The sequence below is a fragment of the Protomyctophum bolini genome (genome assembly GCF_963924005.1).
Source record: "Protomyctophum bolini genome assembly, chromosome: 20".
NCBI lineage: Eukaryota > Metazoa > Chordata > Actinopteri > Myctophiformes > Myctophidae > Protomyctophum > Protomyctophum bolini.
This window is the reverse complement of record NC_137881.1, coordinates 34773908-34845996: the sequence shown is the minus strand read 5'-3', so window position 1 is coordinate 34845996 and position 72089 is coordinate 34773908. Positions and strand designations below refer to the sequence as shown.

The 72089-nt window shown below is 42.7% G+C and overlaps 1 protein-coding gene across 1 annotated transcript; it reads left to right on the top strand.

Annotated features, from left to right (window-relative positions):
- Positions 1-32771: 32771 nt before the first annotated feature.
- On the top strand, positions 32772-48096 carry LOC308335357 (organic cation/carnitine transporter 2-like; the record flags this gene model as incomplete). Its single annotated transcript, XM_080792376.1, has 9 exons — positions 32772-32879; positions 39299-39402; positions 42437-42591; positions 42697-42868; positions 43710-43836; positions 44946-45043; positions 46085-46299; positions 47050-47232; positions 47957-48096. The coding sequence occupies 9 exons, from the start codon at positions 32772-32774 to the stop codon at positions 48094-48096; spliced, it is 1302 nt and encodes a 433-aa protein (XP_080648502.1).
- Positions 48097-72089: the final 23993 nt, after the last annotated feature.

The window sequence follows — 72089 nt, the reverse complement described above, 5'->3', positions numbered from 1 at the left end:
ATATAGTGGCATAAATGTGCCACAATTGATGCATGGCACTTGTGGCATGCCAGCAAACTCGGCCGCATTTAAAGAAAGCAGAGTGGTGTCTAGATCTTCTTGGAGGGGGACCAAGAACAGCACAATCTTGCCATTATTTGACGCTTTTCGCAGCAGCTTCCCCGTGCAGCCACTGTTGGAGTCCATGAGGACCTGCGTGAGTTTCCGCTGTCCACTGCCTCCTAAACCAAAACATAAAATCATGTCTGTATGATCGCATGCGTTCTGCCCATTGCTGAATGGATTCTATGACCCAGGACCTGCAGTTGGTATAAATGTACTTTGCCAGTGCTCTGTGTACTACCTCCTCATCTTAGTCCTCTAAACAGTTTCTACACCATCATGAACTGCCTCCATCATTTGATTGTGTACTGCTCAAGTTATACCATTAATACTACTGCCACTACATCTACGAGTGGTTCAAACAGACACAACTTGTAGATCTGACTATTTGAACTATAGTAAATGTGTTTCAAAATGTGTTTTTAGGCGACATGCAAGATAAGTGTCCTAGACTCTCTTTCCTAGATCCCACGCTGTGGCTTTGAACTCCTAAGTGGCACTGGATAAGAGCATGTACTATATATATTAAAAAAAACTAATACCTGTTGCCTTGTTTATCAGCCATCTTCCCTGGAGGGGCCGAAGTTTGATAAACTCCTCCTCGATGAGCGACTGTACCTAAAAATATATATTTTTTTGTTGTTAAGTGGCATCATCTTAAAATACAAAAAGTTAAATAAATGCTTAGGCCTATGAAAATGGCATGTTCATGTATTAGATAATTAAGATCAAATTAAGACCTCTGCATGTTTCCCATCCCCGGGAATGGCAACGACCCTTTTGCCTAAACTAGCCTGGACCAGCTCCAGCTCTTGGGCAGGCTTGGGGGTCACATCTATGGGCCCTGACAGAACGCAGATTGTTAGGTCTAAGAGCTTGACAGGAACACCTGACACGGGTTTACAAAAGTGGTTTCTTCCTCACTTCATCTCGCTGAGAGACTGAAGCGACTGACTTGAAAACTGCCTACAAAAGGAGAGAAATATTAAGACAACCATTAATGAAACTGAATTGAAAAACAACAATGTGAATAGTGTCATACTGGATGGCCATGTCTGAAGTTTGTCATAGTGTTCACTTCGGTCTTACCTCTTCAACTTCTGGTTGACCTGGGTAGGCACTGGTACAGGTAGCTGTGTGGAGGTAGCGGAAGGTGTGGTGGTGGTGTGTCCACTTTGAGCAGCAGCAGAAACTGGGAATTCCTGGGACCTTCTTAATGTCACCAAAAGCGATTGTGCCATGGTCTCCACCTCTTTCTGAAATATTAATTCATATTCAAAATGTTAATACTAATATGAGAATATTGTTCAGTGTAATATAACTGAGCTGCAATCTGGATTTTACCATACATTTATAACTAGCAGATCTGAAGTTCAATCTGATCCCACCTTCTGTACATGGCTAGAAGAGGTAGGTGCTAAACATGTTTTAACATAAAAAGTGCAGTCTATAAAACTACCTCCCCCTGGCCAGCCGGGGAACCTGATTGAGGGGAAAGGAACTGGTCGGAATAACGTGTTCCTTCCACACGCTATGTCCGGCCAGGGACATTCCCCCCTGTCAGGTGAAAAGAAGCAGCTTGGACTCCTCATGCATAGGAGGCATGAGGTCAGTCCGCTGCCCTCCAGGTTGGCAGAGGAATTTAACAAAGAATCAAGCATGATTAAAATGGAGAAATTGTCTAGAAGGGGCCTAGCCTAATGCAAAGTTTACTAAACCGTTTAGGCTGTAATGCAACCCTCTCAATATAACCATATTGCGAGGCATTGTGAGCTTGTAGATCGGCTATTTTCACAACGTGAAGTACTTATACTTCTTAATACTTAATATTTGATGCACCTTTCCACCGTAGCCTACACCCCAAACTCTGTTTGAATGAACAGCCTTAATGACCATTGATAACTACAAGCTCACAGCATGTCAAATGTGTGCCACCCTGCAAGCTTGTACATCCGCTATTTATTTATTTCAAATATATATATATATATATATATATATATATATATATATATATATATGTTTTAACATATAGGGTCCCTGGCTTCCGCTATTTTTAATAGAATGTATATAGTATAAGATTTATTTAAAAAAAACTTAAAAAAGGCAAAACGGAATTGTAATTTCGATTCATAATCTTTCAATGTCTTTAATGCAACAACAAAAAAACAATTACAAATCATTAATCTTAATTATTTGTGTGACTCATTTGCGTTAAACAATAATAAGTATAAACAATAATCTGTCCACTGTTACCGGAGGTTGACATCACTCCCTTCAGTTGAGTCACTGATTTGTAAGAAAGTGTGACGCACGCACGCGCGCGCACACACACACACACACACACACACACACACACACACACACACACACACACACACACACACACACAGCTTAATGAACAACATAGGACCGAAAACAGCAGATCTACAGGCTCGTTGCTGAACATACGACCAAAGATAGCAGATCTACAAGCTTGTTACTGAACATACAAGCTCCCTCAAGGACCCCTGGGGGGTCCCCGGGCCACACTTTTGAGAACCAATGATCTAAATGTCATCACATGGTGTAACGTCACGTGGCTCAAACGCTGAATACATAGAACCATGCACCTGCGGTGCATGGTTCTTACTTTTCTATCTATTGTAACAATCAGTCAATATTGTTGAATTGCAGTGATAAGCCCATTTCTGAACCAAAACAAGGATTAGACAGAGATGTGCCTCACATGACAATGGCACAATTTGTACAAAAATACAATACATAATATAAATACACACTTTTCCACTATTTAGTTAGATAGTGACTGACGTGGTTTATTGGTTTCACGGTTTCTAACCATGCCACAATTGTAAGGAGCTCTAGATGTTGGTCAGCTGCTTTGTAGGCCAGCCAGTCCACATCTTCAAAAGCTACCTCTCTGACGGAACATGCCCGAAGCACGGCATAAAGATGCATTTTCTTATGGCCCTGTGCATCCACCTGTATCTACATGAAATATGAAAAACATTAAAGAAAAGTGAGAGGCAGAGGTATAAGACAGATAGATGTCCATGGTCTGGCAACATTATCTAACGACGTAACTGATGGGTATTTTCTTAATGATGATTTAATAGTTTCATATTCACATCTTATTACTATGTTAAAAAAGACCTTGTAACTATTCTTGTAACTGGGGCACAGCACAGCTGCTCTGTCCCCCAGTAATGTCATATCAATTTTATTTTCAATAGTTTTGGAGCCAGAAGGGAGAAGAGTCTGGGACGTGTGGAGTGTTGTCCTGGAGTAGAATATACAGTACATAACAGATGCATTCAACCCGAAAACCTGGGTTACAGTATATCTAGTTGCATCTTGTCTGGGGCACTATGCACACAACATATTAACATCCATTATATCATGCCCACCTGCATCACGCCATCCGGTGGTGCTTGTGCCTCATTGATCAGCTTGGCTAGGGAACTTGAGCAAGCGCTAAGCAAGAGTTTATTACCCTCAAAATTGAAAAAAAAACAGTTCCGAAATTGATGTGAAGTGTGACATCATGATCTTTTTCAATGAATGCAGTAATGTCATCATCCAGTAATTGCAATTGCCACTGGGGGGACATCTTGGACGCCATCTACAAGAAACAGGCGTAGCAAGTTGGCCTCAGTGAATAAATTGGTAATTAATAACATCAGAAAACCTAACACATGAACATCATAAATGAATGAATGACTGAGTTTGAAGTGGGTTGCCACCTTTGAGATCTTGAAATAAGGAACACTTATACGACCACGCGGTGAAGCAGCGCCGTTATCGGATCGGAGCCCTCTCCCATAATAATAATATTGTCCGGACATTGGCCTATAGAAGCTGCTTTAAAAGTACCAGCTAAAACTTATTTTTTCCCCGCTGCGGGGGGGGGGGGGGGGTGCGGGGAAACGGGCCCCCTTAGGATTGATCAAACTCTTCGGCTCTGAGTCCCGGAATATTTCTTACTTTAATAAGCTTTGTTAAAAAGTTGGAAAAGTGTCCAATCTACAATTTGTATGCAAAGGAGTACCTCCATTATCAAAATAATCGATTTTGCTCGGCTCTGTATAGCTAGCAAATGATTAACCAGCTCGCACAAGCCAAACACACACATGCGAACGCCGGTAGCAACATAGCTAGCTTATAGCCTTATACACAACATAGGTAGATAGTATTACTATGGTTTTGCTGGCCTTAACAAATACAATTACGTTTGAACAATATTAGCAAATTTAGATTCAGATAAACGCACTTTAGCATGTTCTTAACTTCTTACCTTTGATTTGACAGTGCGTCACGCGAGTGAGAGGTGAGTCATGAGTTTGAGTCACCAGGTCTTCCTTCCACAAGAACAATCAAGGAAGTTACATAAAGACGTAGAATTCTACGTCCAAAATTGAGACAGCGCCCCCACTTACTTAAAAGAGAGGAACTCAATTTCAAGTGACTACTTACTAATGAAGGCGGTGGTCCCTCCGTCAGTGGTTTTCCTCCTTGTCCAGCCATTTCATCCAACAAACTTGGGCAGCGAGTCCTCCAGCGACTTGACTACAGCGGCAAACAGTCAACAGATTCCAACACCATACCTTGTCATCAATCTGTTGCTAATTGCAATGCGCGCCACCCGGCAATAAATTATGCGGGGCCTGAAACGGAAACCATGGGGTGTGTGCGTGTGTGTGCACGTGCATGCGGGGGGGGGGGTCTTATTCGTCTCATATTGGTGGAGACTGTGTAACACTCAGGGAGCGCTAAGCCTGGCCTATCCCGTCTCGCAGCCCGGACCGCTTCATCATAGACGCGACGTACTGGTTTCGTTGGGTCTGCACGAATCAAGGCCTCAAGTCTGTCCCTAAAAGCAGTGTCATTAATCGCGTCATCTTCTGGGCCGTGATTGTGTCTCGGAGCTTGCGCCAAAATATTGATAACGGCATTTCTTTCATTGACGTCAAAAAAATTGGTCTGCATAAAAACATTGCATGTTTTTTGTGCACAGCGCCAAAAGATTTTCTGTCCTCTTTGCTTTGTTTGTTGCGTTGATACCTGTAGGCGACCAGGATTAAGATCCGTCCACCACGAGACCCAGTCTGCATGTAAGCCATGGTAAAATAGTTTCTAATGAACATCACAGATCGGATCGTACAGTATATATGGGCTAATGAGTGGCATATCCACATTATTTTGTTTGGAATTGTCCACACCCGTAAGGGTTGGGGATAGGTGAGATGGTAATTTGCAAAGATTGTTCATTTTATATCACAAGTTCAATTCATATTAACATAACGTCTAATTATTATAAAGGGGAAATGCAATGTATATAATTACATGCAAATGTATTTCTGTCAAAAAATGATTAAAATCTATTGAAAAACAGAGGATTTACCATATTTAAAAATAAATAAAACGCAGACAGGTGCAGACACAACAGCTAATAGGATGTGGTTCTTCCGTTTTATTCAAATTGAGAGAGAGAGAGGGAGGGAAGGAGCAGGAAATCAAATCAAATCAAACTTTATATATAGCACGTTTTAAAACAACCAAGGTTGACCAAAGATCAGATCAGTGGTAAAAAAGACACAGGCAAGAAAACACAAAATGCAAAAAAGAATCACAATCGGAAATGTTGACATGATGCAGGGAGCAAATAAAAGCATAAAAGGTAAAAAAAAAGAAAAAGCCAAGATAAAAACAAAAAAAATTGACTCAAGGATTAAAAGCCAGGGAGAAAAGATGAGTCTGAAGGTGAGACTCTAAAACATTTATAGACGGGGCAGATCTAATAAATAAAGGAGAGAGAGAGAGGCTACACACCCCCCTTCCCCTCCCTCACCTCATATCCCCAAGTTCAGTGTCTCAGAAGTCCTGTGTGACCAAGAACGCGGCTCATTGAAGCAAGCCAGCGCTGTCATGTAGAAAACTTTGTCTCCCTGTGACCTTGCTTAAGTAATGGTCCCCTTTGTGGCATATTTGTAGAGGACGAATGCAATGCACATTGAAATGCTAAATAAATACATCACAAACTTTCTTAACCTTCTTGTTATGCCGCATGATCCAGGTGCCAGCTTGCTGATGGTGGCGTCTGAAATTACTGGAGGTTCTCCCCGATTATTTCTCCCACAAACATGTGTTCCCAACCCTCGTAGATGGTTACACATTTTGACACTATTATAATAATTGTCCATATATAGACGATAAGCCTGATGTGTCAAGTCGGCCATTAGGTGTTCTACTGTGGGACTCAATTGGGACTTTTCCCCTACATATGGTTTAAGGTTATAACAAATGAACAATAACCTGTCTTGCTGTCACAAAGAATGTATGACTTCAGGCCATATTTTATTGGCTTCTGTGGGTTGTAAACCCTGAAGGCTAACCTCCCCCTCCAGAGCATCATTCCTTCATCTATAGAGATGTTCTCTGTAGGCTTCAACATATCCTTGAACTTGGCCAACAGATAGTCCAACACTGGCCTCACCTTGTAAAGCCTGTCCACTTTGTTCCCTGCCCCATTTTCTGAGAAGTGGAGGAACCGCAACAGCAACTGGAAGCCATCACGGGTCATGGTCCGGTTGAAAAAGGGGGTGGAAAGAACCTCCCCAGTGCTCCAGTACAACTCCAGCCGGGGCAACTTTCTGGCCCTCAAAAAGTAGAGGGCCAGAAAGTTCTTGAGCTCCGTCACGGTGACCTCTCTCCACTTCCACACTCTTGAGTGGACCAACTCGGCAGGGACCTACAATTTAAAATTGACATTTAGTATATAGATAGAAAAAAACAGAAAAAAAAACCACACCCTTGAAGTGAGTGGTGCTGGAATGCGGCCAGGGGGCCTGCCCGGTTCCGGCGAGCCACCCCGTGTCCGAAATGGTTGAGAAATGACAGTTACCGTGTGGCGCAGACAAACCCAGGGACACACATAGCTGTCTATAGGAGTGGTTGAATCACTGCACCACTCAAAAAAAAAAAAAGTGGTGCTCGGTTTTCTAGTACACTATAGAATGCCATGTTTACATAATATGCCATCTAAATTACATAATTTTACCTTGGCTATACACAGCCCAGCATACAGGTTGGTTTGCACCACGATGTCCGACAACATCTCATCAGTCAGGAACAGCTGGAAGAACTGGATGGGTTCACTGTCAGCTGTCCGTAACGAGTACCCGGGGAGCCGGTGAAGGGGATGTGGGGGGGTTTCCAGCCAACATCAGAACATTCTGCCTCAGCTGGACTGTCACCATCTACATTATAATATATATATATATATATATATACAATATTACCATAAAATACATTTTTATTTGTGTGGTACTGTATACATTTACTGCTATGCTCACACTTTTTTACTCTGTAAACCTGTGATGTGACAATAAACCTGATTCTCAAAATAAGTCTCACCCAGCTCGCTGGCAACAGGCTCTGCAGAACTGGTTGTGGGCCGTTCATCGCCAGCATCCAGAAGCAGCATGTCTGAAATGTAGATAAATTCAGGCATTTAGGTCCAAGCACATGTACAGTAGTTAGCCTTCATTTACTGTACTGTCATGAAGTAAAAGTACTGTCATAGTAAATTTACATTTATAATCAAATGTGGTGCATAGTAAACTAGGATCACATGCAAAACTCACCCAAACCAGCAGCAGCAGCATCAATAAGCACAGATATAAAATGCAGATAGTGTTAGCCTGTTATATTAGCCTGCATAGAATGTCATGTGTTTGCATTGTGAAATTGAATTTACATTGTACTTGAATGTGGTGCGTAGTAAACTGGTATCACATGCTAAACTCACCCGTCCGTGTGAAACGGCAGCGGCAGACCTGGATAATGGCTGTGATGACGGGTCATCAGAATCAGATATGGCTGAAATAAAAATCACAGTAAAATATCAAAATATGTACATCGGGCGATTAAACACTGCGCCGCGGTAACACAATGTGTTGGAGGGAGAAGGAGATGGAGAGGCAGATCTCCGATTTCGGTGGTGCTTGCTTGTGCAACTTGACGCATGCATTAAAGTATAAAGAGATAAGGATAATCAGATGTGACTCTGACTATAAACCACTTGAACCCCAGGTCTCCAGCATAAACAAAAAATATACACGTCGCAACGCTCTGTGAGCTCATGGTAGCCCTGGACTGAAGTGTTTTATGCACATTCTACACTTACAGTCCTTACGGCTTACGCTATACACAAATGTTCAGATTACAAATATAAAGTGCTCACCCCACGGCCATGGATGTTACAATTCTGCTAAGTACCGGTATCTTATTGGACCGGTAATTACAGTATTACTCACCATCATCAGTTGTGTTGAGCATCAAGGTGAGAGCATCACTGAACTGAGAGTAGTAAACTGGGTCTCCTCTCCCTCCTCTGCACCTGTAGACTCCTCCCTCTGACACTGTGATTGGTCCAGTAGAGTCAGAGTAGTGAACAGCATCGGACACTGTGATTGGTCCAGTAGAGTCAGAGTGTTGGTACCATAGAGTATTAAAAGGATAGACTAAACTGGCGCGAAGCTCCGCCCCCTCCGCTATTCATGTCAGTGGAAGTTGCTCAGTGGCGTTTTGAAGCACCCGGAAGGCTGCCGGAAGTACCGTCTATTTCGCTGATTCAGCATTTCACTTCCGCATTTGGACACCAAATTTTGGTGTCCAAATGCGGAAGTGAAAACGCTGTGAACGCGCCTGAATCCATTCATGAACGCGCTCCGTGTCGAGTACGAGCAAAGACAAAAAATAAAAAACAATACATAGATTTTCGTCTGTTTACATAGCGCACAAGCGCTGAACCAGAAACTTGAGATTCTGACATTATCTAGGGATTTATATGGAAATGTTAGTAAAGACTTAGCAACTAGGTGGTCTATTTTACCCCTAAAATGTATCAATATAATAAAAACAGTTCCATCTGGGCAATGTTTAATGTTACAGTGTACTGTACACATGACATGATGGGTGCATTTGGTTCCATTGTACACTGACTTGAATTAGATTAACACTATAAGACATTTACTGTGTATGAATTAATAAATTACAGACTAAATTAAAACAACAATCTTTGAACATCTTCTGTTTATTAAACTCAGTACCTCACCAGTTGTGTAAAGATGCAACAGAATCAACAAACTCAATGTGGGAAATTATAAAATGACGTTAGTTTAAAAAAAACACCATAAACTAAAGCATCAACAGCATGTAGTGATCCCAGGAAAATATCGTTCCCATCAGAAAGTAGGCTATACATTACTTTTCTTTAATTACCTACAGCAGTGGTTCTCAAACTTTTCAGCCCACCTACCACCAAACAGGGTAGTTTATTTAGCCTAACCCCTTCCTAGTGACAACATAAATGGATCTGTAAGAATTCTTAAGAAATAAGCATTTATTTTCAAATACAGAAAGTTACAGTACTGCACACTAGAGCTTTCACTTCTAGTGATTTTTACTAGTTGACTAGTGATTTTTACTAGTTGACTAGTTGTTTAACTACCTATTATGTAAAAGCAAAATAGGTATTGTGCATTTAAAAACGGTGTACATTGGTGACTATAATGTAGCATTCTAGCTAGGGGTGGGTCCCGAACCTCGGGACCAATCCGGTACCGAACCGAACATGCTTGAGTACCGGGTACCCATTACAATAATTCAATTTCGGTTCTCTCTATCGGTTCCTGGGTGACACCCTGCACGCACGCACATAAAACAGCTGATTATAATCAGATCATGCTACTTGGAGAGCCAGCAACAGAATGGACCGTGGTAATCGCTTCCTATTGTTGCGTTGTCACACGTCTAACCATTAGACGTGCGATAAGTTAACAACAACACGGAACAATAGACTCTAACGATCCTCGGCCATTGAAATGTTAATGCTTAAGACTGGAGTATATGCACGTAGACACATACATGTCCCGACCCAAACATTGAGGAGCTAAAGTAAACGTGACGTTGTTGTGATTAAACATAATGTGCCACGAAAAATAGCTGTCCAAAATAGCTGTCCATAGATGTCCAAACATGATCGCCGTCACAGTCGCGATACTTTTCAGTTGTGTGGTACTTTTATATTGATTTAACTGTAACAGAAAGTTCTATCCAGACTATCAACAGTCCCATCTCCCAGTCACGGAGCTGGGACTGACAGTACACACAGAGACGAGAGAGCAGCAGCACCAGCTAGCTAGAAGCCAGAGGTGCCAGTATAACTCTATGGCAGAAACAAGCCACCTAGGTCTATACAAAATAAGACAAAAAGAAGCAACACTGGTCGTTTCTGGCCAGTCCCAGCTAACATTTCCCCGCTAGATACCGCCTCCCGCTGTCGCCTTCACAGCGTAGCACGCCCGGGCTGGCTTGGACTTCCCCCCGCTGTCCCCCCGTCAAACGATCGCGCCTCAGTTAGATTTTCATTCCTCTGCGCAACAGTGTGCATTTACAGCCCTCGTGACGCTGTCCTGAGGCTTGCCCCCCCCGCCCCTCTCTTCTCTCTTTCTTTTGCGCTCTCTCTCTCTCTCTCTCTCTCTCTCAGACAAGGATGTGCATCTTATGTATAAAATAAATCAATAATAATAATATTATATTTTGTAGGATTATTATGTTTTTTTTTTTAACTATTATTGAATATAATTAAGTGGATTCTTCTTCTACTTCTTCTTGCAGCTATATTTAGTTTTAATTTTTATTAATAATAATATGTACCTGCAGACTACACTTTACTGTGGTCGTGCAGTAAATTCACCCGTGGGCCGTGAAGCCTGGGACCGAGGCTTCACCCGGCATGCATTGCGGCTTCTCTGAGTCTGTTGTTGTTGTTGTGTTCATGTGTTGTTGAATGAGAATTGAGAAATGAGCTAGGAAGACAAGACTCCACAACAAAGGCTTATATTTCGCCGTTTTTCTCCAGAGAAATTCAGTTGAAAGGTCAGTGTATTTTTATATCTGCTATATACTGTGTGTAGTGTAATTGCACGTGTTAGAATCGTTTCGTTTCCTAACGCTAGCAGAGGGAATAGATTACCGGTAGCTATAGCTAGCTAGCTAGCTAATCTATTGTCTGGACGGGGGTTAGCAAACGTATAATTCATGCTATTTTAACAGGCTTAAAAACAGCTCCGTTGGAAAGAAAGAGCTACTGCAGCTTAAGCGTTATGGACGGTGTTTTATATTATTTCATTTTACAGACAAACAAGATGACGTTCCAAGACCCAGACGGTGGAGCCTGGGGAAACAAAGCAACTTCATCAGAAGTAGGCTAAGTAAAATGGTTTAGTAGCGAACAATAATAATGTATCATGATGTTCTTTTCTAACGTCTTCTTGTGTTGATAAAAGTCCACAATTATTCGAATTGGATAAGATTTGATACGTTGCTTGTGTATAGGCTACATAAACAGCATTTTTGCTGTAAATCACATTTTTTGTCATTCTTTGTTCCTGCTGAAAATAGCCGATCTACAAGCTCTCTTGCCTCAAGTTTGAAATGTGTAACTGTACCATTGTTAATTTGTTACCATCATGACATTTTAAATGACTGAGGTGTAGAAGGGAGATGAGCTTGTAGATCTGCTATTTTTCAACAGCTAACAGCTTTTAAAATAATGTTTAAAACCTATGAGGCGACACAGATGCGTCCTCAGGTCTAAATAGGTTAAGGCAGTGGTTCTCACAGCCATCAAAACGTTATCCCACATTTCACAGCAGTGATGGTAGGTATAGGCCTATTTCAGAATGCCTGAATTTACACTTGGTTGCATGGTAAATAGTCGATCTACAAGCTCACGTGTTGTGAGCCCTATACAAATGCAATCCATATCAATTTTGTATTTGATTTTGTTCAAATTACAGATGAGGAGGTCACGTGGAGATGATGGTGATGGATAAATAAAATGGATAATAAAAATGGTAAGAACATTTTCACATTTTGTCACATGTCACATTTTAGCACAGGAATAGAAATTAGAAAATGGCTGGGTTTTACCCACAGGGCAACTGTTAAGTCATGGATCACAAGCCAGAGAAATGATTAAGGTGAAAATAATTTATTTAATTAATTCTGTGATTTCAGACGAACTTTCGCTGGAGGAAGACCTATCGACTTCAAATGCAACCTCTGCTCTACCACCAGTCGGGTTTCCCTGACCCTCTACTATATGCAACATCCAGACCTCAAGGAACGCACCCAGCTTTCCGTGCTCGGACATACAGACACGGGGACATACACACATTGCTACGCTCAGAAACTCCTGACTCCACTCAGAAGAGAATTGGTGAGCCGGAGACGTTGGACAGGGTGCATTTTGGAACTTCTGCTGGCGGCCACCACCAGTCAGGCTTCATAAAGGAAGGAAACGGACAGGCATGGCAGGCAGCTCATCAAACAGTGGTCCGTGGCTCAAATGCTGAATAACTTTGGCATGAAAAGGGTTCAAACCCACCGCTATAGGGTTTTCCAAATGGACTCTTGAATGTATGCTGCACTATTTCTTTCTCAAAAGGTGAATCTCGATTGTGTGTTCTGTTTATTGCTGTGTAACTGTTATTGCAACATTACTGGGCCTACATAACTAACTCCACACAGAATAGACTTGGTGTTTTATAGAAATTAAACTTGAGAACTGATTCCACAAAATGTCTTCTAAATCCTTGCAGTTTTTAGTTAAAACGTTCACTGTGTTTGGGCCACATTTTCACGATTTTTCAAAAATAGCAAATCTACAAGCTCGTGAGCCAACAATGATGGTTAAAGTGTTTGAATGGTATGACTGTTTTCTTGTATTCTAAAGTTGGTTGTTTACATGTGCCTAAATTATTTCATTGTAACCTTTTTTTTTCCTAATAAAGAAACAAAATTAAGTATACATTTGCTGCTTTATTATGTTTCTATAAATATGTGGGAGGGAGGTGAGCATGGGGGAGGAGGGGTGCGGGGTCGCAATATATATGGGGGGGGGTGGTGTCATAAGACAGCTCCACGCTGTCCTGCTGCTGCCTTCGGTAGCTGACGTTCGAGGCGCGGCAGAGTAGCGGGGCGCCGGCTACACGCGCGTCGGCGCGCACGGCACACGCTGATCAAGAACGACGCGGCCACATCGTGCGACGCGCCCGGCGGAGGACACGATCGGCGGCGCGCGGCGACCGCCTCCCGCAGGCGGCGCGCCATGACTTGCTAGCTGGGGTGTTGCCAAATAAGCGATTAGTAAGTAATTTAATTTAATTTAATTTATAAGCGATTTGGGGATTAGTTTTGTAGATTGAAAAAATATTGGGGGTCCTTTGCTCTTGGCATGAAAATGTTTGAGAACCACTGCTCTAAAACAATATTAGACAAAGTTTGAGCCACAAACACATTGCTCTCTCTCTTCTCCTTTTGTATTAATTAAATAGGCCTATTCATTATTCTGCTTATAGAGAAGTAGCCTATGTTAGTTTGTTTTATGGAAACAGTTGTTTGTGTTGAATGTGCTAATTGCACAGAATTATTCAAAAGAGAGAAAATGGGCAAGCCATAAAAAAAAATGCACATTGCACTTGTCTTTTCATACGTCATGTGGAAAAAAGGTAAATAAAAAAAGTAACATTAATGTTGTCAAACCTGATCTCTACAATACAGCGTTTTCTTTCAGTTCATCATTGAATTTAGAGCAAAAAAGGTTTTGCGATTAATTGCCTGACAGCACTAACATTGAGCTTTTTGTTAAACATTTGACCTCTTTTATATCATTTTGGAACCGAAATAGGGAACCGTTAAGAACCGGAATCGATAAGCAGAACCGGAATCGGTACCGGACTCGAAAAAGTCTTAACGGTACCCATCCCTAATTCTAGCTGATCTTGAGGCCTACAAAAACGGGGGGAAATAAGCTCAGAAGATCAGAATTTGTGTCCTCATTACAGTATAAATGTATGGAAGTCAGGTATGTCACACAATTCAATTCAATTCAAAGGGCTTTATTGGCATGAGAAAACAACATTGCCAAAGCAGAAAGAACACTACAACAATACAGCAATATAATCAAAACAAAAACGATGTACTTTGAAGGTCAGAATCTTCAATAGATCAACTTCTATGTATCACTCGATGCAGGAATATACACAATGATTAGTCTTGAGGGTGGTTGTGTTACATTTGAATTCAATTCAATTCAGGCAACAAAGAAGAATTGTAAGGGGTAGGTAGGCGATAGGAAGGAAGGGAAGAAAATGAGTGAACAGTAAGATGACTAAAATGTATTTTTTTATCTTCACATAAATAAATTTGCCCTGGCCAGTTTGTGGTCTTTTTGTTATTTATTTAAATAAAACCTCCGTAAAGCTATGATCTAGAGTAAGTACAAGAGGTAGTCTGACTCACTCTCGATTGTAGCTTTAAGTGATTGAACTATACTATCTAAAAAATATATAATTTCCCAAAGTGGTAAAATGAACTCCATCACGCAGAAATTGGCCAGGGCAATCAAACTTTATGTGAGGATGAGCAACAATGCTCCCACCTAATTCCCTAACAAAAGTAGCCATCTTACTGTTCACCCATTTTCTGGCCTTGTTGATCCTCCCAGGACTTGCAGCACCTCGCCACTGGCATCTCTGGGTGAGCTCAGAGAAGATGATCTTCATCCGTGGGAAGGTGGTGTGGAGGTGCTGCTGGTCCTTCTTCCTCTCATTTAAGAGGTCAATGCTCTTCACCTTCGCCAGGTCATTACCACCACAGTGCACCTTCGCCAGGTCATTACCACCACAGTGCACTAAGAGGACATGTGGGGCTCTTCCTCCTTTCAGCGACTGGTAGAAAAAAGGGACCAATTTCTCCCATCTCAGGCCACCCCATCCAAACCAGGAGACCTGGGCATTGAGTCCAAGATTGGACCCCATGGTCTGCCTGGCTCGCTCTTCCCCACGCCGGATATAGCTGCTTCCAATGATCCATATATCTGTGTGTTCATTACAAAAAATTACAAAATACAAAATTAGATAAGTAAGACTTGTTCATTAGGCTACATAAACTGTCCATGGTTATTGTAGTTACTAGTTCACATTTGTATAGTTATTTTGTATTTAATTATATTTTCAACCCTTAAATCAATGAGAGTTTAGACTTGCCCTGAGGTCTTTCCAGATGTGCAGCAGCACTGTTTGCAGCAGCAACAACAGCAGCAGCAGCAGCGGTAGCCATCTCTGATTCTAAAAGACATAAAAGCACAGAATATGACATTATGTCTCCCACCTGTACTGCTCTACAAGGCCGAGTACGTAGGCTACTACGTTTTTGGACACATCGACTTATTTGTGTATCCTGAAAGTCAAATTATTTGTGTATCCTGAAAGTCAAATTATATATAATTCTTATAGTCTATACCCAAAGAATATGTTAGCATATGAAATTAGTGTAGGCCTAATATCATGCCAATATCTCATTTGGCAGAAGTTGAAACACAAACTGTTATAAACTGTTTTAAATGTTTCAGTTAAAAGAAAATGACTGCACTTTGGTACGTGCGAGGCAGTGCTCATATAGGATTTGTGAAACATCATCCATTTTTCCAGATATTAATTAATCTGAATATAAGTTACACCTGTTTTTAACTTCGGATATGTGCAGCAAACGGCATTTATGATTTATGACATCCAAACTCCAAATTGAACATTGTATCATTTAGGCCTATAAGGAAAATATATTTATTCAGTCGTCTAATCCTAAAGTTTATACAGCTGTAGGTAGAATATGTCTTTTAATACAACAATTGTGTTTGCTGTCATGTTCTTTCTTATAGCTCAGACTCTGCATGCACTCTGTCAAATGTGGATTTAAATTTCTCAAATTATCCTTAAAAAGCAGTTTCTTTGTTTCTTCGTGGGATGTAGGCAGTAGGCTATATAATCAAGTTGAAATAGAAGATCTGAACCTACCGTAGCCTACCGTTTATCACCAAAATCCCTTAAATTGGTGCAAAGTTCTGCTTTCGTCTCGATCCTTTGACCACCGACAAGGCGACAATCATGCATGTACTGTGTTGAAGCCAGCTATATGCAGATGCATCTGTAGTCTCGGGTCACTGTGACCAACACTGTGACATTTAATGTTTGTCAACATTATAGGAAAAATGCTCCTTTCCCACGGAGGAGCAGGGTACGGGGGGAAGGTGTGTTTGTGTGGCGGGGCGGTTAAATAAAATACTTTTCACAGGAAACACAGTAAGATTAATTAAAGTGCACTATTTAAAGTGCGGTGTGCATATATTGTGAGACTTATTTAAAGTTAAAAAGGTAGCCAACTACGCCACTTGCTTTTTGGCGAGGTGCAAGCCCTCTTAAAACAATAAAAGGACACCCAGGTTCGAGTTAAAAACCAGTTAAAAAGAGCATATAAGTTAAGTTAAAGGAAAAACTGTTAAAAGACTGAATTCGAGGCAGGATGTCGGAATGGAATTACAACGTACTTTTTATTGAATTAGACAAGGGGGGCACGCTAAAATGGCCAGTAGAAAAATACAATATTAAAAACGCCCTAAGTCTAAAATCCCTATACCAATCCTAACTAACTAAACTAAATTCTAAAAATAAACACTTAACCAAAATAAACAAAACCAAACAACTTTAAAATATGGTTCCCCACAATGTGCAAACTGCAATATACTGTGTCTGTGCAATCTACAATTGTGCAAAATGCAGGAGGAGGTGCGGGGCTGCGGGGACAGTCACGATCCAAAACGGTTTGTAATTAGTTCATCGGTGTCTTTCACTCTTCTGGCCGCTGAAACACACAAGAGGACTGGACACAGTTCATCTGATTCACAAAGTCCTACGGCTATAAAGATGGGAGTGACAGGTCGGTCTATCGTGAGTCGGCAATACTACGTGTATGGGTACTTACGGGCCAGCCCAGGTGTCACCCTGAGCCCTTCCGTTATCGGCGTGTAGTATTGCGACCTCGCTGTTCTCTCTCCGTCTCCGTCTCTGATGATCCAACTCCCGATCTCACTGTATCAAGACAGGTCACAGTCGAGCTCCTCTGCTTGTCTCGAACATCTGCTGTGGAACCCGATCCCTTACGTTTACAACCGATTCGCAACCGTCTCCCGTCTAGCACACCTCGCTCTCTGCTCCTCTCCTGTTTCGTCTCTCTCACAAACATTTGTTTGTTCCGCCGTTTCCCAAGGGACCCTCCCCTGACTGTACTCGGCTCCTCATTGGCCGAGAGCTCTCCTCCCGTCCCAGTTGATTGCTGCCTAAATTACATAGCCGCTGTCCATCATTAAACAGTCCTGGGTGCAGTGGCAGAAAAACAATTACTATAGAAACACACAAGTATAAAAAAGTAAACAAATCATGCGCAAAAAGAATCAACTCAAAACATTGTAGCAAAATCACTCAAATATAACACAGCAAAATAATACACAGCAAAATACACAGCAACCAAGGAAATAACAATAAGAAAGGAAAAGTAAGTTTTCTGCCTGCTGACATCTGTGTGACTCTGTGCTTAGTGCTACGAACGTCTTTTGGACTGATGCGACTCAGTTTGGAGCTCCCGACAAGAAGACAAGATGCAGAGTTGTATCGCTTTTGACTGCCAGAGTAGTAGATATATCCCGCGAGGCCGGCGAGGGTCGAAGAAGACCGTGTCTTTTTACAGGTAGGCCTATCTTAAAATGTGCGTGTGACTGTTAGGCACCCGACAATCATAATGTAGCCAATAGTTTAATCGCTGTTTTACAGAAAGGCCGCTGTGAATTGTGTTATTTGAAATTTCGCCTAAACTTTAATCTATATTCTGCTTGCCATGAGGATGACAGGCCCAGGGTGAGGGGTCTGCAACCTTTTCGACATGATAAAAGTGCAAGTGCCTTGTCTTTATTTTATTGATGGATCGCCGTGCCATATCGACATTATGACACCACATCCAAATTATATATTTCCATCCGATTTTGATTGTTCATACACAGCAACCTTTCTCTTCTTCTTTAGAAACATTTTCTTTCACATCAGCATGTATGATTTTTTTACTCAATTATTTCCAGTCAGAGTTCAATGAATGCGAGTTTAAATTATTGTAGAATTATGTGAAGGATCTCATTTGCATACAGATGTGAGTGGACTTAATTAAACTGTAAACCTTTTTTATTTTTTTATTTTTATCCCACAATTTTGTAACCCAGTTTTCTTTTCACCCAGTGCCAATTATCTAATGTAATCCTGGGCGCTACACTTCCTCTGCCAACCTGGGGGGGGCAGCGGACTGACCTCATGCCTCCTTCTATGCATGAGGAGTCCAAGCTGCTTCTTTTCACCTGGCAGAGGGGAATTTCCCCGGCCGGACGTAGCGAGTGGAAGGGACACGTTATTCCGACCAGTTCCTTTCCCCTCCATCAGGCGCCCCGGCTGGCCAGGGGGCGAGATTTTTTTTCCTAGGATGAAATGCGGATTCGAGCACTGTGATTGGTTGTCAGTGGAGTAGGAAGCGCTGGGCTGTGTTTATGCCTACTAGTACTCTTAACTCTAACCCTAACCCTAACTCTAACCCTAACCCTAACCCTAACCTAACTCTAACCCTAACCCTAACCCTAACCTAACAAAAACAGCCTTTTTAAAAGGCTTCCAAAACAATACATTGCATTTCATTTCTGTCAATTATCAGACACATATTTTAATTTGATTTTACTTTTATTTAAGGTCAGTTTAGTTCCAGTTCAATAGGGTAAGAAACATGGGGTTGGTGTGAGTGTCTTCTAGGTGAAAGAGCATGCCACTGATTGAGAACATTATTTCCAACTGTGCTGATTAGTAGTGATGGGCCAATGAAGCTTTTATGAACCTCTGAACCACTTGAACCAATCGGTTCAAAAATGGGTTAAGCTTCGAAGCTTCAGTGAATAGTGACATCTGCTGGCGAAATGTTAGACTGCAGTCTATTAGGCTGGCCTTAGAGTAGAGGCTTTTAGACAGGTTTGTGTATAGGCTGTACACAGACTGAATATCTTGTTCATGCAAATAAAGAATGATGTGTATTGTGTCATTATATAAATAAAATATCCAAAGACTGAATATCTTGTTCTTTATACAAATAAAGATTGATGTGTATTGTGTCATTATATAAATAAAATATACAAAGACTGAATATCTTGTTCTTTATACAAATAAAGTTGATGTGTATTGTGCTATGGCAAAGTGTGCATGGGAAACAGGATGTGGTGGGGGGAAAAATTGCATAGGGTATGCTTGTGTAAGTCAAAGATTTTTATTTAGAAAATTTATTTTCTCAACATTTTTTGGCTTTAGCCGGTTTCTTTTTTTTACTGACAACTTCTCCACATTTTGAGAAGACACGTTCACTGGGTACTGATGTGGCTGGCGTGGACAGAAATTTCATTGCCAGTACATACAAGTTTGGATAGACAAGTTTATGGTCAGCCCAGTAATTCATCGGGTCTTCTTTTCTTTCCAGTGGTGGATCTGTCATGTATCGCTGCACCTCCACTGTTGCATCTGCTGTGATGTTCCTGGACATCCTTGCTTCAGAAGCATCCCGGTCCATAAGTGCCCACAGGCCATCATCTGAAAGACAAAACACAACAGTAATTAGTACTAATTACTGACTGAAAGTTTACAATTTTATCAATACCTATTCATGAGTCTGCTAATACAGTTGAATTGAATATTACCTGTGGCGGCATCTGCTGTTTGTGTAGATGGCCGTTCTGGTGGTGATGCACTTATGACAGATGCACATTCTCCAATCAGTCTTTTGACTTGGCTCTGGGCACGACCCTGACTAATGAACCCTAGGCATTTGAACCTAGGGTCCAGCAGTGTCGCAAGGCTCATTTGTGTCTGGGTCTCCAGGCCTTCAAACTTGCTTTTTCACAGGTTCATCAGGTTATCTCCCAGTGGTTTTGCTGTGGCATGCGGCTGAGCCGAGCTGGTGATTTGATACAGATTGTGAAGCAACATTTTTACCATTGGGATGACCATTGATCCGGAGACTCTCTTTTCTGTCGACAGTTCAACTGTTGCCATATAAAATGGGCGAAGGACTGTTATGCATGCAGCCATGCTTTCGTAATCCTCCGAGGACAGCGGCGGCACATCATTTGTGATCGTGGAAAGAGTGGCCCCCACTGCCTGCCTCTCATCATACAGACGCTGGAACATGAGGTAGGTGCTGTTCCAGCGAGTGTCCACCTCCTGCATCAGCTTCAGGACTGGCTTTTTATTGGTCTTCTGCACTAGTTCCAGCATCTCCTTAGCTCTAGTGCTGGTCTTAAAGTAGGTCACAACTTTTCGTGACCTGGTGCGCAGGTCTTCCAGGCCAGGCGTTGACACTAGTGCCTTCTTAACAACTAAGTTCAGCCCATGTGCAAAGCAAATTGAATTCCGTTTTGCTAACAGTCTGACAGCTGCAACCATGTTAGCCCCTGCATCTGTCACAATGGCTGCCACCTTATCATAGATGCCCCATTCCACCATGAGAATCCTGAACTCACTGGCGATATTCTCAGCAGTATGGGCTGCTGGGAAAGGCACCACTGCCAAAACCACTGTGGCCAGTTTAGCAGAGTCATCCACATAATGGGCTGTCACTGCCAGATATGCATCCATATTCATGGAGGTCCACATATCACTGGTCAGGCTCACAGCCGCTACGCTCTCCATCACAGCCGTGGCCTTGGCCTTCTCCTCCTCAAACATGGTCAAAATCATCTGCTTCAGAGTCTTTCTGGATGGAAGAATATATGTGGGATCAAGCTTTCCCACAAGCTTCTTGAATCCAGAGTCCTCCACGATGGAAAAAGGCTGGCAGTCTTTCACCACCATGTACACAAGAGCCTCATCCAGCTCTTGCTTCCGGTTAGTTACTAAGACAGACAGAAATATATACATTAGGCCTACAATATGTAAGATTTATCAGACATTTCATTTAAATGAAGCAGGGCTTGTGTCATGGAATATAGTCAATGTATAAGTGCAGTGTGATAAATCAATTATAATATAATAGCCTACCTCGACTACCCTCGGCCTCCTGGTGAACAGGAACTCCATGATTCGCATGCTTCGTAGTGAAGTGCCTCACCATGCCGGACGTATTCCCATGATACGCCAGCTGCTGTGCACACACCAAGCACTGAACTTTAAGAGAAAGGCATAAGGCATTTGATAAAAATTAAACCCAATCCAATACTGGCTGTTCATCATTTAACAACTTTACTTCTATGCTTGCATATAGCTCTGCTGTCAGGAAATGAAAAATAAACATGCAGGAAATTAAGAAAACCTTATTTTTTTTAAACACACGGACCAGACTTAAAGGGTGTTCAATAGCACTGATTCATGCAAAAAGTAATAATCTAAAACTAAAAAAATGAAGCTAGATGGTTTCCTCCAAACAGCAAAGATATTAAACAGCCATTATGAGTTGTAATAACACACTAGCCTACCTTCCCCGGAGAGATAATATCGAAATGTTGCCACATCTCAGATCGAGCAGAAGCTGGCTTCTTCCTCGCTGGCTCCATGACGACGATCGACGATCAATACAACAAGCAAACGCAATGTAATAATGATCATATAACAACAACTCAACAACAACTACTATGCAAACGCCTACTACTGCAACCCACATATTGTGCATTGTTTGAGACGGTTATAAAGACGGGAAGGCGCTAAAAACCAAACTGTCTCAACCTGTCAGAATCGAGAGGTGGGCTCAGCTGGCACAGGTGGGTGGCACCGGGTGGCATGGCACCCATCAGGTGATTCATTCACAGAACGAACCGGTATGAGGTGGGCGTGAACCCGTGAACCAGTCTGCTGATTCAGTGGGAGGAATGAAGCAGTTACTGGTTCGGACGTCATGGTCACGTGATTTTTTCCCCCAGTGAAGCAAGCTCCGAAGCACTGGTTCATATGCAAATTAAGTTCCGTATCGGAGCGTGTGTCGACGCTTCAGCACCAGACGCCCATCACTACTGATTAGCAAGATCCCCTGCAGCCTGTTGTAGCCTCTGAGTGTGCTCTGTGCTGTGTGTGTTCACTGAACACTGTTCAGTTCTGCTTGGAGAGTCACCAAGTAAAGACCTGTTTGAATGCTCTCCAAGTGTGGTTATTTTAAATAACCACACTTATTTAGAGTCCCAGAATATTACAGAGTGTCTGTTATTTGTTCAGAGGGAAGTGGGGACATGAGGTGTCCAGCAGATTCTCTGCAAAAACAAACAGTGCAGAGGTGTACAACAATTTCCTTAACCCATTCTGACCGGGAACCCATTTTGGTGTTAGCATCATGTTATGCTTTAGCTATTGAAAAATAGCAGATCTACAAGCTCATAGCGCGCCACCGAGTGGCGCGCTACGAGCTTGTAGGTCTGCTATTTTTGAAAAATCGAAGAACGACTGACATTTTTAGAATCTGATCTCAGGTCAGAATGGGTTCATCAGACCAGTGTGTGTCCATGTGAAAACCTCGTATGAATCTGATCTCAGGTCAGAATGGGTTAAGTTAGTTAAAGAATTTGGGGAATTGGATGGGATGCCTTTAAAGGTTGATTTCAAAGGTTGTGTGGTACAGTTCAAGCTTTTGAAGAAAATAAAGCCAAATGGGACAAGTCATGCCACCTGCAATTTTCCTTCTCAAAATTGGAGAAACTGCGTCAGAATGTGTTGAAGACTTGCGGCAATCCATGTAAAATGATGAGTGCCTGTTTTGCTCTCTAAAGACAGGTAAACTTCGTCATTATGAAAAGATGGAGTTTGACGACTAATTGCAATGGAAGCAAAATACCATATTGAATGTCTTCTTAAATATAAAAACAAGTACAGGAGTGTCCAAAGGTCTGAGAAAATCACTGATTCAATTGAAACTGAACAATGTGCTGAAGCATTGGTCTTTGCTGAATTGGTGCTGTCATACATAGAAATTTGAAAGCAATGTGGAAGAGGGGACACAAATGTTCAAACTAACAGAATTGCATTGTTTCTATGAAAGCCGGCTAAGTCACCTCGATATAAATAAAACAAAACAATCAACAAAACCAGACTTAAATCACACATTTTGGGTCATTTTCATGGATTCATCAAGACCAACGTTCATTTTTAATGATGGAAGGCCATGCTGAAAGAAAGCACAAAGGATAACTATGATAAAGAGGCTCTCACAATGATAAAATTAGTCAAATCAATTCACAATGATGTATTTGACTATACCAGGTTTAAATGTGATGGTCACTTCCCACAGAAGTGTCAGAACGATTCCATCCCACCAAGCTTGAAGGTGCTGGTGTAGTGTAATTTGTAGAACACACACAAAACATACTTACTCCAATTAATTATTGGTTGCTGTTTAAGACATAAAAGCACAGTATTGAGAGGGTCCCATACTGGCTGGTCTATGCTATGGTCAGTAATGTGAGAACTGAATAACAAGATGATTCATACCAGCTGGTTCAGAGTGGACAGTGTGTAGCGCACACACAATCTGCCACGCCATACAGAGGCATGCGTAGGCACACGCACACTAGACATATGTTGAGAAAGGCCAAGAGCTGTGAGAGGCCCCTCACTATGAGGTCAGAGCCCTATAGTGTGGAGTCTCCTGCTGAGCACACACACACACATCTTGTGAGCGCATGAACGTACACATACACACGCATGCACAGGAACAACAGGGCTGTAATTCTATTGGCTGAAATCTAAAAGTGCGATAACAACTTTGGACAGGAAAGTGATTCTATTGGTTACTTAGAAGCCCAAATCATGGAACATATATACTTGAACTAAAAGAGTGCTAGTGGTGTGTTTTTGGGGTGCTGAAGAAGCAGGGCTAGGAGAGCTAGAAGGAAGGAGAGTGCTTTTTAGTCATGCCTTAGGAGTGAGAATTTGGAGAGTAGGCTGTAGTGGAACCTGAGTGCTCATGTCATGTATTCTCCCATGTCCCCATCCCTTGTGCTACAATAAATATACTATGTTAAAACCTTGAACCACGGGTCTTCATCCAATCCGACGGACAGTGCGTCCCATCTCATCATTTATCCTACATTAATGGCGTCCAACGTTGTGGGATGCGAATTGCCCCCAACGACGACTTTTGTGACAGGTGAGTGTGATTTTTTTACATTAATCCACACTCACCCGTCCGGTCGTTCCGTTGTTATGGGGGACATCGCAACAGACCCAACAAATCCACTTACTGGATGGGACAGGGCCCGTTGGATTGGTTGGGCCTGCAAGGAGTAGTATTGTGTTCAGTATTTTTTTTATGAAGGTTTATGAATTTTTTCATTTTTTGATATTTTTGTTTTTGTGTCAGACGAAATTGATTTGACTGTGTACTCTGCTAGTGGATAGCAGACGGAAATTTATTTTACTTTGTTTGTGCGCACACTCGCACAAACATACTGTGCTGGTAGACTGGTCTTTGCTTTGTCAAAAGTGACGAAGTGACGGCATGTTCATGTGGATTTCCAAAGGGGGTCCGGGTGATTTGGTTCATGGTTCCTGAGATGTTGGTTTTCATGTGGATCTAGAGAAGAGAAGTCCATGTGATATGGTTCATTGTCTGTGACGATGTATGTTGTCTCTATTATTTAGCTATAATTTGGCCTGCCTGAAACATGGAATGAAAAAATGAAATGGAGACAAGGATATGAACCCTGCCTCCACACTGTGATGGAGGCTATTTTTTCCTGTGCCTGTGAGATGGCAGTGACAGTCTGAATTACTTTGGGTATGGCTTCATCAGAAAAATGGCAGAAACGGATCAACTCTGTCATAGATGAATACAGCCTTGTGTTGCGATTAAATAGTGGACCCGGGGGAGGGTAAGGAGACTGACTTAAAGAGTTGACTGAATTAATTGACTTAAAGAGTTGACTGAATTAAAGAGTTGACTGAATTAAAGAATTGACTGAGTTGGGGAATTGACTGAGTTGGAGAATTGACTGAATTAAAGAATTGACTGAATTAAATATTTGACTGAATATGTGGTGCCTGTCTTTAATGCAGTCGCTGGTTCTGGGATTGAAACTGTGTGGGGTATTTGTTTGTTTTATTTTATATTTGGCATTTCTCCTCTCGGAGGGAGAGAGTGGGGATAGAAAAAGGTGGGGGCTGTTGGATGGGATCTTCCCCCCCCAACTTGTCCGCCCTTGCAAGGGGGGCGAGGCTGGGGGGAGGGGGGTGCTCGACGTGTGTGTTTCTTGGAGGAACGGAGTGAAATGAAAGTTGTTTTTGCCTTTGGCCGGTGGGATCTTTCCCCCCCCAACTTGTCCGCCCTTGCAAGGGGGGCGAGGCTGGGGGGAGGGGGGTGCTCAGCGTCAATTGGCTACTCATGTGTGATTTTTTTGAGGAGCGGGGTAAAAAGAGTAAAAGTTTCTACGGGAGATGAGATTGGCCGCTGGGGTTTGTTTAGAACATGTGACACAGGCCAGCACTTTGGTCCTCAACTCGATTTTTACAGATTACAGATTATTACAGATTATTAAAGTACAGAATGTAAGCTTTCATATGATGTATCATTCAATGAAATTGGACAATAATTGAAGGAGGTATGACCATCTAAAACTTGTTGAAACAGATAACAGATACAGATGCAAAGTAGAGAAATTTCCCTTCAAAGATTCTTCAGATTTTAGCACCTCTGGAATGGGTGTGACAATAGATGCTTGTCCACACCCCTAATGTCTTGCATAATCACTCCCCCACCCACTAACCACTCCCCCACTAGGTTACCTGTCAATGACAGTTGAGTGGACACACTGTTTTACTTGAGTTAAAGTAAAGCAATGTAGGACTAAGTTGTTTAGTGTATGTTTTGTAATAATACAATCTAAAAAGTAGTAGGCTAACTGAGTTTTCAATGGATATAGGCTATGTAGTTTTAGACCAATGCTTTTACATTGTGTTGTAAATAGCTGCAGTAGGCTACACCATTTTATATACTTTAAGCAATCAAAGTCAGACAATTGACCCAGTATTTTAGATAAATAAAACCGACGCATCAGGCTATGATGCGTTGTGCGCTTGTAGATTTGCTATTTTTAATAAACATCCGTTCACATGCCTGGTTTCTATTTAGTGTGCAAGGCTTACATCCGGTCTAAAGCCCACCCACTGTATGTGCTGATTTCCATACACAATCCGTATCCTCCCCTCACCGGATGTTGAATTAACAGTACTAACGGCCATATTTTGAGCGAGTTATGATTTAAAGAAAAGACGAGTGGTTTTGGCTCTTTGCGTGTGGAGGAGAAAAAAAAGAAGCAACGCGCAACACTCTTCCATGGCTATGAAGCAATACTAACGGGCAACGTTTCATTAGTTTTATACATTTTAGGAGTGAAAACATGTGTTTAGTAACACACGACACACAGACAGCTAGCTAACTAGGCTAGCCTGTTGTTGTGTGATGGTGGAAGTCTATTCTCCAGGCTGGGAAGCGTATTTCAGTAGCTACGTGGTTTTGTTTATTTTCCTGTAAAGTATAACCCAAAAGCTCCTCCATACTATAGCCATGTTTACAAACACAGAAGCACGCTAATGGGCGGTGACCAGAGCGTGAAACCTCAGGACAAAGAGATCCCAGGACCAATCGAAAACAACATGCAAATCTCAGAACTGCGCTTCCCTGGCCCCAAAACATTGTTAAAAAACAAGCCTACTTTGACATATAAATGTATACGTTTAATTTGCCCAAATGAACAATCTGTTGGAATAAAAACCTTCTTCAACATTCAAACTCTGTTAATATGAAAAAAAAAGAAAATCACATAAAAAAAAAAACGATTTTATTTCGACCATTTCGACCATTTCATTCTGGCGAGTTGAGGACCAAAGTGCTGGCCTGTGTCACATGTTATTTCATGTTCTAAGGGGGGACTGGTATGGATTAATTGGATTTTGGGACTAGTTATTAGGAGTTTAATAATTCGGAAATAGGCTAAATGAAGGACTGGAATTAATGGATTAAGAAATAAATTGGAAAAATACCTAAACTTAGGTAAGAGAAATACATTTACGGTTATTATAGAAAGCACTAAAAAATGTGTAATATGTTATAATGATCGTGTGGTTGTTTAATTAATTGCGAGCCTGTTTAATAAGTGCTCGATACAAAACTGGGGGCTGTCTGTGTTATAGGAGTCATTGTTATTTCAACACTGGCGGTGTTGCATTATTTGCATAATAGTATCGATTGCGCGCCGCGGTCTGGTAGTAAAATTATTATAATTGGCTAAGTTGGACACGGCCGACTGCAAGGAGAAAGAAATACATTACTAGCTGAATGCTAAATTGTGGTGATTGGCTGCTGTCTTTTTGAGCGGACGACAATGAGTCATTTATTGGTGCCACGTTGCGTGTGATTCGCGTTATCTAAATTCCGTGAACAATGCATATTGGCAGCTCGGGCGATATAAATTAAAAGTTGTGGCTGTGTGTTAATATTGGCTATTACACAGTACACATTATAACGGGATATCAACAAACTACGTCATCACGTTCACGCCAACGATCTTGGTTGGTTTACAAACGATCACGTGATCACGATCCTCCATTCTGTTCCGAAAGATCCACCAGGATCCGCCATTTTGTGCCTGGTGGCTGGTGATCGCGCGGCACCGTACTATGTCAATTGTAACACAGACGCTTGCACCCATGAAGAGAGGTGCAGGGCAGACCTACACAGAACTGCTCCATGCACAGTACGCTGTGGTTTTTTATGCATTTATGACTGATGATGACGCACGAGCGTTATGCTGTTTAATACAGTGACAACCTATTTAGAGACGTTTGAAAGCGAGTTTTGAATGGTTTGCTGACTTTTAACCTGTCACTGATCAGTGAATGCCGATAAAATTTAATGTTTAAAGGCGATTTAAGATGTGGGCTAAAGTAATTAGAGGTGAAAATGGTAGTCATAATAGTTGAATCTATTACTTCACTCAGTTATTCTAACTGAGTGTGGGATTAAAAGTAATCTTTGGTGAAAGAGTAGCATTACAAACCTCATTTTTGATCAGTGATTGTTTAAAAGGTGGATTGACTTTTTCATAACATGAATAAATATAGATATTATGGCGGGGATGCTCATTTAATTTGACAAAGACAATGGCTCTAGGTGTTGTGTTTTTCTGGTGTTCCAAAACTCAGAGATTTAAAGAAATGTGGGTTTTTGATTTGGGGGTTTAAGCAAAATTAAGAAGGTATGAGACTGCATCTCTCATTGAAATGATTACACTGAGATAATAAAGAATAAGTAGGCAATAGGTTGATATTGGAATGTTTAACCCTACAGAGTTGTCTTGTTAGTGAAACACAGGAGTAATTGGATTATGAGACAAAACAGCGTTTAGGGTGAGACAAAAGTATGAGTCTCCGTGTGTGCAGCTCAAATAACCATGTCACAGAGTGACCATATGGGAGCACACACGGATGTGGGATAATGGGGGACATTTTTGAATGGTGTAATATGAGTAAATAATGTGTGTATGGGAAAATGAAAATAAGGATAATAATAACACAGTGACTGCTGTGTCAGCGTTATGGCTCGTTATAACACTTTTATTGCAATAAGTAACCTCTCTTTAGGAGGTTGATGAATTATAAATAAACTAGATGAACAGACTGATTAATAGGAGGTTAATAAATGAAACGGTGCATGAACTAGATTAGATAAGGGAACTATAAAATGGTACTGTAGACGTATGATGTTTAAAGTATTTAAAATTATAATATAACTATTATGCAACTAAAGGCCCTTGTTTGGGTACAATCTGTCCGTGCAAAAGGTCTCTTTTGGAAGCAATACGTTGCTTCATGTCATTATTCACTATGTGTCATTTGAGTGGGCCAAGGGAGGCCCCTCTCAGTAAAAAAAAAAAAAGAGAGACAGCAATTATTACTACTGTGGTAGTACCGATTTTGAATCTATTTTGTGTGAGTGGTATAAATCACATGAGTGATAATTGGAGAACTGTTACTAATGGCATAAATGTTTGTGTTCTTGTGCCCATGCACGACACGCGGAGTATCCAGTGATGAATGACACAGAACCCAAATCTCCCCTGACTGCTGAATAAATCTGAGGCAGAGAGGAGACGCAGAGACATGCTGCAAACGCAGACGGCAGATGACCCGGACTGCAGCAGTTTGTAAAAGACCTGCCATGACCTTTGTAGTTTGAACAACCTAGTCTAGTAGTAATTGTGAATCAAGTGTTTGAATGCTGTGCATGCATGAGTCATATCATTGGAAAATATAATAGGCAAAGCAAGGTTATGTCACAGCGCTGACCTTGAACATTTTCTTATTTTGGCGGCTGGAATGGGGACGGCGACTTCGCCTAGCCACGAAAGCCTGAAAACAGGGAGGAGCTTAGTGAGTATAAGATTGGGGAAGGTAGTGTATCCAGGGGGGAATATTGTTCAATGATATGATATGATAGGTGTGTGTGTTGATTAAGAACGTATGATGAGTAGTTGTGTGGTTTGACAGTGAATGGTTGATGAATGAGATATATGACAACAGGACACCACAGCACACATTCTAGAAGTTTGATTGACCCATAGGTATTAAGAAACGACCTAGGTGGGACGGACTGATGAGAGTGAACTCTGGGGAGATGAATGTTTTGAAAAAACGATGAATGTATGGTTGACGGAATGAACTTCACAAATTCTCCCTCTTGGAATTTTGCATTGGTGAGAGGTTATCATGCCATGTAAGGTGTTGCTGAAAGAGGCCATTTGTTCTAAGTGTGTGATAATTAAAATAGATGAATATGATGATAGAAGAAAAGCATAAGTGTCACATAGTAAGCCAATTATACCGGATATGTGATTGTGGAGAGAAACAGAGAAACTATGTATACAGAGTGACAGTAATTCAATGCACGGATAACAGGTGCTGCTAACAGAGAGAGAAAGCTGTACAGGTTTTGTATGAGGACCTAGTTGGAATGATCGATGTGAACTGAATACAATGATTAACTTTGGAGTCTGATGTCTTAAGTGATCACAAGTAGATGAAGACAAATACTGGCTTAGGGGTGCCTGTGAGTTTTGTGGGAGGGTGTCGAAGCGAAGGCAGAGACGCGCGCTTCCTAGAACTTATAGTGCACTAGGACCATTGGGAAACGCGATCCTGTGGTCACAGATCAGCTGGTAGCTGATTGTGCTGAGAGGGACGAGTTGGCCCCGGGGAAACCTAAAGGGTTAAAGCTATATTGCCCCTCAGCAGACTGAAAGAAAGAACTTGGTGATTTGACATCAGTGAACGTCTCATTTCTTGTGAATAACGACTTCTGGGACATAGTATTTACATTTAAATACAATAGTATTTCAGTGTTCAGTGTTAATAATGGCTGCTGACAAAGGGACACAAACAGTGTTAATAATGGCTGCTGACAAAGGGACACAAACAGTGTTAATACTGGACAGGGGGACTCAGACGCCGCAAGGGTGGTCGTATGCGCCCCCAGAGGGCATTAGGGCCGGACGTGGTCCGTGTTTCATATGTAACCGTTTTGGTCACTTCGCAGATAGATGCCGCCTGAACCCACGGCATCCCTTGGTTTCAACAAGGGCAACGCCTAGGGGAGGGCTACACTAGGGCAGGTGCAGTTATGAGGTGGGTTTGTAAGAGGGAGACCCAGAAATGTTGACACAGCCCGCTCCACGGGGCCCCCCCCTCCGTCCTCGGAGGGGTACCGGGGCTGTTGCTGTGAAATCCAGTATTCCCTGTTCCTCTAACTGATATGTGCACGACATACAAGTTTCTCATGGCACGTAGTACATGTAGGAACATGCTCTCTCTCTCTCCTGTCAATATATACACCTGTACACGCCTCTGTCTTTTTCTGTCTCTCCTCTTTTGAGCACATGAGGTAAGGTACGGTGTGCCGGCCTTCCGGCGAAGACGTTTTTTTTAGACGATGTTTTTTTTATGTTTGTAGCTTGCGGTATTGTTTGGAATTGTATTGTGTTGTTTGTTTTTGACCCTAGGGTGGTGGGTCGTGTCGTTTTCGTTTTTTCTTGCTTTATTTTTGTTTTTTGTTGTTTGTGTTTATGTTTTTGCATGGCTGTCGCCTTCCAAAAACAGGGAGGAGTGTAGAGTATTTAGTATTCTGTAACTTCTGCTTGTCTGTATGCATATAAGATGCACAGTATACAAAACCTGGGGGTTCTGAAAAATTGTGCCTGAAAAGCCTGCGCACAAAGGGTAAAAGTAAAGATAAATATAGGGAATTTTGTACATTTAGTAAGGTTTATAATACATGATAGTAGGCAAACTGACAGACTATAGATGCAACTAAGGGAATCTCTTCTCTTCTTTGGACAGTGTAAGGGGCTTTTGATGATATGGGTTTCTGTATTCATGTATGTTGTTTTATTCCATTTACAGTTTGTTCTTTTGTTTATCATTTTTGTCTTGTTTTGGTGTGTTCTTATTCTTGTTTGTTTTTGTTTGCTGTAGCAATCAGAAAACAGGGTGGAATGTAGTGTAATTTGTAGAACACACACAAAACATACTTACTCCAATTAATTATTGGTTGCTGTTTAAGACATAAAAGCACAGTATTGAGAGGGTCCCATACTGGCTGGTCTATGCTATGGTCAGTAATGTGAGAACTGAATAACAAGATGATTCATACCAGCTGGTTCAGAGTGGACAGTGTGTAGCGCACACACAATCTGCCACGCCATACAGAGGCATGCGTAGGCACACGCACACTAGACATATGTTGAGAAAGGCCAAGAGCTGTGAGAGGCCCCTCACTATGAGGTCAGAGCCCTATAATGTGGAGTCTCCTGCTGAGCACACACACACACATCTTGTGAGAGCATGAACGTACACATACACACGCATGCACAGGAACAACAGGGCTGTAATTCTATTGGCTGAAATCTAAAAGTGCGATAACAACTTTGGACAGGAAAGTGATTCTATTGGTTACTTAGAAGCCCAAATCATGGAACATATATACTTGAACTAAAAGAGTGCTAGTGGTGTGTTTTTGGGGTGCTGAAGAAGCAGGGCTAGGAGAGCTAGAAGGAAGGAGAGTGCTTTTTAGTCATGCCTTAGGAGTGAGAATTTGGAGAGTAGGCTGTAGTGGAACCTGAGTGCTCATGTCTTGTTCTCCCCATGTCCCCATCCCTTGTGCTATAATAAATATACTATGTTAAAACCTTGAACTGCGGTCTTCATCCAATCCGACGGACAGGGTGCCCCATCTCATCATTTATCCTACACTGGTTTCCATGCTACTTAACCCTAGGCCTGACGTCAAAAAAAAAAAAAAAAGTTTGCTCTGAAAGAATATATATTCAAAGATTTGTGCCGCATTAAAAACAAATAGCATTCCGCCACTTGGTGGCACGCTATGAGCTTGTAGATCTATTTTTCAATAGCTAAATTATAACATAATGTTTAAAACACCAAAATGGGTTCCCGCCCAAAATGGGTTTTAATGGCCCTAATGTCTCTATTCAAGATAGTGATGTTTCTCAGGCATGCCTAACTATTTCACAGCTGATCCTTTCTATATGAAGAAAATATCTCCTAATGCAGCAGGTCCATCAAAGCCTTCCAAAATTCACGGGCCAAATAAGGACATCCAACCATTGTTCTGCTCATGTTACTTGTGTTGGGCCTAAGGAGTCCTCGAACATGGACGTCTTCCCCTCTTCACAGCAACATGGACGTCCTGTCTTCCCCTCTTCACAGCAACAGACGTCCTCGAACATGGACATGTCTTCCCCTCTTCACTGCAGGAAGGTCTCCGGACTGACTACGTTTCTAGCTCGAACAGCAATATACATGGATAGGGAGACAAAATTAGTGGTGGCCAACTCCCTTATCCTGTGCCACTTTGATTTTGCGTGTACATCGTTGTTCGAGGGCTTGATTAAGTCTTTTAAAACAAAGCTACAGTCAGCTCAAAATAGACTGATCAGGGTTATACTAGGGATGGAACCCAGAACCCATATAGGAAGGAACCAGTTCAGAGAGCTGAACTGGCTCCCAGTAGAATCAAAGGTTACAATGGCTAGACTAAACATGGTCCATAAAATTAAATACGGAGAGGTCCCAGAAGTTTTAAGAACATGTTTCAGGCAGGTAAACTAGGTACACAACCATTTCACCAGAGCCAGTATTGCAGATGTGGTGCTCCCTGCTTTTAAAAGTAAAGTGGGCAAAGGCTCATTAATTTATATAGGAGCCACACAGTGGAATAGCCTGGAATCCAGTGTTAAACTGACCTCCAATTTGAGGACATTTAAACAGTAGACTAAAAAATGGCTACTGGAAAAGGTTCCCCTATAAAGGGTCATCTTAGAGGGATGGATAGGGATGTACTTGTTGTATTGTGTATGTAATGTATATGTACTGTTATGTATTTGTGATGTATTTTAAAGTATTGTTCCGTTCAGTGTGAGAGGACCCCAGTGGAAATAAGTCTTTGGACTTAACTGTGTAATCCTTGAATCGCTGATTATAATGTTGTATTATGATTGCTTTTCTAAATAAATAAAATAAAAAAGGGGGGGGGGGGGGAGCCCTGCTGTGATAAAGACATTGTGAAACCAAAAAGTCACTTGAAGTTCACATTTCCCATCTCAAATGCTGTAACCAAAATAAAAATCAGTCCAACATGTGAACTGAGCGATGCAGAGTATCAGGCAAAAATGCGGTGGGATAGTCGCCCCATGAACAGGCCATGCAGCTGGTGGCTCTCAGTGGTGACACCCAGCGCCAGACGGCGCATGAAGTGCCACACCTCGAGCCTCACCACCAGCTGGTTCCACTCTGGGAACGGTCTTGGACCTTCCCCGGATGGAACAGCAGTCCCGGTCCACATATAGGAGCTGGGGAGGGTCCTCTCCGGTAGCAAGACTACTCGCCCTTGGCGAGCAGTCTGGGCGATTGGTCTTGGCGACTCGCCAAAAGGGGAAGTCCACTCGCCCCGAGGGGAAGACCACTGGGCCCGGGGCGAAATGTCTTCACCTTTTGGCGAGTGGGCTTCACTTTTTGGCTAGTGTTTTCTTCACTTTCAGCAACTGCAGCCTTTGCTAGCTACTGTGCTAAATCCGTCTTTTATATAATTTGATCAATCCATGACATCCATGCGCGTCGCGGTGAAATCCGTCGTTTCTATAATTTGATCAATCCATGACATTGTTGTTAGAAGAACAGCTCAAATATTGAATGTGAAGACATAGTGTAGTACAAATCCTGGTGTGATCTTCTTAAAAGTGGAAGGATCATTCACATCAGTGCACGGCTGATTCAAGCCATGCATTTAGGGGTAAAAAGGTACCTAACACACGTCTAAGGTATTTTTTCCCCTGACTTTCTGTTGGTAAGGTTTTCACTCTTTCACATCAGTGCACGGCTGATTCAAGCCATGCATTTAGGGGTAAAAAGGTACCTAAGGTAATGTAAACATACAGCATTTTTTTATTTAGCAATTAAAAGCATGGGTCTGAAACTACAAGTAACTTCATGGAATAAATTATAGCCTACTTGCAGTGTTAGCTGCAAGCAGTTTTACACACACACACACACACACACACACACACACACACACACACACAGTCACACACGAAGCAGTAAAACATCGCATTTATCAACTTTTCGCTGCGCGCCTCACAAGGCTATTGGATTTATTTGTGCTTCGTCTTTGCACAATGCACGTATAGGCATACATTGTGTAGAGCTGATCTACAGGCTGACAATATGCCCCACATAATAGCGTATTCTTGGGACTGCGTGTGTGTGTGTGTGTGTGTGTGTGTGTGTGTGTGTGCGTGCGTGCGCGGGCTGACGGCATTGCGTCCTCTCTCCACTGTCTTTCTGGGGGGGATTTCGGAGCTGCAAAATGCAATAAATAACGCACTTTATGTGCAAACTCCTCGGTGCGCCTTGGATATGAGTGCCTTGGAATTGGAGCGCGTGGTCGAGTGGTCTTCCTCTTTTGCCGAGAAGGCTTCACTTTCTGGGGCGATTGGTCTTGGCGACTCGCCTCGGAAAGTAAAGACTTCTCGGCAAAAGGGGAAGGTCACTCGCCAAAGGTGAAGTCCACTCGCCGAGGCGAGAAGTCCGGTATTCTTATGAATCAGCGGTGAGAGCCTCGTCAAACGTCCTCATGATCCTCATCCATCGCATAATGTTATTGAAGACCGTTTCACTGTCCAGAGGCGCACGGGTCCACTATAGGCTACACTCTGTCGTGTGTTGTATCTGATTGAAATATGCTACAGCTGATGCATATTTTGTAGTGAATAACAGCAAAATGACATGCTGGGTTGTTATCCCACGTACACACTGCGTCCGTGTGTAAATCTGTCAAATTGCCAACTCTCTCCCTCTTCACCATGTCTGCCTCAGACTGCCTGTATGGTTCCTTCACTGCGCATAGTTGCATAGCTCCAATTCATCCCTGACGTCACAACTACGTATACTACTGGCCTATAATAATTAATAAACAAACACCACACACATTGGCCTTATTATATAGAGGCCATATCCCATTTGTCTCTCACGTAGTTCGGTATTAAAAAGCACGGAGAGCGTTAAAAGTAATTATAGAACATAAACATATTTCAGTTATTTTCAAATTAAACGGACTCTCCTTCAGTCTGCATGCTAGGCCTATAAAATACCCAATTAATAAATGTAATTTACTTGACGGTTTTAATGAGGAATGTGGTGCGAGTGTTCAGCTAACCAAATTATATCATGAGTTGCCCATGTACATCAAAATCTGTGTACTTTGGTCCAATTAAAGATTACAACAACCATCAGCCAGACTTGGACAGTACAGGTACTAATTGGTTAAAATCACATTGGAATTAAAGCTGGCCCCAGTTGCTGGCTGTTATGTAACGTTTGAGCACTGAGCACTTACACTTACTTACTTTTTGATGAATTGAACATGGTGGACCCTCGTCCACTCACAGTTAACAGTCTTTGTATTGAGTTTGTGCTTGAAATGTACTGTAATTCTGCAAACTGTTAATAAATATTTCAATCAATCAATACCTGCTATAACTGGAGTGGAAGCGAAGCTGCCTGGCCAGGATCAGAGCTGGCCAGGATAAACTCCCCCACCACCAAGCACTTGCACATGGGTCTTTTTACAGTTAAAACCCATAGAGTTGGTTAAAACCTTAGAGTATATTAACCAAGACGGCCTAGTACAATTATAGATTATACAATTACCTTCTGCTGCCACCTAGTGGATTAACATGATATGACTATGATTTATCACATCCTAATATCAATAAAGGGTAAACCACTAAACTAAACCATACTCATAAAACTCTCCATATTAAAAACCTGGAGATATGTCTTTCAGCTGCAATCAAAGTCAGACACTTAACCAAGTTGTCAATAACAACGTAAATATCAAATCAGATAGGCCTATATTTATATATATTATTATTATATTTACATCTTATATTTATTACACCATGACTACCACAAATGGGGACATGTAAAGGTCAAAGTGTGTTTAAATACTGTTATATATAAATATATGCCATGTATTATGTCTACTTGATATGCTTTTAAATAGAACTGTGTGCTCATACAGTTTGTTTCATTAGTATGTTGACAACAAATACAAAAGCATGCGACGCATCCCCTTTAGTTTTCTTTTGTAACTTTTGGCAGTTATGTACTGCTGAGTAGCTTTTAAACGCGAAAATGGCATGGCAAAATATAGCCATAGAATGGCTTTGATTTCATATATTAAAAAGGTTGGAATACATTAATTGAAATGTATGTAATATCTCAGCAAATCCAGGGCTAGGCTTGGTAAAAATCAACCAAAAATCATCCACTTAATAGAACACATTACTGTACAACAGCATTGGACCCAAATGTTTGGGGTGTCTGGGTGGATTTTAAGGAACATTTGTTCAAATAAAACTAATCAAAATGCTTGTATAAAATGTTCAATTATACCAGTGATACAAACATAATACCAGACATTGTATTGCGATGTGTCGATTTACAGTGCCTAAGCCAAGAATTGGTGCAATGAAGAATAGTCATGTACAGGGCAATAACTTTATGTATAACAATAACAATAACAGTATGCATCACAGAAATGAAGGGTGAAAGGCATTTCAAGAAGACATTTTCTTTACTTCAGTCCTGATGAACTTGTTCCTGTGAACACACAAAGACATGCTTTAGATCAAATGAAATAAGAAACTGGTTTAGGGATAGAGATGGGAGGTATGAGCTGAGATGGGAACTAAACTTCAAACAAATAAGTGTTGGATCAACCTTAAAGAGTATGTGTGTTTCTGTTCATGGAGTTAAGCTGTGGAACAGCTTGTCTGAGCCCATAAAGCAAAGCAACAACCTAAAACAATTTAAAAATAGGCTCAAACAGGAATTATTGCATAGATATAACCTGGAATGAGTGGGGAGCTGAGCTATGTTTATGCCATGTAGTGTTGGACTAAAGTATAACATTGTAGCTTTGTCTGTTTTGTCCCTCTTTGTTTTGTTTTGTTTTTTTCTCTTTGTTTTGTTTTTCTCGTTGTCTGTTTGTTTTTTTGTTTTTTTGTTTGTTTAATGTTCTACTCTTCTTTAAATGACATTTGTTTGTTTTGTTTATAAGTTGATTGTTATGCATACCTTCAACAATATTATGGAATACGTTGAGATAAGGATAGGCACTAATAAGCTTTAAGCTTCTGCCTATGCCTTTTCGATCACCTAAAAAAAAGAAAAAGTAAACTGTTTTGTGTAATGTCTCCCTCTGAAAGATCGAAATAAACTATTCATTCACATTCATTCACTATAAACTGGAAGTTTTGCCTTTTGGCATCACAATGCTGGATTTCAAAATAAACCAGGATGTGTTCTGTACACGGTTTATATTTAAGTGCAAAGTTGAAATCTCTTGTGAGGGTGTAAATTGCAGTAAGCAGCTACTAGAAAATGCTGAAAATATATTTTGATTTCCATGATTTGGGGAATTACGTTAGTAGACATTTGGTGATGATCAGTACAGTGGTTTAAGAAATACTGACTGACCCTTGTAGATGGCTATGGCCTTTCTCAGAAACAAAAATTAATGAATGTAGGCTGGCCTAACACATTTAGCAGTCTCTTATGAGTAAATGCACAATGCAATTAAAAGAAGTGAGTGCATCGGGTGGAAAAACTCAATGGGGCAGTTCGGCAAAAAATAAATAGAGCTGTATTAAACACCATAAAATTACTTACCCAGTCTTAACGCCTGTACAGGGGCAATCGCCCAACCGTGGGGCGTGGGGCTGGGGCCACACGGGCTGGGGCCACAGGAGCCACAAAGGCTGGGGGGAGTCCACGGAGCATTGGAATTGCTTGAGTTGCTGGAGAGGGCCTTTTAATCCTGTGATTCTTTTCCACGTCCAAAGTCTCCAATGTTCTGTTCCAATCCAAATGCACAATCACGAGGAGTGGCGGTTTTGTACTAATGTATCCGCAGAAATGTTTAAAAGGTGTATCTCATGGTGTACGCGTGGTGTTGTGGTGTTGACGTCAAATTGTAGGCTCTACAGCGCCGAAACGACTTTTATTCGGCTCTAAAATAGGAGTATGAATCGGCCCTTAGTTAAAACACCAAAAGGGGTTCCCGCCCAGAATGGGTTAAAATAGGGTACACCATTTTCAATTCATCAGAACATTTAGAGACGTACAAATATTCATTCATATATAAGAAAAAGGAGGTAAAAAAGCAGAAAAAAGACAGTGAGGGTGGGGGGGACTCCGATTTTACGGGGGCCAGTTTCGAATTGCAGCCGTCCATATAAGGTCACCTTTGAGAGCAGTTTGGAAGGAGTCAAGGGATTCGCAATTTCGCATGTCTTAATGGCTGTTGGTAGGGCGTTCCACATTTTGGTGGCATATAGGAGATAAATTAATTTAGTCCCTTGTAAGTTTTAAAGGTGTGTGCGTGTGAGCCTTTGCTGTAGTCTCCATGGATCTCTCTCCATGCTCTTTAGTAAATAGAAGATACTAAAGATAGGTTGCCATTTTCATCCAACCACGAGAGAGAGAACACATTCATCATCTTCAAATGTACAGTGTCCCAGTTCCAATTTAGTCTGCAAATTATTGTTTTCATCTCTTCCCATTTCACTTGTTTATCCTTGCATCGTGTACCAGTTCTCTCTTCTGTGTCTTTACAGTGGGATCTGGTGTGTGACGACAAATGGAAGAACCCACTGACCTCTTCCCTGTTCTTCTGCGGAGTGCTCATCGGCTCCTTCATATCAGGACAGGTATCAGACAGGTGATCGTGTTATACAGTTACAAGCATTAGTGTATCCGTTTTCGGGGGGGTTATATTAATGCCATCTACATTCGATCAGCACACACCTGATCACATCTTTTGTTTTTAGGGGGGTTATATTAATGCCATCTACATTCGATCAGCACACACTTGATCACATCTTTTGTTTTTAGGGGGGTTATATTAATGCCATCTACATTCAATCAGCACACACTTGATCACATCTTTTGTTTTTAGGGGGGTTATACCAGTAAGACGCGCAAACGCGGGAAGTGAACGCAGCTCTGTCTGTCTGTGTGTGTGGCTGTCCCGCCCCAATCAATATCCCCTCCCTGAGCAGTTGGCCTCCGAGGCCATGCGTTCCACGCGGGGGTCCGTGGCCGCCGCCCAGAGCTCGTACATGTCCCGGCCGCGGTGCTCGCCGTGCGAGGTCATCATGTGCCTGTAGACGCACGGGTGGCGCGGCGCCTGCCGCGCCAGGCCCGCCAGGAAGGAGGCATGGTGCTGCGGCGAGACGCCCGCCAGGTGGCCGGCGATGCCCACCACCACGTCGTCCACGTGGATGGAGGCGTCGAGGGTCAGCGAGGCCCGGTGGATCTTCTCCAGCACGTCCCGGGACATCACGTACCCGCTGCCCGACGTGTACTCGGGGAAGTGCGACCACGGGTACGCCTGTTCGGACAGGTAGTACTTGTTGTTGGCGTCCCGGGAGGGCTCGGTCCGGCTGTTCATGTGGCCCACCCACAGGTCCCTCTGGGCCGCGCCCGCCAGGTAGTCCGCCAGGTTGGGCGTGTGGACCAGCACGTCGTCGTCGGCCGTCATGAAGAAGCGGGCGTGGCCGCAGCGCGTGCTCGCCCAGCGGAGCTGCATGAGCACCTTCAGCGTCAGGTTGCGGAACGAGTCGGCGAAGTCCTGCTGGACGAGGTCGCCGTGGAGGCCGTCCTCGCGCTCCAGCGCGTCCTGGACGTCCCGCTGGACCCGCTGGCCGTCGGGCATCATGGGCGCTCCCAGGGCGAACAGCACCTTGACCGTGACGCCCTTGGCGTGCCGGAGGTACGCCTCGTTGCCCCACGTGTCCCTGATGGCCTGCCGCCGGTCGGCGTTCCGCGGGGCGCTCTTGACGAAGACGAGGAGGTGGACGTCCTGTCCGGAACACTTGTCGGGGTGATCCAGGACGTAGTTGAAGTTGCCGAAGCGCAGAGCCTCCTGCCGCGTGACGGTGAAGGCCTTCCTGAGGAAGGAGAGGTCCACCGGAGCGTTCCGGACCACCGGGGCCGGCGGGGCATGGAGGGACTCGGCGCCCACCGGAGCATGGAGGGACTCGGCGCCAGCCGGGGCATGGAGGGACTCGGCGCCGGCCGGGGCATGGAGGGACTTGGCGCCAGCCTGCCGCCAGCGCCAGGTGATCAGAGCCGTCATGGAGGCAGCGAGCAGCAGCAGCGTGGCCAACAGCAGCACGCGGAAGACCTTGCTGTGACGACGACGGAGAGTCATCCTGAACATGATTATATCAACCACGATAATGATATAACGATATGGTCGTATCATATGGTATCCTAAACTACTTCTGTCTACACTTCTCTCACACGTTATATAATGTTAGGTGTCATGTTTGTGACGCATGCAGTGACGTAACATCATGGTCATTGATTGGCTCCCGTTGTGACGTTGTGACGTAACACCAGTAAGACGCGCAAACGCCGGAATCGAACGCAGCTCATACATATTTGGGTTTTGGACGTATAGCTGCTTTGGGGACTCCTTATATGGTTATGGCTGAGTCATGGTGACGTAATCACTCAGCTCCATTTATGGGCACAAAAGCGGGACAGACACACAGACAGACAGACAGACAGACAGACACACAGACAGACATGATCTGCTAGGTCTCATAGTAAGTGCTCACTGCGTTCGCAATTAATGCCATCTACATTCAATCAGCACACACCTGATCACATCTTTTGTTTTTAGGGGGGTTATATTAATGCCATCTACATTCAATCAGCACACACCTGATCACATTTTTTGTTTTTAGGGGGGTATATTAATGCCACCTACATACAATCAGCACACACTTGATCACAGTATTGCTTTTCCATGTAACAGGGTGTTGTTTCCTTCGATCGACCGCCTGAGTAAGTATCCATCACACACAAGTGAATAAAGGCTAAAGCGAAGGTATAGTGTTAGATATGAAACACAGCACAATCAGCTCCAAAAATATATCATATATCGTCCCCTTAAACCACACAGAGACCCCGATTTCCCTTGGTGTGGGGGGGGGGGGGCCTGGCTCATGGGTGGTCATTGCCATCTGCCTCGAACAGTTCGGTTGAGAGGGAGTGAGGGGTGCAAAGATAAACAGCAGCGACTATAATGATCACTGTTTTATGACGTCTCTGTGGACTCTGTGGACACCACTGCATCACAACCTTCCTACCGTGTGGCCGCGGAGGGTAGGTAAGCCTTTCCAACAGAAATTGGCCATGTTCACTCATTTTCATGCAGGCTCGCAGACCTCCATTGTAAGAAACGGCTATAACGTTAGCGGACGCTTTCGCCAGAAAACTCTGAACCTCGGATGGATGACCTAAACCACAGACAGTGCTCGTAGTTTCAGAGAAAACGGAGAGGGAAAAATCCTATTTTAAACGGGACTCGATGGGATGCGTGCACACATGCACGTTTCCTGGTGCTGGGGGTATGCAAGGCGTTTGCCAGTGTTAAAAGTAGATTATCAGCAAAACCGTTTCATATTTGATATAAAGCTTTATCTCCAAGAGTTGTCGTAGTTGGCATATAACTGGTGTGTAGAGGGAAAATGTGAGATTTCTCGTATAGTTGGCATAGAAAGAATAATTTCAGCCTGTAGGGTGAATTCCTCACCACAGACTGTTTCCTGTTTCCTCCAGAGGATAGTTTAGGTATAGCCACTAGGCAGCATACCCTGCTCTGTCACACATCACATAACTCCATTTGGGTCCAAAATATTACATGAATTAATTAACTCTCTAATTAATTCTCTCCTCCTCAGGTTCGGGAGGAAAATAGTGCTGTTTGCTACCATGGCGGTCCAGACGGTGTTCACTTTCATCCAGGTGTTTTCCCCGTCCTGGCCCGTGTTCTGTGCCATGTTCTTTGTCGCTGGGATGGGACAGATCTCTAATTATGTGGCTGCTTTCGTCCTAGGTATTTTCCGTTTGCCTATATAGGGGTTTTCTGAACTACGGGGGTTATTTATGAAGCCCTTCCTTCATTGTAGTAAATAGTCCCCCGTGTCATTCTCTCTCAAAGGAACGGAGATATTCAGCCCCGCCGTACGCACCGTCTACTCCACTCTGGGCGTGTGTGTGTTCTTCGCCGTGGGCTACATGCTGCTGCCATTGTTGGCCTTCTTCATCAGAGACTGGAGAAGACTTCTTCTGGCTACCACCACGCCTGGCCTTATCTGTGTGCCTTTCTGGTGGTAAGGAAAACATTTTATATTTTCACTGCATAACAATATCCACCGTGACGGCTTTTTTTTGCAACCTCTGCTGTGATTAAGGGTGCAAAATGTCACAAAGTAAGTAAATAAAAGAGACTGAATATGACTGATGGCAAGTTAACTTGCCATCAGTCATATTCAGTCTCTTTTATTTACATGAACTCTCCCTCTGCAGTCTGCACTATATTGAACATTTTTATTGTTAATAACCCCTTGAGATAATAATAATAATAATAACTAACTAATTGCCAAAAGCCTAGGTGAACAAATTGAGTCTCGTCAGTGCAGACTTGAAAGAGTCCAATGTAGGAGTCTGGCGAATCTCCAAGGGGAAGAACTGCAGCATCACTCCCAATCTTCCGCCGTAGTCTGAAAAGCCACCTCCATCATGGCCCATAGCACTTACCCTACCCCCTTAGATAGCATTTCTGTAGACTTAGATAGCATTTGATACAGACTTATAGCCTGTTATGTAGACAGCACTATAATTGCATTGTATGTAGTCATAGCACGTCATAGTACACATGTATAGCATAGAATAGTATATAGTTTATATATGTATAGTTTCATTATATAGATATTCCACTGTTACGTTCTTAGCTTACGCATGTTTCATGATGAATGCTTTTTATGTGATGTATTCCCATGCTTTTTTGTTCTTGCTTAATGTAAATCGCTCTGGATTAAGAGCGTCTGCTAAATGCCTAAATTGTAAATTGTAGTCCCTGAGGAGGTCTGTGTGGGGCACCATGGTTCATGGAGGGATTTGTAGGTGAGATGAACCATGGTAACACGTCCACTGTGTTCCACGACGAGGCAGGTTCATCCCAGAGTCTCCTCGGTGGCTGATCTCTCAGGGGAGAATAGAGGAGGCTGAGGCCATACTGAGAGAGGCTGCTAAACAGAACCACGTGGAGGCTCCGCGGGTCATCTTTAGTACACAGCAGGTGAGTTACTTTTTGGTTCTAATGTCAGCTGCATATAATGAATGATAATTAGAATGGCCCTAATCATTTGCTCAGAATATTTTCAGGTTATTGGCCCAGTTTGCATTACACACACACACACACACACACACACACACACACACACACACACACACACACACACACACACACACACTCAAATATATTAGTAGCATGGGTGGATAGATGGACAAACAGATAGATAGATAGATAGATAGATGGATAGATAGATCTAACAGATATTATTAATCAAATCTGTCTCAAATGAAATACATATTTTTGCAACCGTTCAACATACTTGGAGTACTAGGTGGGTGAGTTTATGCTAGTAACACAATTCACAGAATCACAGAAATACACTCCAAATCTACATCCTGAAACTGCAGTTCTGATGATTAGAAGACTATCAAAAAGCTAGATAACTGGGAAAAGGATTTCCCCCAAACTAAAGATAAATTGTTTTTGTTTTTTATCGTACATTTTTATACACACAGTAAACATTGATATAGACGGAATTTTCTACATCACTCTCGGCCTTACAGTGAGGTTCATTTCATGATTCTGAATCCTGGAGTTCATGAGAATAAAAATAGGAGGATCTTAAAGGGGCAATTGGAGCTGAATGTCTGGGCCTCTGGGGTCACTGTTCAGTGGCATGGAAACATTCATATCCGAGTCCACTTCGATTGGGATGGCAGCTCAGAGAACAGTGCCAACACTCATTAGCAACAGTCATTGCACTGTAATTAGCACAGGTTGCCAGTTTGTATTGACTGTATTGTTTCCCGGTGCTTTTATGAAACCTAACAAGTGGTAAAAGGTAATTTAGGAAGTGAACGCCCCGGTGGGATGGAATGTCTTGTCAGTGAACCCATTCTGGGCGGGAACCCCTTTTGGTGTTAGCATTATGTTATGCTTTAGCTATTGAAAAATAGCAGATCTACAAGTTCATACGAGCGAAGAACGGCTGTCATAGAAACAGAGCTTTTTCAGAAAACTGTCAGGATGTAGAAGACATTTTTTAGAATCTGATCTCAGGTCAGAATGGGTTAACACGAGACTATTGTTACATAATCTGTGCCGTCCGGTAGACAGACCTGAAGCCTGCGAAGAGTGAGCCCCACAACATCTGCGATCTGCTGCGTACTCGAAACATCCGCTGGGCCTCCATCACGCTGTGGATGGTCTGGTGAGTTCCTGTTATGCCGGTGACCTCCCTCATCTAGTGGAGTGACACAGTGCAACACATACACATTCCAATCTCCAACATGCATCACCTCCAGCTGAGCCATTGAACAACAAACAGCGATCAATCCGAACCGAAGTGGACATTATTAAACCCAAGTGGACGGCGCAGCATGCTGGTCTTCTTCCACATCTGCCGCCTGCGAGCATGAATCTATAAAAAAAAACATGGGTTAGTTAAATTAAAAAATACGATGTACTATAAATTCTCCCCCTTCTGTTTATCTATTAGGAAAATAAGTTTAAATAACTAACTAGAGAACGTCAAGTAATGACTAGTCTGTCTGGAGAGATGACACAATCTGCGGTTCAGAATTCAGAAAGAACAAAGTCACACTAATTGGCACGGTGGAAATGCCACCATTAGACCTATCTCAGGTAGAAATAAATATATATCTTGTGTTCTGTGTACCCAGTTTAGGGGAAATAACCCATAACTCCCCACATTAACTTCTTCAAAACACACGCCCTTCGAAACTTCTACGCAGTCCAAATCCCACAAACTTTGGTATGATATGAGTATGTTAATGAGACTCAGAACAGGCTTTTGCTAGTCAATACTGTTCTGCTATAAAATGTGGGACCTACAGTATTTTACAAAAGCTGCTATAGATAATGAACGCATTATCCAATCAACCCCCAAATCTTTTGGATATTGCAGAGCAGGGACGTGCACACATAGACATCAAAGGGGGCTTCAGCCCCTGCCCTTCTAGCCGTCTGTAAAACAACTGCCTTTTTCAGACCACGAATGCAGCATTTACTATGGTGAAAGAAATGCAAATGCCACTCCTTACCATGCCATTCCGGAAGGCAGCATTCAGTAGAATTGCTTTTTTTCTCCTGAACGCTTTCACAGTATTTTGCGTTTGACAAATTTGTAACTTTGGGAAGCACTTTATTCTTTCCCCTAAAGGATTCCACATGTCACGACTCACGACAGGCAAACGATAGGTGTTTAATTGCATCTTTATTTCCTCCCCAGGAATGTTCTGTCTATTGCCTACTTTGCACTGTCTCTAAACACCTCCTACCTTCATGGCAGTGCCCACCTAAACTGTTTCCTGTCGGCTGCGATTGAGTTGCCAGCCTATGCCATGTCATGGCTCATGTTTCGCTGCTGTCCCAGAAGACTGTCTCTGTTCTCCACCCTCTTCCTGGGAGGGGTGGTGCTGCTTTTCGTACACGTCATTCCATCAAGTAAGAGGCGCGCCAATGTCTTTTCTCCTCTCCTTTATTTGGTATCCAAGAAACAGAGCTTAATGTTCTGTATGGGTTGGAATTGGTGTTGTTTTTGGCAGCAAAAAATTTGATTTTAGTTTTAGTCATAGTCTCGTCAAAGGTTTTCATTTAGTTTCAGTCACATTTTAGTCACCTGGAATGTTTTAGTGCTAGTCCAGTTTCAGTCGACTAAATATCATAAGATTTTAGTCGATCTACAGTTGATTTGGTCAACTAAAATGTATTTTGGCGGGCCATGGTGCCGTCAAAATGACTGATTTCACACACATCGCGCTGCGACGCGTTGTGAGCTTGTAGATCAGCTAATTTCAGCATGCAACCAAGTGTAAAATGACTTATACTGGATCTCTTGTCCACTTGTCCATTTTAGTCTAGTTTTTATTTGTTGACAAAATTGTCAATACATTTAGTCTTAAGTTTCAGTCATCATGGCTTAGTCTTCATTTAGTTTCCATTTAGCTTTCGTCGGTGAAAAAAGGTAGTCGACGAATGGCGGTTAGTGTTGTCACTGTCAGTATGAAAGCGTCTGTACAGTTAACCCATTTTGCTATTGAAAAATAGCAGATCTACAAGCTCATAGCACGCCACCGAGTGGCGCGCTACGAGCTTGTAGGTCTGCTATTTTTTAAAACTGTCAGGATGTAGAAGACATTTTTAGAATCTGATCTCAGGCTGCATTCTAAACAGCTCAATGTGTTTGTTTCTCAGACTTGAACTCCGTAGCCATTGCCCTGGAGATGATGGGGAAGTTCGGCGTGACTGCAGCGTTTGCCATTATCTACGCCTACTCAGCCGAGCTGTACCCCACCGTGCTTAGGAACACTGCCATAGGTGCATGCTCCATGGCCTCCAGAGTAGGCAGCATCTCTGCACCATACTTTATTTACTTGCGTAAGGACAATTATTTGTGTGTGTGTGTGTGTGTGTGTGTGTGTGTGTGTGTGTGTGTGTGTGTGTGTGTAAGACAAGTCAATAATAGTCAATAAAAGTAAAACAAGTCGCTAATAAAGTCAAGACAAAAATAGAGTTAAAATAAAACAATGAGCATTTAACCAAGCCGGCTATGGGAATTAAGGCCTGTCTAAAAAGGTGAGTTTTTTAACAGTCCATAGCCTAGGGGCAAAACCTGCAAAGGCTCGATCGCCTTTGTGTGTGTGCATGTGCGTGCGCGCGTGTGCATGCGCGCGCGTGTGTGTGTGTGCATGTGTAGAGAGAGAGATCTTTTTCCCTCCCCTTCTTTCATTTGCATATAAAACATTACACATTTTAGTAAGGCATTTCAATCCCCCATTGATCCAAACAGCACTACCAAAAGCTTGTAGGAACCTGCATGGTCATAATCTTCCAGAAAATAAACATCGACCAGATTAAACCACTTTGCTTTTCAGAAGACCATGGTTTGTTTCGTGACCAACAATCTAGATGCCTTTAAGTTGTTGATGTGCAAAGCTGTGCTCTTAATTCTTAATTCAAAGCCGTTCACTTGAACCTTCACTTGAACCTTTTTATAAAGCCTTATTTTGGCATGCGTTTTATTGTGTTAAATTATGGTGCAAGTGAGTACACATTTCACACCCAAGCTGTTTGTTTCTCTCCCCTCTTTCTTTTTCCACAGGAAGCTATTCCGTTTCACTGCCTTACATCCTCATAGGGAGTCTCACAGCTGTGTCTGGGTTGCTAAGCCTCCTGCTCCCCGAGACCTACGGAATGCCTCTCCCCGACACCATCGCTCACATGCAGCGCTTCCCCGGGTGAGGCGTATTTCTCTGTCACGTTGTGTAAAATAGTACTGACAGTGATGATTGGAAGATACAGTATACCTAGTGTGGAAATAGGGTAAAAAGCGCTTTGAAAAATAGATAGTTTATTTTGATCTGAACGACAATATTATTTTTTTATTTTCAGGTGCTCTACACCCAAGTTATTGTTTCAAATACATGTGACACTACACGCTAAATAACAGAATTAGCCTTACATTCTGAACACGCGTGTAAGAACTTGACCTATTGACAATTACATGTTTGTGTAAAGAACATGTACACACATCCACTTCCTTCAGATGCAGGTGGGTTGGACAGTGACAAATGAAGCAATCATGAACAAAAGAATCATGAACAAAATTCCTTAGTAGTAATGATCCATTTTCTCTCTCAGGTGTTGTAAAAAAAAACTTTACAAACTCCCTCAGACTACAGGAGAAGAAGAAGGCCTCGACGAGACATTGTGAAAGCAAGAGCTCTTCTGCGATACATTCAATTTAGACTCAGCCTAGACTTCATAATCTTACTGTATGTGTTTTGGTAAATTGGTATGTGTCTTTTTTATATATTTTTTCCTTTTAAATGAATGATTGACACATTTCAACAAATACTAGTAAAATAATTGTATGTTTGAAAAATAAATATAAACACAATTTACAAAAATTAAAATTTAGAACTTTGTTGTAGATGGGGCACAGATGGGGTTTCATCCTCTGCAATGACGAAACATGCACAATTTATCCTGGCAAAGAAAAGGCATAGGATTAGTGTTAATAAATGCAGATAAACACTAAAGCCATTATATTAAACTTTGTTTGCAAAATCTGCTGATGCACAAGCTTTGTTGATTTTTGAACATTTAGTTGGGGAAAAATGTTGCCCAAACATATCTGTCCAATCTTTATCTCTAGATCACGACTAGTAATTCTCGGAGGAGCATATATATACCTCTCTCTCACATGCATCTGCTGGATAGTTTCAGGCAGAGGTTGACCGAAGGTCTCTGGGAGGAAGAGAGTGGCCAGGGCTGACAGAAGAGCCAGAGAACCCAGCAATATATATGGTAGATACTTGTAGTATGTACCTGCACATGGAGAAGAGCACATTTTAATGACCTTATACTATAGGTTAGACTGCGTGTATATGCAGCATGTGCAATTTGTGCATGGGGGTGCACAAGGGTTGAAGTCAGGCGAAACCAAATTAATTAGCCTAACTAATTATTGCATATAGTTTGACTTGGTGGTATGGTTCTACTTTTTGGGATGTTCCCTGCACCAGGACTACACGAGTTACCACACATATACATTTTATACAGACCCAGCCCACAACAGCCGTGCTAATCGGGCTCAGCCCTATTGGCATGATAGGTTGTGCGTGGGTCTGGTGAGTGGGAGAATGGGGTTCAATCCCCACTACCTGTGTATCACCACATCTGCACCATCGGCGATGGTGTGTGAATGGGTGAATGTAATACACTTTGTAAAGCAATTTGGATAAAGGCGCGATAGAAATAGAGACCACAGTTTTCTGTGCCAGTAAGTTGTAAAACCCCCATTCCGACCCAACACACAACCCCGCCTCCCCCAGCCCCCACCAAGCACCCCACCCTCCGAAACGGCGTCCGAAACGTAGGCTACACAATCACCCCCCCCCCCCCCCCTCCGGAATTTAAACACCGCCAACGCACAGGGAAAGGCGCACGTGTGTGTGTGCGCGCGCGCGCGTGCCAATTCTCACCTTTGTCGAAGCATAGGCCTATTAATCCGACCATTTTATTACATTAAATAAAGATCTGTCTCTGTTCATCTGTCCATGAAAGCAAACGGCACGGTCAGGATGACATGTGACATGACAGCGCACGAGAGAGAAAATAATAATAATTGACTGCATACGTATAGGCTATAATGAGTCCAGGCATCCCTGCAGGACACCCGCACCCTCCGGGCGTTCACTCCATTTGCTCGTGCGTACACATTGTGTGCGTGTCGTGTGTGTGTCAAAGTCAAAAGTTTTTTTATTTAAATACAGGTCATATTTCTATCCTTTTATTAAATACAAATAAACTTATACATGATGTACATCTGTCTCGCCTGTTATTACTTATTCTTGCTTTGTCTGCCATCTGGAATAGAGAGATTCCGTTTTTTTCCGGAACCGGTGGGGAATGTAATTATGTAAAGGGAGGCTGCCTTGCGCACAGCGAGAGAGCGAGAAGCTGAATAATTCCGGGAAAGTGCCTTCTTCTATGATTGATACTTTGATAGGACAGCCCACTTAATTTCATATATTCCCACTGTAGGCTGCATGTCAATTTTTGAACAGTGTAGGCTCTATCGTTTAATGTTGTCTCATACACATATAAAAAATCTGAACTGGCTGTAATTCTTTGCTTCTTAGCAAAACTGAACTTGTATGCATAATTACATGCTGGACATATCTGTTGCGTGTGTGACTGTGTGTGTGTCTTCAATTATGTGCCCACATCACCACGTCATTGCAACATAGGTAGGCCTATAGTAAATTTGACTTGCGCACCAGAAGGGAAACAAAGAAAAAGATGACCAAAGACGGTGAAAAGTGGAAGCGCTCTGAAAAGCGCTATGAAAATCTAAAAAAAAGAAAAAAAAATCTGGAAAATGAAATAAAAATAAATAAATCTGAATGAAGTTATCTTTAATTACATTATTATAAGTAATACTATTAGAGTTGTACTATTACTCGAACGAAAATAAAAGCTTCGGGGGGGGAGGGGGAGATGCAATGCAAATGAAAGACATATACTGTGTATCCCTATTCCCTGACATAATTTTATAGCTAAACGGACAGAATTCTATTTTATTTGAATGATGAAACCCAGCTGCCATTAATAGTTGGAAATGGAAATGGAAATTGTGGAAATTGCGGAAATGGAAATTGCGGAAATTGTAATTGCGGAAATTGCGGAAATGGTGGAAATGGAAATTGTGGAAATTGCGGAAATTGCGGAAATGTGGAAATGCGGAAATGGAAATTGCGGAAATTGCGGAAATGGTAATTGCGGAAATGGTGTAAATGGAAATTGCGGAAATGGAAATTGAGGAAATTGCGGAAATGGAAATTGCGGAAATTGCGGAAATGGTAATTGCGGAAATTGCGGAAGTTGCTCTTCACTTATAGCCAGGTAGATTGTTTTATTTTACTCAGTCAGCCATATCACTACTCATTTTTTTTCATGAAAAAGTTCATAGCTGGGTAATCTATTTTCAGGCAAATTGTGTTTATTGTATTTTATTTTACTCAGCCATAACAATTTATTTTCTGTTAACCAACTTGCTGGCTGGCAGGCAGGCAGACAGCTACTCATAGACAGGCAGACAGACAGACAGCTACTCATGGAGAATTGGACAGGCAGGCAGTCAGACAGACAGCTACTCATAGACAGGCAGACAGACAGCTACTCATTGACAATTGGACAGGCAGGCAGACAGCTACTCATGGACAATTGGACAGGCAGGAAGGCAGACAGCTACTCATAGACAGACAGACAGCTACTCATGGACAATTGGACAGGCAGGAAGGCAGACAGCTACTCATAGACAGACAGACAGCTACTCATAGGCAATTGGGCAGGCAGGCAGACAGCTACTCATAGACAGACAGACAGCTACTCATGGACAATTGGACAGGCAGGAAGGCAGACAGCTACTCATAGACAGGCAGGCAGACATGGACAATTGGACAGGCAGGAAGGCAGACAGCTACTCATAGACAGGCAGGCAGACAGCTACTCATAGACAGGCAGACAGTAAGACAGCTACTCATTGACAGACAGACAAATAACTACTCATGGACAGACAGACAGACAGACAGACAGACAGACAGGCAGGCAGGCAGGCAGGCAGCCAGGCAGCTACTCATGGACAATTAGGCAGGCAGGCAGACAGCTACTCATAGACAGGCAGACAGACAGCTACTCATGGACAATTAGGCAGGCAGGCAGACAGCTACTCAGACAGGCAGACAGACAGCTACTCATGGACAATTGGACAGGCAGGCAGGCAGACAGACAGCTACTCATAGACAGGCAGGCAGACAGCTACTCATAGACAGGCAGACAGTAAGACAGCTACTCATTGACAGACAGACAAATAACTACTCATGGACAGACAGACAGACAGGCAGGCAGGCAGGCAGGCAAAGAGTTAATGTCATAATTTTATCTACTGGCCCCTGGCCCCTTGCCATTTTTGTAATGTGGCCCACAGGTAAATCTATTTGAGTATCCCTGCCTTAGAGGCTATACGTCGCAACAGGCATAAGCCCGCGCGGCCCTCAACACAGGGCACGTTCGGAAATAGCGCACAGTGCGCACTGTGCAATGCAAACTAATAGGCGAGTGATTGGCTTTTGAGTCCAATCTGTAAATTAATTTGGTGTCTGACAAACTGTATTTCTTGAAGTGGTTCTGAAGGTATATCTACGTAGGTTAAGGTTAATGGTGTCCGCTATCATCAATGTGTACTGCACTGTACAGTCCATATATTTGATCTTTATTAACCTATAGCCTACTGAATGTCAGTCTCCAGGTTTTCTTCAGATTGTGTACACTGATTTACTAATTATTATGACACATGTAGGCCTATACTGCACATTATGAAATCCACTTATGTTGAGATTACTCTCTGAGCAGCTTTAAGCTGCATGGCTGTTGGTTTGTTCGATCCTACTAAGTAACGAATTTTGCTTATTCATACAGTACCCTCTACAAGCCAGCACATTTCAATGTTTTAAGTTAACATGCTGGAAAAAATAACAGATTTACAAGCTATCGACACATAGGCCTATATATGTACTGTACAGATTCGAATGTTAGCTTTTTTTTTAGTAGGCCTATGCGCCGCCGCGCAAAGTTATGCCGTATAATGCATTGCAGAATGCAGCTACATTCACGTCTTGTGGTCTGCACCATGGGTGGATATATAAGCGTTGTTCAAAAACGTTTGTATGGTTGTCGACAAGTCCTGCAAAGGAGCGATGCACTTCACTATTCTACCACAGTGGGCTATGCAATAAGTCTCTCTCTAGTCATGGGCTTTAAAGCGAGCTGGGCAGTGCGTGTCTGTGATCTGTTAGAGTGAGAGAGAGTTCAAATCGTGTCCTCCTTTTTTCCATTAGAATCAGTCCTAAAAGAGAGACCGGGTTCGCACTCTGTGTGTGTGTGTGTGTGTGTGTGTGTGTGTGCGTGTGTGTGTGTGTGTGTAGCATATATATATATATAGCAAATAGCATATTCTGTCAGTATCGATCAATTTGTTCACATATATTTGGTTCAAAGTCCTGTGTGAACTAAACGGACCAAAATGCAACATATTTAAACATTTTGGTCTCTGATCCGGACCTTCTAAGCGAACTTTTGGGTGTGGAAGATAGGCTTAAGGCTGCGCATTAGATACTACTCACAAGTAAGATAACATGAAAATATTGGATTAGTAGCCTATTCACAAGGAAGATTGAAAATAACAACAATAACAAGAATCATAGCCTAGGCCTATATAACAACAACAACAACTAATAATACAAATAATAATAAGATGATGACAACAATGATGATGATGATGATGACAATGTTTATAATACAATATATGTGACAAGCATTATATTATTGCGTTTTAATATTCCCACTGCAGGGCAACACGTAGGCCTACGTGACTGCTTTGAGGTTACGCAGCATGCAGGCTATATAATATCTTATCGATCATTGAAGAAGACTCGCTGTCCGGCAATCATACTCTGTCATCAGTATAATAATAATAATAATAATAATAATAATAATAATAATAATAATATAATAATAATAATAATAATAATAATAATAATAATAATAATAGAGATAGAGTCTGTCCGTCAGACAGACATCTCGACCGTACGGAAAAAAGGCCGCCTCCCCACGCACATGCACGGAGTGGGGTGGTGAGGGGGCTGGATTGATGTACGTATCGGAGGCGGGGGGGGGGTCGGAGTGGCGGGGTCTTTCCCAAAGTGGAGAAACCCCGCCATTCCGATCAATAGGGTTCGGAATAGCGATGTGTTTAATCGTCGGAGTGGCGGGGTCTTAACCAAAGGGGAGAAACCCCGCCATTCCGATCAATAGAAGTCAATGATCGGAATGGCGATGCGTCGGAATGCCGGTGTGTAACCGTTTCTGATGACTGTTGGGTACAGCTCTCCGGTGTAGGCAAACATCAGGGCTGTACTGGTGGAAATGCACAATTTACCCAGCATCTCCAGTGTTATGGACAGGACAGGTAGGCCTATAAGCAAACAAGAATAGAAGAGAATAAAGTAGAATAGATGCATGTACTGTATATATCTATTTACTGTAGATATGTTGTATGGGTGTATGTATTTATACATGTATATATTTGTGTACGTATGTGCATGTAAGCGCTTCACCGTACTGAATGTTCAGTACAGAATATCCAAAATTTATAATAGCAGAATAGCAGAACACACAAACACGCACACTTTTTACTGCCATTGGTATTATTTGGCATTTTCAGGCAACGTCAGACATGCGCCAGTTTCCTATGATAAATTCCCTATATGTTCTAAGACACAAAAAAAAAAAAAAAACAGCCACCTTGTGGCACCAGCTGAATGCAGTAAAGCATTACTCCCCCGAGGACCATGTTGACTGCCACAGACAGCTGCCTGGGAAGACACATGAGCGCCAGCCAGCTGGAGACGTATGCCGGCACCTCCACGGCCGCCGAGATGAAACAGTTGACAAAGCGGTCACCGTGAAGACTGGACGTGTTCAGGGACAGGCCAAAGTAGCCACTGCTCAGAGCGAACCTGGGAAGGACACACACACGGCAACAGTCTCTGTCACAGCGGTATATAAGTACTGATCAATAATGTATTGACAGATGGATGGATGGATGATGGGCAGATTGATAATAGATGCATGCATGGGATGAATATGGATGTCAAACCTTCATCCCCACAATGTGCACATGTGTGCACATTGTGCACATATTCGCACAGGCAAAAGCCACCATTAAATATTATGTTAATTCTGGATAGGCCTACAGCTGACCACCCAAAGCTTCTCCAGTCAAAGTGAGGGTTGTGTATAGCCTATATTTCACATGTTTACTGGTTTATTTGGTCACAGGAGTGTGCATTGAGTGAGGGCTCGGGTCTGTGGACTGAATGAGGGCTTATATAAGGACACACCCGGACTGTCATTGGCCAATGAGTTAAGTGATGATGGCAAACACCTGTTGGTCATTGTATGCAGAGCACAGTCTCTAGTCTCTACTCTATGATGCAGAGAGTGAGAAGTGAGAACTGTCCACCAGAGGCTGCCATTTAGACAGCATGGAGAAAATTAATAACTTTTGGTACCTTGAATGCAAAGGAAGCACATAGATATATGTGATATGGTGACTCTGCCATACAACCTGTGGACTCACCACACTAGGAAGAGTATGAGTGTTGTGTTTCTGGTTTCGGTCAACCTTAGCAGGTCTAGAACGCTGTGGTGCTCCTCTGGGTTTGGTATGTCACACTGCAGGACACAAAGCATTGGCCTCCTCAATCTCCATCAGTTCAGTATACATTCTTCCTCCATGCCAACATGCTATGTCAGTGTCTACGCCAACGGCTGTCATTGAAGACACATTTGAAGTCAATTATAATGGTCATTCTCTATTTCTGAACATAATGTTAGATGTAAGCAGGGCCATTTATACTGTATATTAGGCTTGCACTACAAAACCTCTGTGCACAATCTTTTTTAGGAGGTTTTTTGGTGAAACCTCTGGTAGCTACATGGTCATTACAGCATCTGTTATGATCTTATGAATGTGATTCCCAGTGTAGGGGCCAGAAAATATGCCAGTGAAGAATATTACAAGTAAATGAAATTGAAAAGGTTAAACAGTATGACTTACATAACCCTCAAGGATGAGGGTCACAGTTCTCTACCCCCACCCCACAGCTGACTACTCAATGGAAACTATACTGAATATTAGCACAAGGAAACATAGTCCGTTGCTCTCCCCAGGTTGGCACTCACCTCTACTGGGATGATGGCCGTGCGCCACTCTGCAGTTAGGTTGACATCTGGAACCAAGCAGTGGTGGCGGGGGGTGTCGGCTAGGAAGATGACCGAGAAGGCACTGAAGCCATTGGGAATGGTGCTGGTGCAGAGCAGGAAGAACACCGTCTGCTGGAAGCGTCCCCACTGTCCAAGGAATGCCGTGCTCTCCTCGTAGTCCCTCATCATAGCCAATAAAGGCCCTGCAGGACCCAGAGAGTCAAGGTTCAAGAAAGGAGAATCTCCTCCTCCTCCACTGTCCATTAAGGCTTCCTCATAATCAGTCATAGTCCCAGGCCCAGTCAACCACAGACGCCTCCTCAGCAAGATCCTGGAGACCACAAGAGACATCTGTCTGACAGAGCTGATTGAAAGCATGCTTGAAAACAGGCACTTCTATGTTGAACTAGGAGGAAAGAAAAGCAGGTGGCGAAGACTCAAGAATGGCCTTCCACAGGGAAGTGTGCTTGCACCACTTCTCTTTAACATCTACACCAACGACCAACCAAAAAGTGCAGACACTCAGCGCTACATCTATGCAGATGATCTCGGCATAGTTGCACAAGCCACTAACTTCAAAGTTGTGGAAGACAGACTCTCTAATGCTCTGGCAGAGCTAACACCCTACTATGAAGAGAACCACCTACGTGCAAACCCATCTAAGACTCAGGTGTGTGCCTTCCACCTGCGAAATTGTGAAGCCAAGCGCCAACTGAAGGTCAGCTGGTCAGGAACCCCCCTTGAACACTGTGAGCACCCTGTCTACCTAGGGGTAACCCTGGATAGATGTCTCTCTTTTAAGACCCACACAGAGAAGACCAAGTGTAAAGTGAGTGCGAGGAACAACATAATCCGCAAGCTCACTGGCACAACCTGGGGTGCTAACCCACAGACTATTAAGTCAACCGCACTAGCGCTCTGCTACTCAGCTGCTGAGTATGCCTGCCCAGTGTGGGAGCGATCTGCCCATGCCAAGAAGGTGGACCCCGCCCTTAATGCTAGCTGCCGCCTTATCACAGGCTGTCTGAAACCTACACCCACAGACCGTTTGTACATCCTGGCAGGCATAGCCCCACCAGAGATACGACGGAATGCAGCAAGCAGAAAAGAGCGGCTACAACAGTCTACCGACGAAAGACACCCTCTCTTCGGCCATGTGCCAGCCAAAAGCCGTCTTAAATCCAGGAAAAACTTCCTGAATAGCACCCCTCTGCTCGGAACACCGAGCATAAGTAGTGAGAGAGTCACTCAGTGGGAAGAAAGGACTGGCAATCTCCCACCAGCTACAACGATGGAGCTAAAGGCTAGCGAGGCACTACCCCCTGGAGCAGACTCAACATACGCAGTGTGGAAATGCCTTAATAGACTAAGATCTGGTGTTGGGCGAGCAAAAGCCACTCTCGTAAAATGGGGGTTTTCTGATGACGAGGACATTGTGTGTGACTGTGGCACTGAGCCGCAGACCATGCAACACCTCCTCACATGCCCCCTGCTGGAACATCCCTGCACAGCAACGAACTTGGCAGAGTTCAACGAAAAGGGACAGCAATGTGTTCAGCTGTGGCTGAACCACATCTAGCGTGTATTGTAACTAACTGTATTGTGGACACGATAAGAAGAGAAGGCCCCGTGCAGGAATGTCCGTTTCTTCCGTCACCGTCCGACAACAATACCTAACGTCTTCCTGGTTTAATGTCTTACCCCTCCTCAAAGTACTTCTACTGTATAGACTTTGGTCTATGATCTGTTGTTCATTACTACTGCCAGAGATAAAGATAGAGCCATTCAAAAATCCAGTTGTACTCAAACCTAAATAATCAAAGGAAACACTCAAGGCAGGCATATTTGAGTGAGTTGTAGTAGCCTATAGCCATATAGCCTATAGCAGTGGTAACCAACCTTTTCAAGCCCAAGAGCCCATTTTATTCCCAATTGTAAGCCAAGATCTACCACTAAAACGTGTTAGAAAAAACACTTGTTTTTTTGCTATTTCTGACAGACTCAATGCATGTGCACACATCCACACAAAGACTAAAGCTTAAATTAGAATAAATACTTATAGTAAGTTTGTTATATTATCAATGTCAAATAATATTAAGACAAATTAGAAATAATTAGTATTAGAAATATTTTGTTTCTCATTTCAATGAATATTCACATTGGCAGATGTTCAAATGACATAGGCATAACATGACCATATATATTTGCACAGATATGGTGACATACTCTCAGGGTCAGCCCACCTTTAATGAGACTGCTGTGTTATCTGCAAGCGTTTTGAAATCTGGTTCATATTTAGTGATTGCCAGTCTGAGGGTGTCATTAAGATGTGAGTCAGTCATACGAGTTCTAAACTTGGATTTTATTATTTTCATTTGTGAAAAGGCCATTTCACATAAGTATCGGACAGCAGTTCAATGACAGTAGGCTCAGTAAATAGGATTTGATACAAAAGCAGCTACTTGACTCATGCGTTGTACTTCAACAAGTTTTCATATTTCATATTTATCATATCTTTTGCTCTATGTGTGCGTGTGTACAGATTTCAAACTGTAGCATTGATTATTGTCACGGACAGAAGTCATTCTTTATTTCTTTCCCTTTGCATATGCCCTGGAGTGCACTCGCCTATTAGTTTGCATTGCAGACTGGTATATTCAGTATATTTGTCTCATTTTTATATTTTTGTTTGAGGAGAACGAGACTATGCATTCCTTTAAGCAACACAACTTCTGCAGCTGCATCCATATGTTTAGAATTTGCATCAATGATCAAATCCCAATAATAAAAAATATAACAACGAACAACGAAAACTGAAGGAGCAGCGGCGCTATCGGCTAGTAGTCCCAACTCGAAGTGTCTGCAGCCTGTCACGAGGCCCCGTGAGCACGTTGTTCCGTATTTTAATGTCGGGTCGGAGAATAAATACAGTATGAATGACGGCGGGATTTATTTGACCACTCTGTCCTGCTTTCTTCACGAGAAGAGAAGAGCGCTCACAGCTGCTAATATGGTAGCAGCCGTGTGGCTGTCAGTTCTCTTTACGGCATGACGTAATGGGAACCTGGGTCTGGGAAGCTCAGAGCTGCAGCCATTGGCTCATGATACGAGCACACGACCAATGGGACAGATCATTCAGTGTTGCTAAGATACCACCCCCCCACCACACACACGCACACACACACACACACACACACACACCCTTGGACGATGGGGTCTATTCTCAAACTCAGAGCCACAGCGCTCTGCTCAAAATTAATTTGTATGTGACGAGCGGCACTGACATTATTCCAATGGGTCTGAGCACTTCGCGATCGACTCGAAAGGTTCCCGCGAGCTACTGGTAGATCGCGAACCCCAGGTTGGTTACCCCTGGCCTATAGCCATACATATAGTAGTTTGAATGTCAGAAACAACACTACATGCAAGTGCAAAACTAATATTGCATGGAATTGTATTTAAAAAAGTGTGACCCACTTATGGGTCACAACAACTTGGGTTAGCTACTTTCACCCTGGCATCCCGGCCTATTTTGAACATGTCATTATAGCTGAAAGTTTTCATACATTTCTCAAAATTGTATTTAGTTATTTAATAAGAACAGTAGATCTGAGCTTGTAGTTCTGCTATTTTCATTAATCGCTCACACAAAGCATAAACTAGGGTATAAAGTATTATCTTCCATTTCAAATCACTCACAGTGTGAATTGAAAATACAATTAATAAATATGTTGAATGGGTCATGGCAAACACGGCAAGAGAAAAATGGAAGACACCAACGTTAGCAAACAAATAATTAAATAAAAAGGGTGGAGGGAGAGAGTTCAAAGTTCCAGATCTCTTATATCTATTTTCCTGCACTCTCACTTCCATTATTTTCCCCTGTTTCTTCTCTGTCTCGGGCTGGCGAGGCTGCTCTCACTGTATGGAAAGAAGGTAGGTCAATTATTTGTTTGATTATTTGTACCTTTATTCTTTCACACCGAATTGTAATTAAGGCCGTTATCTCAAAGAACGAATCGTATGCAATAGATGTGTGAATCAGCATTGGCCTCACTATTAGATTCGATTCGATCACGTTTCACTTTCACTTAACAATTCTATTTGATTCTGCGATGCATCTCGATTTCTATTTTTCTATGTTAATGCTTCTTTTTATCAGTTGATACAAGCAGCCAATGCATTTTATATTTATAAAGTATAGTCACTCTCCTTCAGTTCAGACATAAATGTCTTGACTTTGGATTAAATAATGTAAACCAAAATAAATAAATGGTATAGACTTAGCCTACCTGACGTGAGGAGGTTCAGTCCTCAAAAACAAAACCTAAATACGTCTTTAAACTTTACAGTTTTAATGCTACAATATACAGAAATAACTTTCATTCATTTGGATTACATATAAGCCAACATGTCTTCTATGGAAGCATGTTGTGCAGTTATTATTTGAGCATTTTATTTGGTCAATTATGTGTTCAGAAGCATCCTATTAATGCTATGCACACTGCTGCCATAGGTGCAACTTCCCATAGACAGCCCATTCATCCAAACAGAACAGTCCTATCTAATTGTATTAAATAACGTCAAACTCACCAACATTGCAGTATGGAAAGCTTGAGTTATCCTCTTTCTATCTGCAATGTGTTTGTTTAGACACTGTAACATGTTATGAGCTACTCTACTCCCTGTCAAGAGATACCTTGCAGATGATTTTTTTCTAAGTGCTGGTGTCACACCCCTCTCTGAGGCTAGGGTACTATGAACAAAAGGATGGCAAGGCACACAGATGGACAGAGTTTTCGCAAGATTTATTTAACCCAAGTGAACATACAAGTTACAAAGACAAAGGAGACCAAACGTCTGCAAAATAGAAATAAAAGGGTATATTCAAAACAAAGTACTGCATATCATATATAACAGCTATAATCTATAATCAATCAAAACAATCATTTCCAAATAAATCATCATATGATATAAGCATAAGTATTTATAAATCCGGCCTTTTTTAAATGTACATTAAATAATTATAATCTATATATATATATACAACATTATATATATATATATATATCATAATAAACAACACAATAATAGATCTATGTAAACCATGGTATTAAATAATAACACATTAACATCACCTCCTCAGAGACAGCTCGTTCCCCGACCAACACCAGCAGAGTGTGCAGACAGACTGACTTGGATATTCAGTCTCTGAGCTTTATACTCCCCATGGCCCCTCCCACTAGACTGGACCAACTGAATAGGGGTCAACATGATCCACAACATGTTAACTGCTTGATTTGGCACAAAATACATTCCTATATTCACATTTCCGTTGAGCTTGTAGCTCTTCTATTTGAAAGTCTTTAGTTTTTCCAAAAGTCTTTTACTCCTTTGATGTCCTTCTGTGACAGGCACGCCTCCCCCTCCCTAGAAGGGGAGTTGGGTTGGCCCAAATTGTGTTCAGCTCCTTAAAGTGACAGGAGTGTGTGTGTGTGTGTGTGTGTGTGTGGGTGTTCAGTTTGCTGCTTCTTAGTAGTTTTTGCATGTCCTAACAGTGCGCGCTTACTGAAAGGCATGTACATTAGCAGAAAACAGTGACAGGGTGGGGTCACACTGTCACATTACCTCCCTCCTCTCCAGCAACTGTAACAGGAAGACGAGACAGGTAGTCAGCTAGCAGATTCAATTTTCCTGCTCTGTGTGAGATATTGAAGCAATAAGGCTGTAGCGCCAAATACCATCTTGTGACACGGGAGTTTTTATCCTTCATGGAATTGATCCAGCTCAATGCCCGATGGTCAGTTTCCAGATCAAAGGTCCTTCCAAGAAGATAATAGCGAAGGCTGTCCAGTGCCCACTTGATGGCAAGGCATTCCTTTTCAATGGCTGAATACCTTGTCTCTCTGGGCTGCAGTTTACGGCTCAAATAGAGTAGTGGCTGTTCCTCCCCCTCCTTTCCTTGTGCTAGGACGGCTCCAAGGCCCACACCTGAGGCATCGACTTGAACGAGGAATCTCTGGTTAAAGTCAGGGCTTTGCAAGACAGGGGAAGAGCACAAAAGAGCCTTGAGGTTTGTGAAAGCAATTTCACACTCGTCTGTCCATTTCACTGGATTAGGGGAGTTTTTGGTAGTCAGATTGACAAGAGGGGCGGTGACGGTAGAGAAGTGGGGGACAAAGCGTCTGTACCACCCAGAAAGTCCCAAGAAAGACCGGACCTGCTTCTTTGTCCGTGGTCTAGGACTGTCTCTGATAGCCTTCACTTTGTCCACCTGAGGACGTATTTGCCCATTGCCAAGATGGTATCCGAGGTAGCAAACCTCCCTTTTGGCCCACTCACATTTCTGGGTGTTAAGCGTGAGCCCAGCAGAATGGATCTGGTGCAGGACCTGACACACGTGAGAGAGATGGTCCTCCCAGGAAGTGCTAAAGACCACCACGTCATCAAGATAGGCAGCACAAAACTGGGCACATCCCTGAAGGGGTCGGCCCATTAACCGCTGAAATGTGGCAGGGGCTCCGTGGAGTCCAAACGGCATAACGGTATAATGATAGAGCCCCTTTGGACCACGAAAGGCAGTGTACTCCCTTGATTCCTTCTCCAAGGGTACTTGCCAATATCCCTTACATAGGTCAAGGGTGGTGATGAACACGGCTTTGCCAAGCTTCTCAAGAAGTTCATCAATTCGTGGCATAGGATAAGCATCGAATTTTGAAACTGCATTTACTTTGCGTAGGTCATTACAGAGTCTTATAGTGTTGTCCTTTTTAGGAACAAGAACAATGGGATTACACCACTCACTGTTTGAGGGTTCGATCACTCCTAGGTCCAGCATAGTTTGAATCTCATCGTTGAGGGGCTCCACCATTCGTTCAGGCACTCTGTAAGGGCGTTGGCGAATAGGTATAGAGTTCTTTAGTCGGATGACATGCTAGATTAAGGGAGTTTTTCCTAGCTTTCCACTGAACAGTTCTGGGAACTCTTCACACACACCTGCATGAATTCAGTGGCAGACTGTGCGGACAAGTGACTCACGTCAGGTTTCTGTGCCGTTGTGAGCATGGACAGATCAGTGTCCTCCATTTCCACTTCCCGTGCCAGCATTACCTTTTCCACAGTAGGTGCTTGACTGGCTTGGACGTCCGTTCCTTCCACAGAGCTTTTCCTGTCCTCAGTTCCTTCCACAGAGTTTTTCCTGTCCTCAGTTCCTTCCACAGAGTTTTTCCTGTCCTTCCACTCCTTCAGAAGGTTAATGTGATACACCTGTGATGCCTTTCCTTTATCAGGGTGTGATACCTCATATGTCACAGGACCGACCTGTCTGAGCACAGCGAACGGACCTTGCCATTGGGCAAGCAACTTGTTGCTGGAGGTTGGAAGCAACAGCATCACCTTTTGACCTGGCTGTAGCACCCTGTGTCGTGCCTTCTGATCATACCAGGTTTTCTGTTTGAGCTGGGCCTTTCCAAGATTACTTTTTGCTTCGCTTTTGTACTGCTCTAGCCGGTCTCGCATCTGCAGTACATAAGAAAGAACACCTTGGGGTGCGGGTTGTTTGGACTCCCAGGACTTCTTCAAGAGGTCCAAGGGACCCTGGACAGGGAAGCCATAAAGAAGTTCGAATGGCGAAAAGCCAGTAGATGCCTGGGGTACCTCTCGGTAGGCAAAGAGAACAAAGGGAAGCCATTTATCCCAGTCTCGACCGGTGTCATCTACAAACTTCCGCAGCATGGACTTCAAGGTCTGGTTAAAACGTTCCACCAATCCATCAGTTTGTGGATGATAAGGAGTGCTGCGAATGCCAGTAATGCCAAGTTGTTTGTGAAGCTGCTTCATAAGCTTTGAGGTGAAGTTCGTTCCCTGGTCAGTGATTATCTCGTCAGGAATACAGACTCGTGAAAAGAACTGGACAAGTGAATTGATGATTTTGGGCGTCTTGATACTCCTCAGTGGGAAGGCCTCAGGAAACCTGGTTGCATAGTCACAGAGAACAAGGATATATTCCTGGCCTGTACTGCTTTTCTCCAATGGTCCAACGATGTCCATTGCGATCCTCCGGAAGGGAACATCAATGAGAGGAAGCGGCAGTAGTGGAGCTCTCTCAGGTTGTTTCGGAGAAGTCTTCTGACACTGCGGACAAGTTTGACAGTACTCAATGACATCTTTGACCATTAAAGGCCAAAAGAAACGAGCTTTGACTCGAGCGAGAGTCTTGTCTTGCCCAAGATGGCCAGCCCAGGGTATGGAATGAGCAAGATGGAGTATAAGAGGCCGACAAGTAGTAGGAACAACCAAGCGGTTCTCTGGCTGACTTGCCACATACAGGACTCCTTCCTCCAGGAGGTACTTCTCACTCTGATTTTGTTGTATTGTGTGATTGGCCTCTTTCACCTTTGCCAGTAGGGGTGCTAGCGAGGCATCAGCTTTCTGGAGCTCTCGGATGTCTTCTGGTACCTGCCACTGTTCATCAGGTTTCAATTCAGAAAGATCACCTAACTGTGGAGTGCCTTGCATCTTCTCCAGGCGGCACTGGCGCTTGCTTTTCTGGGGTCCCTTCTGTCCACCCTGGCATAAAGAAGGATCCAGGTCAGGAAGGGGCTCCAGCCCTGGCTTGGCTTTCTGGGACCGGGTAAGTACTGGATAAGCCTCTTGATTGGCTATGGTTGAACAAGGCTTCACTTGCTGCTGGTGTGCTTGACGGATAAGATCAGTTAGAATGGGCAAGTCTCTGCCCAAGATCATGTCATGGGGCAAGTTGTCAAGAACCCCAACACGGAGCAAGAAAGCCTGGTCTTCAATGACGATGGTCACATCTGTCACCGGATAAGGTCGCTGATCCCCATGGACACACTGGATAGCTGTAGCATGCAGATAATCAAGAGAGCCAATGGAGACAAAGGTCTGGTTAAGGAGGGTCATAGAGCTACCTGTGTCGAGCAGTGCTTGCACAGGATGACCATTGACACGAACTGGCACCATGATTGGCTCAGTGTCAGGTTCAAGCTCAGGTTCAGGATGTGGTGCAAGGACAGGTGCCATGACTGAAGCTGGAACAGATGGATGTGGGACATGGCAGAAGCTAGACAGTTTGGGACCTTTCAAGGGGCAGACTGAGGCCCGGTGCCCTGGCTGTTGACAGTGGTAGCATATCAGATCCTTCCCTGGACCCGTTCTAGAGAACCCTTTAGTCCCCCCCGAGGTGCCTTGACCACCCCCTGGACCACCGGTTTTGTGATCTCCTCCTCTGCGGGGCAGGTCATCTGCATCTTGGGATGCTACTCTGTTTTGTTGCTTCTGCGTCCTCAGACCTTTACGAGCATTGAGGTACTGGCCAGCAAGTTTAGCGGCAGTCAGACCATCTTCTGGCTCGTGTTCCTTGACCCAGGTCTTCATCTCGTTGGGAAGCATGCGAAGCAGCTGCTCAAGAATGAGAACCTCTGCGATATCATCCTTGGAACACTGCTCTGGCTTGATCCATCTTCTGTAGAGTCCTTTGAGTCGGCTGTAAGTCTTCTTGGGAGATTCACCAAGGGGAATGTGGGTTGACCGGAACTGACATCTGTAAGTCTCAGGAGAGATGTCGAACTTGGCAAGGAGGGCTTCTTTAAGGTTGGCATAGATGTTGGAATCATCCTCTTCCATCGAGGAGTAGGCATCAAGGGATTTCCCCGTCAAGAGAGGAACAAGTCTGCAGGCCCATTCAGACTGCGGCCAGCCCCAAGTGCGAGCGATACGCTCAAAGCGGACAAGAAAGTTCTCAATGTCTTCACCTTGCTGGAAAGGAAGCATCTTCGGACCTTGTCGCATAGGCAGGTCGCTGTGGACTACAGGCTGCATGGAACCTCCTGAAGGAGATGGTGAGAGATCCGAGGTTGGAGGCCGGCGTGGTGGTTGCGTTCTGGGTGTAGGTGTGGGTGGCTGCACATGGGTGCTATTAGTAGCAAGGTTACTTGGAGGGTTAGCATTTTGGCTAGCATCACCGACATGGGCTTGTTGTGCGGGCGCTGTGGTAGCACTTTGCACAGTCAGGGCAGTTTTCAACTGCCGGAATTCACGAACAAGGAGATCTTCTCTTTGTTGCTGGCTGATCAAAAAGTCTTTGAACATGCTAACCAGTGACGGTTCACCTGGTCCCAGTGGCTCCTCAGGCGACCTAGCCTTCACATGCCCCCTTCTGACCTTGGGCCTAGCACCCAGAGTGTCCTCATGCTCCTTCACACCATCTTCAGACGCCTCCGTGTACCACTCGACGTCCTCACTCCTCTCTCCGAATGCGTCTCCGAATGCTATCGCCCCTCCGACGGCCCCATCGTCAGTCTCCTCTGTCATTGCCACTTTGTACACTTGGGATCTTAAACCGCATCTAGCTCTACCTCTGCCCGGTTTGTTTGAATAACCTCTGCGGCCTGCCATCCCACCACTGCCACCATATGTCACACTCCTCTCTGAGGCTAGGGTACTATGAACAAAAGGATGGCAAGGCACGCAGATGGACAGAGTTTTCGCAAGATTTAACCCAAGTGAACATACAAGTTACAAAGACAAAGGAGACCAAACGTCTGCAAAATAGAAATAAAAGGGTATATTCAAAACAAAGTACAGCATATCATATATAACAGCTATAATCTATAATCAATCAAAACAATCATTTCCAAATAAATCATCATATGATATAAGCATAAGTATTTATAAATCCAGCCTTTTTTAAATGTACATTAAATAATTATAATCTATATATATATATATATACAACATATATATATATATATATATAATCATAATAAACAACACAATAATAGATCTATGTAAACCATGGTATTAAATAATAACATAATAACATCACCTCCTCAGAGACAGCTCGTTCCCCGACCAACACCAGCAGAGTGTGCAGACAGACTGACTTGGATATTCAGTCTCTGAGCTTTATACTCCCCATGGCCCCTCCCTAGTGGGAGGGGCCATGGGGAGTATAAAGCTAGTGACTGGACCAACTGAATAGGGGTCAACATGATCCACAACATGTTAACTGCTTGATTTGGCACAAAATACATCCCTATATTCACATTCACATTTCCGTTGAGCTTGTAGCTCTTCTATTTGAAAGTCTTTAGTTTTTCCAAAAGTCTTTTACTCCTTTGATGTCCTTCTGTGACAGGCAATCCTCCCCCTTCCTAGAAGGGGAGTTGGGTTGGCCCAAATTGTGTTCAGCTCCTTAAAGTGACAGGAGTGTGTGTGTGTGTGTGTGTGTGTGTGTGTGTGTGTGTGTGTGTGTGTGTGTGTGTGTGTGTTCAGTTTGCTGCTTCTTAGTAGTTTTTGCATGTCCTAACAGTGCGCGCTTACTGAAAGGCATGTACATTAGCAGCAAACAGTGACAGGGTGGGGTCACACTGTCACAGCTGGAGTTTGGAAGTTCTCATTGACTATCACTCAACAGCCCATGTGTACCACATGGTACCACATGGAAAGGGCAAAACATAAAGGTTACTGAAAAGGGAAAAAACATAAAGGTTGCACTGAAGCACAACTATCCACAGCTCTATGTTGGACTAAACACTTGTTTGTGTTCATAGATGTTCCTGTGGCCGCTCCCAAAACAAAGAATGTTTCCAATGTGGAAACGTGTCCTGCCAAGAAGGCCAAGGCTGAGGGGAAGGCGGGTACAAGATGGTTCTGTTTCATGGATAGCCGTTCTGTTCAGATGGACAGATGGACGTGGAGGAAGGAGGGTTGGAGAAGGAACAGGAGGAGGAGGTGGAGGAAGGAGGGTTGGAGGAGGTGGAGGAAGGAGGGTTAGAGAAGGAGCAGCGTGACAAATCGAGGAAGAAGGAGCCTACCTGGTGCCAGGTGTGTACACAGATACGTCCTGAGGGTTAAAGGTCAGAGTTATAACATTTGTATGTATAAGAATAATAGAAACAAAACTATATCCACAGAGCTTAAAACATTAAAAGTGAGATGTAAAAAAAGCTAGTTTACATACACAAAGATTATCATTGTGAAATAATAATTTTAATAATTTTGTCAGGTTATTGTTTATCTCTGTTATCATCACATGATAATTACATGATACTGGATCAATGCATAGACACAACGATATCGTGTATCGAAGGCCTATCAGATAGCGGTATCAGAACAACTCCTATGTGTCAGATTTGGAGGACAAATCTGCATACAAAGCAACATACTGTACATACTGTATACAGCCTCGTTGCAATATGTCCACACACCTTATAACCTTTTCAGAGTTTAGGATTCAGCCATGAGCCATGTTAGTTTACCTATGTAAGCTGATGGCCACCATTATCCTGTGGTTACCTTTTCCCCCTACCTAAAGGAACGCTGGGAGGCTTTGGTTCTATTTGAGCATATTTGTGTTTCTGGTAATATTATTGTCCACTCATTTTGGGGGGAGGGGGGTGGGGGCTGTGCTCATTCCGCTCATTCTCAAGTCACCATCCCTCTCGCTGCAGGGGTGGAGAGAGGATAGAGCCAGGTTGAAGGTGTCAACAGACCTCTTACACTCTGGAGGTATAAGATTTGCATCATATCAGGCCATGCATGAAGCAAAACCTATTTTTAGCCCATGGCTCTGAATTCCTGTGACTGGTCCTGATACACAGGATACTTTTGTTCAGCCGACAGTATTTTTTATTCTTTATTTAAGGACATCCACAATCATAATTATTATACAACCATTTTTCAGATAGTATTTATTTTATTTATTTTTTCAGTTTTAAACGGGAACAAAAATAATAATAAAATAAAGCGTATGGGAGAGATAGATGATGTGTACAGAAATGTTAAAGTATAATACAATATAATAGTCATAGGAAGACATATATGGAGTCATTATTGTGCCAAAACGTTTGATCGTTTAACAGAAACAGTTAGTTGAAAAGTAATTTTTTTACCTGAAAGTCAATTTTTTTTCTTGAACTTGAAAAATGATGTATTAAAAAAAAAAATCAGTTTCATTTTTAACTTTAATATACATTAAAATTTTCGAGTATAGCCAAAAAAATCATTCAGATTTTCTTTTTACAGATTCAAATATTATTTTTTCGCTTCTCACTTTGGCACAGATCTTGCGTGGGGGCGTGGCCTCAACCGAGAGGGGCGTGGAATCATGAGTGACAGGCTCAAATATAGGTGTAGACTATTGTTGCCCACTAGACAATGTTAAATTGCATGCTGCTGGTTTGTTAAATAATGTACAGTATGTGTGACTTAAACAAAATTAATGTAGGCTATTATGGAAGCCAGTACACTAATGTGAATTTATGTTTGATTGTTCTAGGACCAACTGAAAAGAGACTTTCTGCAGAGGCTACTCACCAAAGTTTCCCAGATAATGCAAAGACTGCCTCTAGATGTGGATTACTTGAGATGTGAAGTCAACCAAGAGATGGTTATTTTTACATCATTGTTATGCCAGGTTGAGATGCCACAGGATGTCATCAATACGTTCACTGAACGTTCTTAATATAGGCTACAGGACAACACTAATCAGACCCAGAGTCAGGTGCCACTGCCAGCAGTGTTACAAGGAGAAATAGGACGGCCAAAATATGTTGTGTGTCATCAGGAACTTCAAAGCCTGATAGAAATGGCCCTACCAGTGTCATGCATTGCAAGAACTCTGTGGACAATGGGACTCCTCCACAATCCAGTAGATTCTCCACAACCAATAAATAAATAAATGGTTGAAACCCAAACCATTAAAATGAAATGTATTCACAGGCCTGTGTATAAGACTTATAAATTACCTCTGATAGCAGTCTTCAAACACTGTATGAGACTTATTCCTTTGGACACATTGAAGAAAAAGTGGACCGGATACTATAAATACTTGCAGTGTAGTATGTTACATGTTGATCTGACTGTGCTTTCCTTTTGAATGTGATAGGGAATGGAGGATCCAACTCTTGCTGTCGAGTCTCAACACTGCCAGGGAGATGGATGTGACCATGGCTCTGGAGTGATTCTTCCACGTGTTGTATGTCCCCTCTGTGAACAGGATTTGGCCGGCCTCATGGCCACTATTGATGTTACAAGACCATCCGAGTCCTTCGGCAAAGACATTTATTTAGCTGTAGCCTACTGAACTATGTACTGAATCATGACAAAACAGTGCAGCAGCCAGCCACATGGTAAAGTGCCTGTTGGTTCTTTGTAGAACAATGTAAAGTTATTTAAAACCTACATTTAATTGTTGTGACTGACAACAGTGCAGCCACATGTTAAAATGCCTGTTGGTTCTTGTAGAAAATGTAAACAGAACCAACATTTTGTAACTGACAACAGGTAAATTGCCTCTTAGTTCTGCATAGTCTGAACAGTAGAACAATGTAAACAGTAAAACATTTAAGAACTTTGACAGTGAAGCTACAGGTGAAAAAATAAAAATCTCAAAATGCTTCTGAGGCTAACTTAAAGGACAACTTTAGTTTCTTTCAACCAAGGTTCGATCATGTTTTAGGTTATTAGAGAAAATAAAAGTTTATTTTTATTTATTTGCTGCTCTCTTTCGTTTTAGGAATTTTAGCTCTTTTTGACATTCGAGAATGGGGCTAAATATGTATTTTTTTTTTTACAACATTTTATGATGATTTATTTTTATTATTTACTATAGTCCTAATAAACCACAGGAAATTACATCTGGCCACAGAAGATCACAGGATCTACTGAATGTGAAGGAGGCCTACTGGGGGAAGCCATACTGTGTGTCATGTTTGTCACATTCTATAGAGGGTATGCGCATGCATAAAGTGAATGGCAGATCGAGTGGCAAAGTGAGTGACAAAGCTCACGTGTTTTACCGGAAGCGTAATGGTCCTGGCACATGCACTCACAACTGGGAAACAGACAGTGTGCGCTCCTTAAACTCTGTAGCGCAGTCGTGGTTGAAGTCGATAACTACCCCAAAATCCTTCTTCTCTGAGGGAAGTAGTGGGATGTGTAGTATAAAAAGTTAGGTGGCTAGCGCACATCCAGTTCCTGTCTGGTGCTGGACTAAGGTAAGTACAGTGAAGAGAGGAGAGTCCGCACACAGGTTTGCTCCAAGGTGTTTGCTTTATATTCAATACACCATAAATAACTTAAATAAGACACAACGTTTTGGCCGTGAACGGCCTTCATCAGGTGATAATCGGCAGTATATGTGACAACTCCCTTTTAAACCCAGTCGTCACATCACGTGACCGATGACGACTGCATGGGCAGGTGATTCACTAACACCAATAAGTGACATGACAATAAATATAACAATATATATGAACATGAATGACCACCACAGCAAGCAAGTTTACAATAAGGCAACACAGTTTCAAAAGAACAGTTTCAATAAAACTTGCTGTTTTTTTTTTGCTTGTTACAGACTGTTTTAGTATTTTTTAAATACATGTTTTAAATATTTTTTATATATTTGAGATTTTGCATTTTTTGTTTGTTTTTAAGATTTAAGATTTAAAAAGCTTTTGGTACCAAAAGTAGTTTACAGTTTGGGCAATATGCTCCAAAATAGTGTTAATCAGTCAGAACAATATCAAAGGGAACAGGTAAGAGACACATGAAGGCTAACATTCAAAATCAATCAATGGTTCTCTGGACATTGGCCAGTAAGTCGATTAATTAATCGGACAGATTAATCAGTCTTTCTTTACAGATAAACAAGTCCAAAGTAACAGCTTGAACAGATCTACAAGCTCACAATATTATAAGGTATTAAAGTTAAATATGACTTGCCTAAGCCGTGCAGACACCCTGTTACATGTATTTTTCAGAATGGGACAAAATTATAATTTTTCAATACATAATAAGATCATATCGTCATCGGTTATCGGCCATAACAGCAATTAATTATATCAGATATCGGCCAACATGTCTCATCGGCACATCCC